The sequence below is a fragment of the Eucyclogobius newberryi genome, unplaced genomic scaffold (genome assembly GCF_026437365.1).
Source record: "Eucyclogobius newberryi isolate DKJ021-1_F unplaced genomic scaffold, fEucNew1.0.hap1 SCAF_10, whole genome shotgun sequence".
NCBI classification, from domain to species: domain Eukaryota; kingdom Metazoa; phylum Chordata; class Actinopteri; order Gobiiformes; family Gobiidae; genus Eucyclogobius; species Eucyclogobius newberryi.
The window spans coordinates 26,344,237-26,402,028 of record NW_027315724.1 but is presented as its reverse complement, the minus strand read 5'-3'; the positions used below and the strand labels follow the sequence as shown (position 1 = coordinate 26,402,028).

At 39.1% G+C, this 57,792-nt stretch overlaps 2 protein-coding genes across 5 annotated transcripts; one reads left to right on the top strand and one right to left on the bottom strand.

The window, feature by feature from the left end:
• The first annotated feature begins 319 nt into the window (after window positions 1-319).
• caln1 (calneuron 1) lies at window positions 320-40,276 on the top strand. 3 transcript variants are annotated; one of them, XM_072452609.1, is made up of 6 exons: window positions 320-673; window positions 8,506-8,627; window positions 19,303-19,446; window positions 21,797-21,909; window positions 34,763-34,919; window positions 39,496-40,276. In XM_072452609.1, exons 2-6 carry the CDS (start codon window positions 8,513-8,515, stop codon window positions 39,621-39,623), a joined length of 657 nt encoding a protein of 218 aa, XP_072308710.1. In that variant the 5' UTR covers window positions 320-673; window positions 8,506-8,512; the 3' UTR covers window positions 39,624-40,276. The 3 variants fall into 3 exon arrangements, with proteins under 3 accessions (XP_072308710.1, XP_072308703.1, XP_072308695.1); XM_072452602.1 differs by lacking the exon at window positions 320-673 and adding an exon at window positions 2,017-2,305 and having other exon boundaries at window positions 34,775-34,919; XM_072452594.1 differs by lacking the exon at window positions 320-673 and adding an exon at window positions 2,020-2,305.
• A 4,079-nt stretch (window positions 40,277-44,355) lies between these two features.
• Window positions 44,356-56,279, bottom strand: galnt17 (polypeptide N-acetylgalactosaminyltransferase 17). 2 transcript variants are annotated; one of them, XM_072452575.1, is made up of 12 exons: window positions 55,728-56,279; window positions 54,968-55,290; window positions 54,713-54,896; window positions 53,595-53,761; window positions 49,206-49,380; window positions 48,057-48,254; window positions 47,795-47,912; window positions 47,170-47,355; window positions 46,904-47,041; window positions 46,138-46,233; window positions 45,295-45,456; window positions 44,356-44,675 (listed from the first exon to the last, which is right to left on the bottom strand). In XM_072452575.1, exons 2-12 carry the CDS (start codon window positions 55,206-55,208, stop codon window positions 44,532-44,534), a joined length of 1,809 nt encoding a protein of 602 aa, XP_072308676.1. In that variant the 5' UTR covers window positions 55,209-55,290; window positions 55,728-56,279; the 3' UTR covers window positions 44,356-44,531. The 2 variants fall into 2 exon arrangements, with proteins under 2 accessions (XP_072308676.1, XP_072308682.1); XM_072452581.1 differs by having other exon boundaries at window positions 54,968-55,270; window positions 56,036-56,086.
• Between the last annotated feature and the right edge of the window lie 1,513 nt (window positions 56,280-57,792).

Genomic DNA, 57,792 nt, shown 5'->3' with positions numbered 1-57,792 from the left:
AAGGATTTTAATAACCGTGCTTGTTTTGGGTTAGTGGGGGGGAACTGGAGTGCCAGAATGAAACCCACAGACACGTGGAGAAACATGCAAACGGGCCCGGGGTCAAACGGTAAGCCGGGATCTCCGGGCGGGACCTTCTTGCCCTGTCGGATATTGATCCAAATGTTAATGGTGAGACCACATGGATTTGTAATAATATGTGAACTTGCTTGACTTTGTGTTGTAGATCCATGTGCTGTATCTCCGGCACTCGTCACATTCAAGCGCATGTGCAGCCAATAGTCAGCGCGCTCTGTCTCCGTTACGCACAGATCCGAGATTCACCACTGCTCCATCAATCAGACCAAAGCGACTCCTGCGCGCGCCTAAAGCAGCCTTTTAAGGATTTAGAGCTAACTCTGTGGAGCTTCGTCAAAGTTGTATGTGCTTTGGTGGGTGGGTAACGCCGATTAGAGTTCCTTTAAAGTTGGACTGATCTTGTCACCTGTGGACTTCACACGAGGAAACAGCGTTGTATTGATTTACAGTGGAAATGAATCGACGCACTGCGTTTCCAGTATAAAGGAATAAAGTCAGCTCCATTGACACGCATCGATCTGGTGATTAAGAGGCAAGTGGGGATCTGTTGCGGTGAGGACGTTGACAGATATCGCTGACCTGCACATCCTCAGAGGTACGTGGCTTTATTGACAACAGAAGACATTATGGCTAAAGCCTGCTCAATGTTGAGCATACAAAGAGACCAGTGTGGAGTTTACAGACCATGTCTTGAGGCTCACACCTGTTTACATTTTCACACATGATGATGTCTTCGGAACTTTGCACTGCATCATTCATAAAAGCCATTATCACATGTGGAATAATCGTTGATCCAACCAAGTGCAGTGAAATCTTACGAGAAAAGTGGTCTAACTTAAGTGATACTCTGTTAATTATTTTAAGATGCAGAAGACAGAGTTGTTACTTTACTTTCCCATGTCACATCCATGTAACAGCTGGACCTTGTGCTGATGCCACACGAGGGCGCGCGCCGGAGCTGTCCACGTCCCTGTGGTGCTGAACTGTGCTGCTCCCAGTGCAACTTATGGAATGAACGGACAGTGAGACGGCTACTGCTTTCAAACTGTCTACTGTTTATACGTAGAACAAAGCCACTTGCAACTGGCCATAGCATATGGAGACAAACGTAACACTATTTTTTTTTTTGAAAAATAGGTCAATTGCCACATTATGTATACATTGATTAGGTGGCAGTGTTGTCTCATCCTCACATTGGCTGTGATAATAAACACTAAATTGAATCTAGTGTAAATTTGACAGTACCCAGTGGCAATCTAATGCAAATAAATGTTGACTGCACCACACACACACACACACACACACACACACACACACACACACACAATCTATTGTCTATTCTATTTATAATTACCCACGTGCATATCTAACAATGCGTATTGGGTGGAGTCTGCATGTCCTCCCCGTGTTACTGTGGATTCTCTCCGGGTTAGAGGGAATGGTTGTCTGTGTGTCTATGTCTATGTGTTGGCCCTGTGACGACCTGGCCCCTGTCCGGGGTGAACCCCGCCTTAAGCCCAAAGTCACTGGGATTGGCTACAGTCACCTGCGACCCCAAACGGGAACAAGCGGTAGAGCATGAATGAATGATTGCCTTTTGATGCGTTTTATGAGGTAGAAAGATAATTTATAAAATGCTGATAAAGACTGCACAAACTTCACATTCGTTTTACATCAGTCGTCTTCACACATAAATGTCATCATCCTTTACACACTGCTTCATTACTTCTGTCAGTCTCACCTGTTTGTATTGACACAGAGCCTTAGTCATAATGTGTTGTTGAGGGGATAAAGCCAAGCTGGAGCGTTTCTCTGCGACTCTCTAATAAGCTCGGAGCTACTGTCCCCCATGTGTGAGCGCGAGGGGAGAGAGGGAGGACAGAGCAGTAAAGAGGAGCGCCGCTGTACCTGCTGCTGCTGCTGCTGCTGCTGCTGCTGCTGCTGCTGCTGCTGTCACACACTGAGCCGCTGTGGATGCCAACGCTGATGTGGACTCTCGGGTTTGGGAATCACTGCTAACACACTGCTGGACCGATCGCAGGCTGAGGATGGAGGAGGAGCTCACCGAAGCAGAGCACCTCACCATGGAGAGCACTGTCCCGCCAACAACGGGCACGTACCCCGAGGTGAACGGAGACCTGCCCGGGCACCCCTACCTGCTGGACGGGGTAATGGAGAGCCCGGAGAGAGAGATACAGTATCCCAAAGAGTACGATGATAGTGTGGGGTAAGAGAAGCATGGAAAAAGACATTTCTGTTTGGGACATTTCAACCCAATTATTCATGCTTTTTTTGGTCAGCCACTCTGTTGATCTGTCTTCAGGCTTAATATCAGGTCTTGTGTTTTTTTTTTTTTTTTTTTTTTTTACAGCTGTGTTGCCCTCTCCAGACATTTGTTGCATAACTCCTTGAACAATGAATGTCTGTAAATTAAACAAGCGTATTTTTCATGGGTCCTTTTGAATTTTTAACGCATTCTTTCGCTTGAGCACTGTACTCTGTTATCTAACCATAATAACAATTCTCTTTATAGTCATTTGTCGAAACCAATGACACATGCAAAATCAGTTTCAACAAGTAATGCATTCATGCTGTGGAATGAGATATTGTGCAGAATTAGCATTTCATTTTAGATTCAAAGTTTTTGTGATGAACTTCTTCAATTTCAAATTTAGCCAGGGGGAAATTTGCACAGTTGATTTTCACAAACAATTCTAGGCCATTATTTCTGTCTGATATTTTAATTGATAGATTTGAATAGACCTGTCAGACAAGGCAATTTGCATGGACTAAATGATTTTGATATTTCTGTGTGTAATTATGGGTTGTCTTATGACTCCACAGGTACAATTTGTTCTGTTTTAGACAGCTTTAATCTGTGCCTCTCTACTACAGAGTCTAAATACACTACTCAAAATGCGCATTTTGGGGTGTTTGGGATGTGCTTGTGGTCGTAACTTAAAGAATTTGAACAAAAGGAATGACTCACTCAGTTCTTTGAGGACATGTTTATAAGTCCACACTATTTGCAGTCTGCTGACTTGTCTTCTGGAATGAGGCAAATGTTTGATTAGTCATGTTTGTTTTATCCTTGTGGCGTCAGCTCTAAGTGTCTCCCTTGTAAGATTTGATAGTGCTGAGTTTATGCAGATTTTCTTATGTCTCAAATAAAAGTTTGGGTCAAATCCTGTTTTATTAGACAATTGGCAGATCATTATAATGGAGTTTAATAATGGACTGCAAAAAAATGTCTACTTTTTATTGAATTGTTATGATATTCTTTTACTTCATGCAGAGGTTGAATAAGACATCAGCGATCCCCGTTGCACATGTATTATTAAAGTTTGTGGAGACTTGGCTGCACTTAACCATCAGACTGAAGCGTGCGTGTGTCGCCCGAGGCTCTTCAGAAGTATGGAGATGTTTGATGGCTGATAGGTCTAAACGCATTGCTCTCCGACCAGCCCAGCGACAGGTTGTTTCTGTGATTAAAACCACAAGTCCAATCACTGCTAGTGCCACCGCCGCTGCACACATCCACTGAATGTGTCAATTCTCTTTGTCCTTGAAGCCTGGGTCTCCTCCTTCATTCAAGGAAGTCACTTTGGGTGAGACTGCATCAGCTAATGGTGCAACCGACATGTGAACATTATGTCGTAAAGAAAAAGACAGCTTTTATCTGTTCACAGTGGCACATGTTTGGGCTTTGAACTGCTCCCAGCCTCTGAGCTTTTAGGGTTTTAAGTTAATTATTACTTGAACAACAAAATATTGTCTTTATCAGAACTATCTTTTGAACAATCAGGCAATGCAATCACATCCTGATGAAGCATAACAATATGATTCCTGATCATAATTATGGCATAAATTAACATAAGTACGTCTAAGTATTTAGGGGTAAAACTAAGGTGTGTCCTTGTAGTAAAGTCTTGAAGTGTGATAAATGAATTTACAGTGAACCAGTAGCTTATCAAATGATTCCACGATTCATTTGTTTACTTTTTATCAGAATCAGAAATACTTTTATTCAGCCCCAACGGGAAATACTTTTCTGTACTGAAATGAAACCGACCTGGAGAAAACAAAAGAAAAGTAATCAAAAAATAAGAATAGACAGTTCTTTTTTTTTTCTTTTTACCAAACCCCTGGTATTAACTAAATGCAGTAAGGTTTAAATGTCACTTATATAAATACACAACATATTTGTGATCATAGTGATCATGTGCAAATTCAACAGTTTGATGGCAAAAGTAGGAATGATTTCCTGTGTCTCTCGTGGAGCAGTAAGAATCTGTTGCTGAACGAGCTCTTGCAGCTGACAAATACATTGTGAAATGGGTGGAAACGTCCAGAATAGTACTTGGATCTCTATGGATTTTTTGTACATCTCCCTGTAATGTTAAGTGTTTGATGTTCAATCCTGAGCTCTATAGGTGAAAAATTGGTTCCTGGACAACAGTGCAAGTTGTTGCAGGTGGTCATAATGTTTGGCCTGATCAGTTAAAAACCCCTAATGACTAATTGCTATCATTATTTTTAAGCCCAAGGAGATAAATCAAGCAGATAGAGATTGATGGAGTCACACATCTTTGCTGTAAGGATTGTTTTTGCTGTCTACAACACAACCGAAGCCTCTTGTTCTCATACATTTCGCATTTTATAAACTACAAATCCATTACCCTAATTTGACAAACACTTCAACGAGAGCAAGGAACATTTGCTTGCTTCTTGTTTGTTTGCAGCTGAGTAAAGCTGACAAAAATAGCCCATCCATAGGAGAATTTTGTGAAAATGTGAGGCTTTGATTTTCAATAATTGTGTTGTAACTAATTGCTTGTAGTTTAGCCAAAGGTCTTTTCCTCATCAATCAGTTTACAGCTTTGGAGCGCAGAAAGATTAGAACCAGGAAATATAAGACAAAGTTGCCTAATCAATCTCTAGTGTCTAGCATTGTGATAATGCCTCAGGATCAAATTGTCCATTGATTTATTATCTTATACTGTTCTTCTGTTATCTCAAAGCATTTGCTGGTTTGGTTAGTGGCGTTATGATAAGTAGCACACTTTTGCTGCTATGACGACTTCCTGATTCCTGTGATTACTGCATGTTATGCTTCTGCTGCTAAAGGGCAAACGCTTGTTCAGATCACACCTCCATCCATTTAATCAAGTGTAATGATGCAGAGGTGTCACCACTTCTGTTGCACAAGAAGTTACATAACCTTTTAAAGAGCTTGGTCTAACGTCTGAACCAAAAGCATTAGTTATTGTCATTATTCAAATTCAAACAAGAACCAGCACAAGCTGATTTGGGTGTCCAGAAATGTTCAGGGGTAAATGCTATTCATGGGTTTAACGCAAACGATTCCTTCCTGATTTGAAAGATTTTGTGAGGACGCTCCCCATTCAAAAGATAAATATATTTTTTTGAATTGTACTTTTGCAACATAGGACCCCGGCTATTTTAAATCTGTCAAATTAGGAATGAATCCTGAAGCCTGAATCCATGAATTTGTGAAGTGTTTGGTTTATGTAGTCATATAAATACAACTAAATAATCTTAATTTTAAGTGCCTATACCAAATAATAATAATGACTTAAAAATACCCAACTACTTCACCTCCTTCAGCTCCTTCACCAACATTTTTAAATGTTAGAATTGTCGTACTCATTCAGTGCCTTACATGACAGTCCATTACTCACTTGTTCCTTATTTAATCATCTGACAATCTTCGTTATACGTTTAAATTTGTCATTGATTTATCTAATGTCAAAAATACGCTAGGAACAAAATGTTCGCCCCCTGTGCCTCCATAGCCCCCAATATAGTCCAATGCAACAAGCGAGGCCTGTTGACTGTAATATTCATAATGACAACTGACTGAATAATTGATAACGGAGAAAATGAGAAACAAAGCTCGTAAAACAAAAGGCTTTAGGTGCTTCAGCTGGCTGGTTTGTTATGCCTGCTTATCAAACTGACAAAGTAGAAAAATGCCCTCCCTTGTGTATGACAGATTGTAAGTAGCTATTTTATTTGTGCCTGTCTTTCCCCTTCTGTGTAGTAATACACAGGAGCACTGCACTGTCAGCAAACCAGGAAGCACAAAGACGATTATTAAAGTTTATCATCTGCTTCTGTAAAATGGGCCATGAAGGGCTTTATTTTACATACTGGAAATGAGAAAGCAAACTCAAACACTGCATAGAAATCAATTTAGGCACCAACTTTTTTCGATTAAGACATGTCAGAGGAATGTATGCTTAAAATGTCCTTGGCTGAAGATTACAGGCAAGGCAGGGCAATTTTATTTGTAGAGCACAATTTGTACACAAGGCAATTCAAAGTGCTTCACACAACAGGAAAAACGGAATTAAAATCACAAAGACATGACAGAAATCACCAAACAGTTTAAGACATAAAAGAGAAGAGTGTAAAGAAAATAATTGCAGTCATATGCACACATAAAATTGTTTTCAGCTTAGATTTGGACATTGTCAGAGTAGAAGTCTGTCTCACATCTTCAGGAAGACTGTTCCAGATTTTAGCTGCATAAAACTGAAATGCAGATTCCCCATGTTTAGTCCTGACTCTGGCACCAGCAGGAGGCCGGTCCCTGAGGTCCTCAGAGTCCGAGATGGTTCATTTGGCACTAAGACGTAGGCCATGGAGAGATTTGTACTCAAGCAGAGCTGCTTTTAAGTCTCTTCTCTGAGCCACAGGAGCCAGTGCAGAGACCTGAGAACAGGACTAATGTGATTGTACTTCCTGGTTCTAGTCAGGACCCGAGCAGCAGCGTTCTGGATGTACTGCAGCTGTTTTACAGCTCGTTTGGAGAGGCCAGTGAGCAGGCCGTTACAGTAGTCTAATCTACTGGAGACAAATGCATAGATAAGTCTCTTCAAGTCTGCTTTAGACACTATAGTTTTGATTTTGGCAATGTTTTTAGATGGTAAAAAGCTGCTGATGTTATTGATTTGATGTGGCTGTACAGTTAGGCCTATATCCAAATGAACTGCATTTCACCTAAGGCCCTATTTAAATACAGTGCCAAAATCTGGGCTTTAAACAAAGGGAGTGTCTGCAGAGCCGCGGGACGGACTTAAACAAAAACAAAAAAACACCTTTATTTCAGGGGTAAGTATTGTTTCCAATAAAAGGGACATATTATGCAAAATCTACTTTTATGAGCTTTTGTTAAGGGTTTCCATCGTCGTTAACATATCCAAAGTTGATTTTTGATTAATTTGTCTTTGTGCATGTTTGAACTACTTTGTAGTTCTAGTAATTGCTAGAATACTTTGTAGTTTTAGTTCCTGTACTTGATTGGTTGACTCTATTCACTAAAATGACATTGCCCAATATCGATCTTGACTTAAATAAAGACTTCTTTTGTATCATGATTGAACTATGAACTGTGTACATAAACCTCTTCCCACATGGGACATTAGACTTGCCCTTGAAACAGGAATAAAACGCTGGAGTTGAAGTCGGGATAGAGTGTGACAGGTTGGATGATATTTAGAGTGCCTCCGAAAGGCTTGCTTGACCTTTACCTGCTGATGTCACTGTCCTTTGTGGTCAGCTTTTTCTCAAAGCCCTCAATTGCGACATCCAGTAAAGTGACAACCAATCAGAAAGAGGGAAGCAGTGACAAAAATCTCTCTGAAGTTCGTTTGTCATGCCTTTGGTCTGCAATTTACTTTTAATTAACAGTCTCATTCACTCACACATACATATTGTACACACATAATTTGCCTGTGGTTAGACGAGTCGGAATTGCCATGACTTCCCATTTATTGAATGAGATCTGCCTCATTCATCACCCTTTGTGTATTAATACCTCTGTTGGTAGCGACTTTAGCAAATGGAGCTCTGTGGCTGACTTCACATTCCATACTTAATTTAATTTTGAGTGGTCAGTGGTGTCTTACACTTTTTGTTAATGCTATTATTGCTCAAATTTTACTTTTCAGTTCCGTCAAAAGATGTCGTGGACTAGAAAGTTCAGATTCCTGCTCTGAAATGCAGTGAAGTAAAAGTAAAAAATAACCATTATAAAATGTTCTTAAGTAAGGTACAGATACCTCAAAATGTACAGCACTTTTACTTTTGTACTTTGTTACTTTCCAACTCTGCTTATTATTCCTGCAGTTTTGTTTTCATGTCTATATGTTGGAAGTAGGAATGTCAAGATAATAATTGTGATCATTCAAGTCACAATATAATCATACAAACTTTCATAAAGCTTGGAGCGGAATTGAATGTTGTTTGGTCTTTGTGTTGACGATCGGTAAATGCATTGCATACGGTTGTAAAATGTGCTCTTCAGTCTTTATATTACTTTTAATTATGGGTGTTATATATCGTTTTACCACTGCTGCAACTGAAATAACTGAAGTATTTGTATGTTTGTTATGTATTCAGGGAGAAGATGCCGTTCCACCATGTGACGGCAGGTCTGCTCTACAAAGGCAACTACCTGAGCCGCTCTCTCAGTGACAGCGACAGTGACGTACTGGCCAATATCTCTGTGGAGGAGCTGGACGGTGAGACACCTTTAACACTGACCAAATGTTATCCTGTGAACTCTATGCACTTACTGAATTTGCTTGGTCAAAGTTCATGACAAATTGTTACTTAATTGGCATCTTCACATCACATTACATTATATTTCTTCTGCAATATCTCACAGCCAACATCTGTTTCTCCTGAATGAACATAAAAGTGTAACATTAGTCATTATTATCATCAATAGTTGTTATCATTTCAACTAGTTTGTAGTTTGCCTTTTGTATTAACTACTGTTTTTGTTAGGGCAAAGCCAAATATCTACCAAGGGTTTTGAGGGTGTAGAAATCTTACTTTTTATTGAAATGTTTATGACACTCAGGAAAAAGAAAGAGATAATATAATGAATATGAGACCTTGTGGAAAGCATACGGCACATACAAATGACTGTGCACTCTGTATGACTTTGTACTCTTTCAACGTTTGGATTTATTTTGCAGAGAAAAATGAAACCAGACCTAATTTTCTTAACCAAACAGAGGTTTAAAAATGAAAACAAATGGTGTATATTCAGATGACATAATGATATTACTTTTGCTTCTTTGTACAGTCTGTAAGAAAACTGTCATTACACATGAGTGTGACATGTGACAGATTAGATTTGACAGTCCCACTCGAATGTCACTGCAGGCGGTATTTTAGAGTAAAACAAAGAAATGTTGACTTTAAATAAAAGTATTATGCTGTATATAATTGATTTGAATAAAATGTTTGTGTAATTGTATACTTTGACCAAATATTAAGATGTACCATAGCATAATACGGTGCATACAATATTTATAGTACTTTGGATGAGAAAAAATTTGCACGAATATTGACTGGTTTATTTGTAAACCATGGTCACAATAATTACTATTGAATAGTCAATATAGAGAAGACAATATTTTTGGAAATCAATATCTTTGGTCTGTACATGTCACTTGCATTAGTGTGGTACGTTTGATCTGCCGAAGATGGAAAAATGATATATCTGTGACTCTTTATTGGTACCAATCATCTACCAGTGTGTTTTACAGTGCTATTTTTATTGTTGCAGAGACTTCCAATACAATACACTTCAAAATGGTTTATTATATATATTTTTGTATTGTAACAGGTCTAGTAAACCAAGGAACATATATTAAATTACATAAAGAAACAAAAACGGACTAAGAACTAACCCATCTACAGACGAAACCATGACCGATAGTGTTCAGTTCCCAACCAATTCTGAACACTTTATCTACAATCAATCGCGCCATGTACCATTCCCCCTTTACCGAATGAGAACCGATATTTTTAGACCCCATAGGGTGTTTATTGTGTGATAGATTTTGCACTCCTGTTCTTTAAGAGGAGGTTGACTGGTTTTGAACAGGCACGTATTGATTTGCGTTGCCCTTGTGAGAGCTGCAGTGAGCGGTGTATGTGTTGCAGTTTCCTGAGCAATGCCGTCCTAATCAAAGGCAGCCGACTGGGAAAATGCATTATTCTGCATGCAGCTTATGTGGAGGGCACCGCCACTTCCTTGTACTTCCTCACTCCTCTCACTCTGTCGCCACTGAAAGCCTTTTTTATAAAGCCTTTTTGTTTTGGACTCTAGTGGAGGATAACAGCACCAGTATAGTACTACACAAGCCTGATCAATAACAACGGGCCAGGGTCAGCGCTGGCAGCAAATACTAAAACATCATCACAGCTTTAAAAGGTTCCAGGGCGGAACAGTCTTTCAGGGTCGAACTTTAATGTACAGCGAAACCCAACTGCATCATACGTATTTGGGGTATATATTACGTAGGAAAAGTAGAGGATGTAATTGGAAAGTGGTGACTAGTTCTTCAAAGTCAATACAAACATCAGAGTCAAAATGGTAAATGGTCTGTTCCTTGTATGAAACACAGTTCTTCATGTCAATAACAGGCAGCTTTGCAAGTTTTCCAAAATCCACTGCACTTTCCAAAATAGTGAGTGAAATGTCTGTTGTTTAATTACTTCTCCATTAGTATCTTAATTTGCGCATGTTAATTATTGAATGTGAACCCATTTAAACGTTTTCTATCGAATGTATCATGAAGATATTCTACCATTAATACGGTCTGGAAAGACTCTACTTCTGTTTCAACCTCAATCCAACATTTATCAGCCACTCGGGTGATGGGAATGGAATGGTTCATTTGCTTCATGATCCTCTCGCTGTATCCCTTAATGACAAAGTTTGTCCATGGCCAGAGCAAGCATTACCAGCTATAGCCCAACCTAACTTTCCTGAAAGTTTGTCCTATACAAATAGATACTTTATTGATGCCAAAGGAAATTCAAATTCAGCTGCAGAAACATTTTCACTGCGCTTCACAGTCTCATTTGTATCCAGTCAGCAGATCGTGTCTCAGGGCGGTTTGAGGGGATTAATAGCCCCCTGAACAAAAGTCCAGGAGCAGCAGGTGAACTCTGGAATATTTGAAAAATCTCTTCTAAGCCTCACTCTTACTTCGCTCTTACTTCTCTCTCACTTCACCCTGTGGGCTATTCTCTTGAAGTAATCTTGTGTCAGGTTTGATGTAAAAAGTCTCAAAAATTGCAGTGATTTATTCTGCTACATGTCAAGCGTTTTGCATAACTCACTCACTCACTATATGTATCTAATTGATGCTGCATATTGGTTTCTGTCTCACCTCTATTTTAAAAGATCTTTAAATTGATTTACCGCAACTGTAAAAGCTACAGTAGCTGTGTAAATATAATTAGAGTGAGATTTCCTGTGGGGAACTATATTGTGTACACTATAGTCAGCACTATAGCAGTAGAGCTGCATAAGGCTCTGTCACATTGTGCTCAGAGTGTGTCCACAGTCGCAGCCTGCAGCGCTCCTCACTAAACCTCCACAGTGAGAAATCCAATTGCAACCAAACCAAATATGGAATGTTTTATTAAAGATGTGATTTTAAAAAAAGCATCAGATTTATACTCTGGGGTGTGCCATTGTTTCTGTTAGCCTTTACCATTTTGAGCCTTTTGGGGGCTTTATGTATTATGTATTTCCATTATTCTATTACTTAATCCAAAAAGGCTTTAAAGGTCCAGACCTCAATGTTTAATAATACAGCTACAATAGTCTAAACTCCCTGAAGAAATGAATTGATTTTGTGGAAATGCAGTTGTGATTTACCTCTTCAAAGTCCAGCTGCCAGTTCTGTCTAGTTTTGGCAGAAGCTCTGAATTGCTTTAATATATTTTGCACCTACTCTATGTGGACTGAAGTAGACTTTGTTCTTGCATCACTGAATTGTCATTGTTGAGAGCTGAAGACCTTGACTAAACTAAAAAAATATGAATATCAGAGCTTCATTCTTGCCTTTTATCCTTTCACAGTCACACACTGTTGTGCCATCGTAGCCACAGTTGCCCTGGGACAGACTGACAAAGGCCCATGGATCAAGAAGTCTCCACCCAAACAATAAAAAGATGATTGTAAATGGGAGGTCATGAGCAATTTACTTTATTCTTATTGAACCAGAACATATTTGCACAATTTTGATCATGATTGCAATGAGACAGGAGCCAGATGGATGACATGTGTTGCCCAAGGACACAAGAGCAATGAGGCACAGCAGAATAGAAACTACCAACTTTGGATGTTTAAAGTGGTGTTTAAAGTGCATACTGTGATATTTCGGTGTAATCCCTCATTCGTCCAGGCGTGTTCCATAGTAGAAAAAGCTTCAGTTGTAGTCATCTGGACTCAGTTTGAAAAAATAGACGTTTCGACTCTCATCCAAGAGTCATTGTCAATAACAGAATTTAGGTCGAGAACTCCGATATTAATACTGTTCTGTGGTAAGACCCGCCCATTGGGAGGAGCCTTCCTGAAGTAGAAAGAGTTGTTTGTTTCAACAGAAACTCCCCCTTGTATCTACCGAGCTAGCCTATTCAGAATCTTAATGGGCTATTAGAAACCTCTTTGTCTTTGTGAGACCCTGGCTCAACCACCCTGAGTACCTGATTAGCATCTGAATGTCCTTTACCTTTCCAGGGGTTCAGAATCCCATTATAAATAACAGGAAGATGAAACCTAAGCCCTCCATTTCTGTTTAAAGAAGGTCTTTCTTTTTTAACAAAAATAGCTTCCTTGACTCCTCTTTCAAACCATCTTTTCTCCCTGCTTAAAACCTTCACATCACCGTCTTCAAACGAGTGATTAGAGGCTTCAAGATGGAGATGCACGGCACTCTGTGGTCCTGAACTAGTATTTCTTCTGTGCTGATAAAGCCTCTTGTGTAGAGGCTGTTTCGTCTCACCTATGTAACGTTCTTTACAACTTTCTTCACTGCATTGGATCGAATAAACTACATTGCTCTGTTTTTGAGTCGACAACTTGTCCTTTGGGTGAACCAGTTTTTGTCTTAAAGTGTTTCCTGGTTTAAAATAAACAGGGACTTCGTGTTGTCTAAAAATTCTCTGCAGTTTTTCCGACAGGCCAGACACATAAGGGATAGAAACACCCTTCCTTCTCTGTTCAGTTTCCCTTTTGTCCTGCTTCTTGGTTCTCTTCACTCTGTTGAGAGCCCAAGCGGGGTAACCACAGGCTGAGAGGGCATTTCGGACATGTTTTTCCTCTTTCTTCTTGCCCTCTGAGCTGGTGGGCACACCTTGAGCTCTGTGTTGTAAGGTTCTGATCACACCCAGCTTGTGCTGTAGTGGGTGGTTGGAACCAAAGAGCAGATACTGGTCCGTGTGTGTAGGTTTCCTATATACTTCTATTTGGAGTTTCCCGTCCTCTCCTCTGATCGTGGAACAATCAAGAAAGGCCAAGCGATTCTCCTTAGCGTCTTCTCTTGTAAACCTAATATGTGGGTCCACAGCATTGATGTGATCAGAGAAGGTTTCCAGCTCTTGTTTCTTGATTGTTACAAAAGTATCATCGACATAGCGGAGCCACAGTTTTGGAGCTATGCCTGAGAATGAGGACAGTGCCTTCTTCTCAAAGTGCTCCATGTACAGGTTGGCCACTATGGGAGAGACTGTTTACAAAGGCTGGAAAAAGAGGAAGCGATAGACCGGCCTCTGTACTACAGACTGTATCCTGGTGAAGCCATGCCTTGCATTTATGGCCTTCCAAAAATACACAAAAAGGAGGTTCCACTCAGACCCATAGTGTGCAGCACAGATTCCATCACCTACAATGTGGCCAAGCATTTAACAACTATATTGGCTCCGCTTGTGGGGAATTCGGAACATCATGTGGAAAACACGCACAACTTTGTGGATAAAGTGAAACATCTCCAACTGGACCCAGATGACCTCATGGTTTCATATGATGTTGTGTCCCTGTTCACCTGCATCCCGACCACTGATGCAGTAGCAGCAGTGAGGATCAGACTGCAGGAAGACACCACCCTACAGGAAAGGACCAAACTGACACCTGAACACATATGTAAACTGTTGGACATCTGTCTGAACACCACTTACTTTCAATTCCGGGGACAATTTTACAGACAGATTCATGGCTGTGCCATGGGCTCGCCCGTCCCTCCCATAGTGGCCAACCTGTACATGGAGCACTTTGAGAAGAAGGCACTGGCCTCATTCTCAGGCATAGCTCCAAAACTGTGGCTCCGCTATGTCGATGATACTTTTGTAACAATCAAGAAACAAGAGCTGGAAACCTTCTCTGATCACATCAATGCTGTGGACCCACATATCAGGTTTACAAGAGAAGACGCTAAGGAGAATCGCTTGGCCTTTCTTGATTGTTCCACGATCAGAGGAGAGGACGGGAAACTCCAAATAGAAGTATATAGGAAACCTACACACACGGACCAGTATCTGCTCTTTGGTTCCAACCACCCACTACAGCACAAGCTGGGGGTGATCAGAACCTTACAACACAGAGCTCAAGGTGTGCCCACCAGCTCAGAGGGCAAGAAGAAAGAGGAAAAACATGTCCGAAATGCCCTCTCAGCCTGTGGTTACCCCGCTTGGGCTCTCAACAGAGTGAAGAGAACCAAGAAGCAGGACAAAAGGGAAACTGAACAGAGAAGGAAGGGTGTTTCTATCCCTTATGTGTCTGGCCTGTCGGAAAAACTGCAGAGAATTTTTAGACAACACGAAGTCCCTGTTTATTTTAAACCAGGAAACACTTTAAGACAAAAACTGGTTCACCCAAAGGACAAGTTGCCGACTCAAAAACAGAGCAATGTAGTTTATTCGATCCAATGCAGTGAAGAAAGTTGTAAAGAACGGTACATAGGTGAGACGAAACAGCCTCTACACAAGAGGCTTTATCAGCACAGAAGAAATACTAGTTCAGGACCTCAGAGCGCCGTGCATCTCCATCTTGAAGCCTCTAATCACTCGTTTGAAGACGGTGATGTGAAGGTTTTAAGCAGGGAGAAAAGATGGTTTGAAAGAGGAGTCAAGGAAGCTATTTTTGTTAAAAAAGAAAGACCTTCTTTAAACAGAAATGGAGGGCTTAGGTTTCATCTTCCTGTTATTTATAATGGGATTCTGAACCCCTGGAAAGGTAGAGGACATTCAGATGCTAATCAGGTACTCAGGGTGGTTGAGCCAGGGTCTCACAAAGACAAAGAGGTTTCTAATAGCCCATTAAGATTCTGAATAGGCTAGCTCGGTAGATACAAGGGGGAGTTTCTGTTGAAACAAACAACTCTTTCTACTTCAGGAAGGCTCCTCCCAATGGGCGGGTCTTACCACAGAACAGTATTAATATCGGAGTTCTCGACCTAAATTCTGTTATTGACAATGACTCTTGGATGAGAGTCGAAACGTCTATTTTTTCAAACTGAGTCCAGATGACTACAACTGAAGCTTTTTCTACTATACTGTGATATTATGGATGTCCACCAAGATGGAATTAAGCAAATTGGTAACTGTCCCAAGCTGCGGCCCCTACACTAGAGTGAACAGATCCTCTAATTCAGTGACAAATTTTCAGACTGCAGAAAGTAGACGTTTTCACAAATTTACACAGTGTAGTTTTTACAATGTAGGCTATGTAGGCTACACACTAAACTTGACTAATTTACAAGAATAATGTTTCTCCCAAGTAATGCAGGTAAATGTTTCTCCTTAAAAGATATATATTAGAAAGGCAACTTAGAGAAACAAAAATGTTAACCTCTCACTTGTGCCCTCATTAACATTTAACTGAGAGTGGCTTCATCGTCATCAAATACTGGCAGTCTTCCAAATTCTACTTGTGCCGCACTAAAATATTGCAGGTTCCTGTGGTGCTTTGTGTCCTTTCAGCACACGAACGCTTGCTCCAAAGGCCAGATTGCATGCTGGGAAAAGCCTCTGTGTTTCAGAGCGTCTCGAAGGATAGAGGCAGCTGTGCGTGAAACGGACTGAGGTATGATGTAATTCAGTCTAGACCACAAACACTGATGGATCTAATCAAGCTGAAAATAGCAAACGTTGCCATCTCATTTCAGGACGTATATGAGCAATAAAGATGCACGTGAATTACAATTGTTCATGTCTAGTTTTATCACAATATTTATGTCCAGCCTGAGAACAATACTGTCTTTTATCTATCAGAATAAATGTCTGGATCTGTAAATCAAATTATGTTTTTAGAGCTTTTTAACACACATTAGATTGTCATCTAGTAGCTGGATTTTAGTGGTTTTATTTGAAAACATAAAAATATACAATCACAATTCAACTAAAGTCGAAAATATTGAAACCATAACTCTTAAATTCAGGCTATAACAACATAAGGCACACTTTTTAAGAGTTTTTAACAGTTAACTCATAGATCAAACTATTTTTTAAAATTATTTTTCATCACATTTTACATACTTTGTTTCTGTCATTGTACACAAATGATACCAAAAACAAAAATTATGAAATGCATTAAAATGTGTCTTTAAACATTTTAGCTGAGGTTTAATTATCAGACAAATACGAAATGTATGAAAAGAGCAGAAATATCTATTTGTATCATTATTTTCACATTTTCAACATCCCTTTTTTCACTTTTTTTGTCATATTAAAATGTTCTTCAACAACCTTCAACAACATTCACAATATTATCTACATTTTAAAATATTGCCCAGCTCGACACAAACCTTAAACACACAGAGTGAATTACAGTGATCCATTACTTAGTGAGTAGCAGCTGTTGTATACACTGCAACATATTGTTCTGATACAGGTCGGAGACTGTGCCCTTCTCTGATCTAATGTAGGCGCTTATTGTCATCGCCACTTTATGGGACCATTCATAATTCACGCCCCATTAGTATTTGTGCTGTTCTGAATCATTTGCACAACGCCTGGCATCAGCAGCGAATAATAACGACATGATGCAGAAAGCCGAATCACAATGACTGGATCAGCTTCAGTTTAGTCGTTCGTTTGTCAGGAAATAAAGCAAGCGATTATTTGTCCTGAAATTACTTTGAACAGCAGCTAATGTTGAGGCATGAAGGCAAATTAGGAAGCAATTTCTCCATTTCTGCCAGTCCTAGAGTGAGAGTGTTGTTTGGAGACTGTGTGGCTCAGAGGGGCGATCAGGACGATGCGAAAAATCCTGGTGATGGATAGAAACAAGGATATCAATTTGAATTTATGATCGGAGAGGCCATATTGCGATGATCTGTGCAAAGACTGGATAGTAAAGTATGTATGTAGCCTATAATAAAGATGCAGAGGTTAAAGCTACCAGAATCTAAGCATGAGCATTTATCAGAAGACTGGAATATAAATTGCTCAATTAGTACAATAATCTCATACATTTTACAGCTTTGTAGAGGCATGTTTGCAACTGTAAAGTGTCAGAAGTTTTTTATTGAACAGATTTTAGAGACAAAATATACAAAGAGACATAGCTCACATTATGTCATAATATAGGCTAGAGAGAACATCGTCATGGTAACCAATAGTAACTAACATCCATTTCTGGCAGGTGGTGGAAAATTCTGCTAAAGAACTCATACAAACAAATAGGGTACTATGTAATAATCATTTTGTAATAAATACTACAATAATTTGACTTTTTTGTCTTTGCACTTTATCTAATGCTCACTTTATACCAAATTGATGTGACAAAATCTTTAAAAAAAAATATATATATATATATATATATATATATATAAGTAATAAAGTCTTAATTTAGTCATTAGTAGTGGTCATGAACAGAACAAGGATCTATGGTTGTGTCAATAAGGTGAAGTGACACCCAAACATGCTTTAAGATCAGTGCTGTGTTTATAGGGTGAATACTACTCCCCTGTTTTTACATTATTTTCTATTTGAATTTTGATCTTTTTCCACTCACAAGATGGCCCCAATGATTGCCACGGCAACAGAACCCACATTTCTCTAGCCTTTTTTAATATATTATAACATGTCACATCATTTGTTATGATGAATAATCACACAGGTAGTTCCAGCAGCAGTTTATCACATTCTATATCACTACACTTTGGACCTCACCATAGCAACAGGTAAACAAATTTGCTTCTGTTACGGATCTCTTTGCAAAAACTAGAACTAGAACTTTTTTAATACTCTTTAGATATTATGTCGAACTCAGAACAACAGTAAGGGGAAAAATCTTGATAACGTGACATTTTTCTGAATGACTAATTAGCACAGTTTAAATTGCTATAAGATAAGATAAGATAAGATATTCCTTTATTGTCCCACATGGGGAAATTTCATTGATGCAACGCAGGTAGATTCAGAGGTAGATACAGAAGAAAAGAACAGATCACATATAGAAAGTTTGAAAAACACTCTCAGCAGAAGATCTCCTATAAACAAAAACTCCCATAGACAAAACCTATGTTAAAACTATTGCAATTAATCTTGCAGCCTTGTTGTATCAGAGGAAAATACTTAATGGATGAGCTACAGCCGTGGGGGCCAAAATTGGTTTTGGGGCCCCTTTCACACGTCCGAAGTGTAGTGGTGATGTGTCCAGCTGACATGAGAATTATTCACTGTTCAACATCATCACGCTCCAGTGAAACAGCCCCACCTGAGGACAGTCTCTCTCTTATTCTTATTCTGCTTTTTTAAGAGGGCATTGGTCTCCCCTGAAGCTTATGCTATATTTTAAAGTAGCAAGCAATTTCCTTACACACTTTGCAAGTTGTTCTGACTTTTTCAAGTAAATGCAAATTAAAATATTCCATATCTAGCTTCTTGCATTAATTGCATTAACTCATTAACCTAAAAACTGTGTAGCTGTTGTTGCCTGTGAATGAGCAGCACCTGTAATATTATGTCCTGTGAAAAAGTAATGGATCTGTCATCACTGCCGCAACCAATTGTATACATCTGTGTGCTATGTTGAATGTCATTTTAATATGACAATAATATAATCAAAATACAAGGAGACAGAATCCAGGTATTTAGGGGTTCCAAGCTATGTCATTACCATAGCAATTAAGCAATTTGTCAAACCATTATTCCTTATGTAGGGCAAAAGGTTTTCACAAAACCCAAAGAATCAGCAACGAATCATTGGCCTTAAACCGATGGATACTTGAATATTCACATGTTTAGTAAAGTTTACTGTTTGGCAAAGAAAAAACAACGAAAAAACTCAAATTAAAGCACGTTTGTCATTCATGTGATTTGTACCTCCACCATCAGAAAGTTACGTACAGTGTTTTTAGGAGGCAACATGTTTTGTGTCGGCAGAGATCCGCGAGGCGTTCAAGGTGCTGGATCGAGATGGGAACGGCTTCATCTCTAAACAGGAGCTGGGGATGGCCATGCGGTCGCTGGGTTACATGCCCAGCGAGGTGGAGCTGGCCATCATCATGCAGAGACTCGACATGGACGGTGAGAGACGCAACTTAACAGCCATCACAAGACATGCAAAGACTTTTCATGTTTTTATATATTTGATCAACTGTTTTGTTACTGCTTCGTTCGGGCCGCTGTGCTTTGCCCTGATACAATCCTGTGTTTTTCGTGTCACGTTCTATGCTAATGTTCTGTTTAATAATCTGTTTTGATGAGTTTTTTTAGTGTGAAATTATTCCTGCCTTTCAGTCGATGCAAGGAGGCCTATCTCATGCTAATGTTTAAGCGTGAATATAAAAGTTAAAAAAGAGTCCTCTTTCTTTGTGGCGTGACTCATGGCGTCTCCAGAGATGGTTAGAACAATGTGCCTTAGGGTCTGCCGCTGCTGTCTGATACTGACAGGTTGTAGTCATTGCCACCGCCAAGCATTCGGTCAGTTTACTGGTGGAAAGAAAATAGTGTGTATTTTCTGTTTCTGTTGGTTTTTTACTTTTTGGCTTTTCCCTTTCTGAAAATGCCCCCAAAAAATCCAATTTATTTTGTGCGTGTTTTCATACAAACTAATTCCTCGTGCGCGTACAACACATTCCAATTTATGTCTTTTTCTATTTTTGTCCGCTTCAACGGTAATGCAACATTTAAAATTATAATTTTAAAAAATGAATCAAAATACACAATGCATAAATGTTAGATATTAGCAATAAAAAAAATACTGTTCTTATATTTCTTGTGATTGCAGAGAAATCCCATTTTAATCATTTAATCAAGTTCAGAATGGGCAGATGCTATTCACTGCTCACTGTATCTGCATTGTGGTGTAGTGGTTTAAGGCCTTGCACATGTGTGGTTGTACTACTTCGGCGTTGTGGGTTCGCTGAATGTCTCTACCTTCTCTCTCCCTATTTCACACTAGATGTCCTGTTAAATAAAGCCTTTGGACCGGAAAAAAAAAAAAAAAAACTCTGTAAATGCAACTACATTTAGTGTCCGTTTCAGAATAGATTAGTGTGATGTTGAGATTGATGTGCGGTTGGCAGCAGAGAGACTTCACGCTCAGTTGTATCGATCAGGAGGAGCTGACAGGTTATCTGCTCAGCCCCACAACACGCTCTCTGAGGATTCAAAGTGCCCTTCACAGAACCGCATGATGTTTTCTAATACTGTTAATATGTAGTAATAATGTATGCTATGTGAGTGAGGGCTCTTTGAATTGTGTTAATAATTTGGCGCTAGAATGATTTCCAAACGTGTCCAATGTAACATTTCAGAAACAGTTGTGTGTGACTTTTACTGATGCTTTAAATGCACGACACATTGGTAAAGACTTTTTTTCTGTCCTCCTACATCTAGTATTTTTATGAATAATTATAAAACACATATTCAAGCACAGATTGTTACTTTAAACACCTTGCCTCAGTGGACCATCTGGCGTGCTGCGCTCTTGTCCCGATGCATATGCATGTGTGTGAGTCAGGGCCGTGAGAACCTCCTTAGACTGAGCAGGAGTGAGATGGGGACTGTGAGACCAAACAGAACCAAAGGTCCTGGAACCATCTGTGAAAAGCAGACTTTACTCAAGTGCAGGAGAGATACGACATAAAAAGAAGAAAGTCAGAATCTATCATTATTGTATTAAAGACAAGGCAATGTTTGACGTATTGGTACATGCAGTTTTTGTTGCTAGCTCAGCAGAATTTAGAGCAAGTTGCAACTTCAATAGTCCTTTTGAGAAATATTATTGGCAAAAATAAATATATGCATCTTGGATACCATGGCTGGTTGGAAAGTAATGTAAAAAATTATCAACTTATTATTTTTTATGATTATTATTGGTTACGCTGATATAAGTTGTGCATCTGAAACTTTAAACAAATGGCACTCACTGCGTAATGCAATGTTTTTGTTGTAACTCAAATAAAGGTTCGGTACCTGCAGTTACAGCTCCACTTTGCTGCTGTTATTTCACATGTGTTTTAAGCATTGAAACTTCTGTTGATTAGACAGATGTTCTAATTAGGCTTATTTTCCCTGATGTAATAAGTGCATTTCTGTAAATTGTCAGCAGCAATTAGAACTCCAATTATGGTTCTGCCAAACGGTGATTAAAGTTAAGTTGGAACAACACCTACTTCTTTCAGACAGTGGCTCAAGGCTATAGTTCAATATCAACACACAACCACTGTGAGTTTGTGTTTTTGAGAAGATCATAATGACAGCAGCGCTAACTGTGATGACACTTGTATAAAATAAAATAGTATTGTACTTGTAATTAGATTAATCAAATTAAAGCCTGATTTAGTTAAACCTAATAATTAAAACACATTCACATTCAAGTACAATACTAATACCCTTTTTGATTTGAAAGTTATGATCTTTGTGATTCTAGGTGATGGGCAGGTGGATTTTGAGGAGTTCATGACGATCCTTGGTCCTAAACTCTTGTCCTCAGAAACAAGAGAGGGCTTCCTGGGCAGCACAATAGACACCATCTTCTGGCAGGTAAGACATGCTTTGTTTTGCTTTATGTTTTTTTTAGGGGGGGGAATTACAATTGTACTTCAGTCTTTATAGTTAAGTAAGAAAAATATGGCACAACTTATTATTCTTTGATTGTTCAGTAACACCTTGTCATGTGTAAAACAAGAGGATATTCTAATGCCATTCATTTTGAATATTTCCCCATGGGATTGACATGAAAAAACCTCCCTTTCAAATTAACATTCAAGTCAACATACAAGGGCATTGTGGGGGGATTTATAGCCCTGACAGATGAGCCAAAATAGTCTTTTCACTAGAGTGGCCGGACGGAGAGAACGGCCAGAAAATGGTGACAAAAAAGGCAAAGCCTAGACCAGCTCTGAGCTCTGGAGTAAAAGGGGTCGAATTTGATGGAGTGAAGGAGAGAGTGATGGATGTGTGAGGTGCAGACTGTGGACAGAGAGAAAGAATAGAAACAGATGAGGCAGAGGAGGCAGAGGAGTTAGAGAGGGAGAGTCATAGACGTTGACATTTGGTGTCTCATATGTGATCCCAGTGTTGCCCCAGGACAGCTCTTTGAGGCAGAACTACAGTGGGACAGTGGTGGACAGTTAGCTCCTTCAGTGACTTCCCTGGTCCCTGAGTTACCTCTGCAACCGTCTGAGTCCAGTTCTATTACCTGCACAAACGTTGTGACAAATGAGGTGTGACACCACAAATGTCGAACCTGATCATTTCAATTACTGGTCTGTATATAGGTTTTTTTTTGTAGTTTTTCCTGGCCGAGAAGGAGAGTCTAAGGACAGAGGACCCTGGGACATCGTCCCTCGCCACCACAGACATTGTCTGACTCCCTCGCCACCACAGACATTGTCTGACTTCATCGCCACCACAGACATTGTTGATTCATTTCTCCCTGTGGCCCTCAGAGGCAACTGTTGTTGTGATTTTGGGCCTTACAAAAATAAATTAATTTGATTTGATTTGATATAACAAAAAACATAGTTGCACTGGAAATTTTAACTGACCCCCGTGATGCCCATTAAATATTATAGGACTATTCATGTGTCAGTCACATGACATATGAGTGCTTTTGATCTTTAAACAGATTTTTTACTGTCTTTTTTACTGTTAAGTGCAATGGCATCAGTCCCAATTTTTCATCACTTTAAATTAGTACTACTAAGACACTTGACAGATACTTCACACTGATTCAAACACCGCAGTAATAATCAAACTTATTTTTTATACCACATAACATAATTCTTCATGGTTTGGTAGTAGTTTATTTTATATTATGATGTGGTCCTTTATACTTGTAGAAAAAGATTCAGTTGTGGTCATCTGGACTCTTTGTTTCAGTCCAAATGAGTCCAAATGACTACAACTGAATATTTTTCTAAAATGGAACACTCCTGGACGAATGAGGGATTTCACGACATGTCTTTTATAATGTTTTTAAGATAATTTTAAAACGTGTTAGTACTTTGTCCTTTTCCCAGGATCAGTACTAGTTATGACACTAGTTTTACTATTGATTAGTATCTGAGTACTGTTTTGTTTTTTTACATCCTATTCCTACCTGAAACCCATGGATCGAATGTCATATGAAAAGGTATAATTATCATGTTAAATAATGTTTTAATCCTGGTTTAGTCTTGGTTCGGTCCATTGTTAGTTTCAAAGCAACTTATAACATCTGAAAAAATGTGCAATAAACAACCGCATACTTGCAAATATAAGAAGCAATTTGAGAGTGATTTATCAGACCAATTTTGCTGCACAGATGAGTAGTTGCTGGAGGTATAATAGTTGTGTACGGTACAATTTACTTTGTTAATGGGCTGTGCGAAATGAGTCAGCCTCAGACACTCTCATTTTGTGCTCAGTCATTCTGCCCATAGATCACACATTGTTTAACTTGAACATTTCAATTAAACTCACTCTTTTCCTCTGTCTTTGTGCTGGAGCAGTTATTTCTTTGTTTGTTGTTATTTTTTGGGATTCATTGTCAATTGTTGTCAGGAGCGTTACTGTTTATTGAGACAGCTGTTGGATCGTAATGGACGAAATGGTTATGAGTCCAGGTCCACCTAATTTGACAAAGAACTGCAAAATCCATTGATTACAACACTTACACTAAACATCCTGCTCAGTCGTGTTTCACAAACATATTTGGACAAGACAAAAAAAAACACCACACATGGTTTTAAATAATGCCTCCAATTGGATAAAGAGCATTGTGTGTATGTGTATGAGTAAACCTGAAGTCCTGAATGATACTTACGATACTTACAGACTTTTTTTAACAAGAGTGAGTGGTGTGTGTGAATAGTAATCATATACATTCTGATAGATTTGAACTGATAACACTTCTATTAAAGGTTGTGCGAGGGGAGGGGGGACACTGTGAGGGGAGAGGGGGACACCAGTCAGCAAGGGGTACACATAGGTACGTGTATGTATGGATGTATATCATTTTCAACAAAGGCATAGGCTTTTGTCTGCTATATTGTTGTAATATCACACCAGTGGGTCATTATTTTACATTTTGGACATTTGAATTTACAAAGTTGATCTAAAACAATGTAATACAAGTTCACAGTAGCGAGTTTTCCATGTTTGCCACAATGCTGCTGAGTCTTGCATGCATTAGGGGGGAAAAAGAAGTATTGGTGTAAATTAGGGTTGGTGAAAACGTGGGTTCTTGGACCAATATCATCTTGAATGCAGGAGAATAAAGAATATTAAAACATGAATCACTCTAAATACAATGTTGAGTGGGTAGATGAGAAAGGCAATTATACGATGATCAAACCCTTTTAAATGTTGAGTTTGAGTAATGTCTTCTTTAAGTAATAGAAGTAGTCTGAAACAGAACAAAAATAGTTGATAGCACAGCATTGAACATGTAGTCAACCTGCACGTGTGAACTCCACATCTTCTCTTCCACTGGGTTCACACTTGCACATTCACCAAATTGGGACTAAACCAAAACTAAACCCAAAACTAAACTAGGTCAGGAATAAACAGGGACTTGAACGGGACCAAAACAAGTCCACATCAGGACAAAAATGACCTCAATTTAGGACCACATAACGACAAATGTGAACGGACCCTCAAACATGAATCCACTTGTAACCATTTCATTCAACTCCACTTGACTCTGTCCAAAAGGCTTAGCTGTGCAATTTCATCAAGCATGATTCAGACCACACACACACACACACACACACACACACACACACACACACACACACTCTCACCACATGGCGTCTCAGTGAGGGCTTGTCAAACCCCTCAACTGCTTTTTACACATTTCAATTTCGCCATCTGACAAACTCACAGACTTGTCTTTCCATTTTTGTATTTACTGTTTCTCAGATTGTCAGCCGGTGCCTTCATTCACTCAGCTGGAGGTTTACACTTGTGAATGGCTTATTGGACAGAGACCCGTGTTAATGTGGCACAGCCTCGCCACATGATTCACACACTCACCTTCCCACTCAACCAGAGCTCTCCACGGCGCTTATAGTTCAGCTCTGATTGTGCTGTCTGGAAGATGAGAGGCCGTGGAGCGAATAACAGCAAACGTTTGACTATTGTTCAGTAATAATCATAGTTAATAGTGATTTGTAATGTAGCTTACAACAATAACTATAAAGTCTTGATCTCATATGCTTTTCAAGACACTCATTACACTTTACTCATTCACTGCTCACACTCGACACTCAAGCTGCAGCCACAGACGCATCGGGACTGACTGGTGGCGGACAAACTGCGCCATCTGCCCCTTCGACCAATCCCCTACACATGACATTCATGCAACGGTATAGTGGTCTTGCCCAAGGACACAACAGTATGCCCAGGTTGGCGCTGGGGTCGAGAGCCACACTTTTGGGTCTGTCGACGAACAATAATTAGGCCAATATTTGCACGTTTTAGCATATCAGCCTTTAATCTCCAGCATAGGCTGATATTTGGTCAAAGGAAAGTCAGTGAATAAAGTGAACATTTTTTAAAGTGAAGAGGGCAATTCATAATATGTTCTATTCTACAATAATCAAATGTAATAATTTTGTTATACAGGGCAGCGCACAGCTAAGAGAGTAACTGATTGGTGGTAATTTCAAATCATTAATTTGAGGGAAATATATATTGGTATTATCGGCGTCGGAGGGTAATGGTACATGGCACCTGTATTCAAGTTTTCACTTTTGTACATAAACAGTAAAGTAACAGTAAAGTAAAGACAGTAAAATGCATTGATTTTATTTTGCATTCTTTTAAATCCTGTGTAAAACCCTGTGAATAAAATCTTAAAATCCTCAATTAGATTACACAACGTTTAACATTTTCTTTTATGCAACATGACGCATCATCTTAACTTGCTGGCAGTATGTGTGTTTGACATTTCATGGTTTTCTGCATGTTTTTGGCGAGGTTCATTGTATGATTGGTTCTGGGTCAGATACAGCGCTTTTATCCGTCTCGAACACTGCTGTGATTCTGCTCACAGTGAGTAAGTCTACAAGTGACAAAAACGTGTCGACAATATTGGAAAAATTTTGTTTTAATCTTGCATCATGCACTCTTCCAGCTACGATTTTGATTTTCAAATTTTTGTGGTAAATCCTTTGAAAATACAGATTTTGTGGATTATCTAATGTTTGTCTTTCCAACGACATTATCTTCTTCTAATACTATTACTATTACTAATAGTTTTACTATTACTATACTAAGTAATTTCTTGGACTATTTGTACTCCAACTTGAATAGGCTAATATTATTTTAAGTAACTACACACTTTCAGTTTTGGCTGCTCCACCCACCCCTAATACATTTAAATGGACCTTAGCTTTTAAACCTTGTGCTATTATTTCTATAGTATTACATTTTTTATTATCACATTATTGGTGAGGTTCCAGATTTGGAAGTTAGTACCTCCTATGGGCCGCTCAAACGCCCTCGCATGGTTCACCTTCTGGCCGATTTGCTCCATAGAAAAACAATGTAAACAAGGATACACATCGATCAGTGGTATGACTTTACTGTTATTCTTTATACTGTATTATTGCCACCATATAAACCGCGGATACTCGGACACTACATACAAATGATAGACTTCAGTCCTTAAAAACACTGGTTGTACAAATTTCAGGCCAAAGTGATTTTCCAGGCCTGTTTCTAGTTATTTATGACCATGTACAACCATTAGATTTAAGTGTCTCTGCAGCAAATTAAAGGGGAAATCATTGAACTGTAATCTGGTTCGGTCCCTATCTCCGCTGGTCCCTTGTGGCTTTTCTGGACATTATCTGTTTTCACACAATTTATGGAGAGTGGGTCAGGAGGGACAAGCTTGAAGATTGCGATTCATTTTACAGCAAGGGGAAGTCTCAGTGCCCCTTCCACTCAATTTAACTGTGATCCAACTTCTCAAATTGACGATAAATAATCTTCAATTCTGAAAGTCTGTGTGTGATAAATAACAGCAATTCTCTTTTTCCTTTACTCCAAAGCATGCATTCTAGCCAGGCATAGCATAATGTCCAATCACAGAGGAAGACAATTTAGACTTTGGCACCTATAGCGGACAGCATATTCTGTGAGTAAACATTGATTACTGAAGCAGAAAATAGTTTCCGAGTTTGGAACACATTTGATGCAAATCTGTTGTGGACAGTTTCGTCAAATGTGTTTCAAGGTCAAATGGTCTATCCAGTTCGTCAAATTTCTAAACAATAAAACATTGGTTCTTGGTGCATCACATTTTGGTGTGGTAGTGCATATTAGGTGGAGGGTCATGTTGTTATGCCTATCCAAACATTTAAGTATAACGCTTCTGGTCGCACTGATAACCGTCTTCTCTTTGCTGCAGACTTGGCTTGATTTGAAGTTGCAACCACATGTTTGAGTTCAGAGAGAGCCCCAGCATGTCAGTCTGAAGCACAAATGTCTATCCCATCCACAATGAGGAGCTTAATCCGGCCGCGGCCCTAGACATGTGTGCTGTGTGGGAGTTTGCAGTCGCTTGGTGATATTGCGTTGCCAATGTAAGACTGAGGAGTCGAGTCTGAAGTACCCTCGGGCTCCTCGACAAGTGCGCTCTCCTCTGCCCCTTTGTGTTGCAGCGAGCGGCTCTACATGATTCAAACAGGCTCTCTCCAGGCTCTGACATTTCTGCGGCTGCTTTTTCACACCAGGACCCCTCCTCCTTATGTTCTATGTGGCTGTAATTACAAGTGAGTCAGCCCGGCTACCTCACTCATGCATCTCATTATAGCGTTTTTGTCTTTTTTCAAAGGCAACTGTGGAGTGTTAGTGGAAAAGGTTTTTCTTAAGACTAAAAGTGTTTCTTGTCATGCAGAATCCAAGTCTGTGTATTATGAGACTTTTTTTCTTTTACAACAAAAGAATACATTGATGTAGAATAGTTGATCTTTCTTAAATAAATGCTATAAATTTTCGTAACATTCGAAACATTGTTGAGGTATAGATTTATTATAGATTAAGAGTCTCTGATCATAAGAATATTTTTCAGCTTAGTGGTGTTGTATAAGGAAGGCTATCAGTTGTTGTACTTAACATTTATTTAGCAGGCCAGTTCCCAAAAGATGTAAGATGAGTGTTTTGTTTTTGTCAGAATAGCTGGTATAAAAGCTATATGTAAAATTTGCTAAATGCATTTGGTAAACCCATTCAACATTGTTTTCAATCAATCAATTTAAAGTAAACTTGGGTCTTTGCTGGAATAAATATTGCATTTAATGGTTTTGAAAGTATTTACTCAATCAACTTAACTTGATAAGGAACAAAAATAACAAAATCATTAGTCTGGTTCTAATCAAAATTAGGACATTGAAAAGTGAGGTTTCTCATTGTTGAAAGCAGCTTCTTAACTTGTTTTCTCCAGGTTGACCTTCAAAGCGGCATCAGGACCAGAAGACACAAGAGCTGAATAAGAAACTGCAGTTCAAACATTCTGGCCTTAATTTGTGATGTTTAAAGCTCCAAAGTTTTCAATGGTGATAGATGACAAGTTGTTCTCACTTAAGCCTGTTGCAGATCAAAGTCAGCAATATTATCCACAGGAGAGAGCACTTCAAGTGGACAAACACTTTGTTGTTGTAATCAAAGAAGAGAGAAGTTGAAAAGAAAATTCTCCACCTTTTTTGCTAGAGAAATTTCTTCCCTTTTGGACACAAATAATGTTGTGCATATTATACAGCAGTGTAGCCTATGCACACTTTCCTCCTCTCTTGTCTCCTTCTGTTTCTGGACTGTTCCAAATCTCTGCAGGAATCACTTTGGACAGAACAGAACGACGTATGGATCCAGTGTTTGCTGTTAATGAGGCTCTTGCAGTCCTCACTCTCAAGACCAGATACTTGTTTTGATTCATTATGCTTTCAGTAATTGGTACTTTGGCTTTAAGCTAATTTCACTTCTCATTTTGGCTTTAAATAAATAATTTTGAAGGTAAATAATATGCAGTTTGTCCAATGTAGGTCCATGGCTGTTTTGTCGTCCAAGTTTTTTGTTCACTTTCTTTTTCAGGGTTTCTGTGTTGGTATTGTATTGGGGAAACAGCCTTTTATCATTTGTACTCCTGACTCTTGTGGCACATTATGTTTGGTATTTTCCGCAGTAAATCTTCCTGGTTTCACGGTTCGGTAGTTATGGTGGTAATTGTGATATAAATCCACTGTGAAGGACCAGAGCCTGCAGTTTTGTAGAACTGGAAGTGGAGGCGATGAAGGTTCACAGTCGGCTACTTTAAATTACTAATAATTCAGTACATACTTAGTAGTCGGGACATCAGAAATGTAGATGTATAACCTATATTCCTTATGTGTATGAAAGGTTTTTATGATTTTGACTTTATTCAAACCTAATTTTACACCAATCAAGAAGCCTTTTCCATCAAGTTTATGCATAAGTTACACAAAATAAACAGCTTTTTTGATGCTCTAAACAATATTTCAACAAAATAAAGGTGCGCTCATTTTTTTCTTCTAATTAAAATAATCAGATGAGTTTGGCCCAGTGGTTGCTGGGTAATTTCCTAGCGTGATGTCATGCATTACAATCAGGAAGTAAAATTATAAACCTAAAAAATTTGATATTCTGGGATACATTTTTTCATTCATCATTTTCAGCAAAATTTTAAATATATTTATCCTGACTGCATTTTAATTCAACGACTAGTCCAACTTGTTAGAGGCACGTAAATGGTTTCAGGCTCAGAGAACTAAATCATATTCCAAACTCATTCATTCAGCTGACGTTAATTGCAGACATGGATTAGCTGGAGCGTCTCATTACCCAGAGCGTTATGGTGATGTGTGCCTCCAGCTTCTCCTCAGCGCCTCGTGTGTGAGCTGCACGGAGCATGGACCAGATTCCACCAAAAATGAATGGGAAAATGGAAAATAACATCTAGATATGACTCTGTTTAAGTGATATTTGAAAAGATTTGTGATGAGATGAGTAGTACGTTAACAGGTTAATTGTGATTAAGGTGTGTAACAGTATGTGCCAGTCTGAGGCTGAGTGAAGCGTTCAGAAAGCACTTATGGTGGTTAATGATGCATAGACCTGCAGTCTAGACTTAATGGAAATGGACACAAATGATGACAGCACACGAGATCTCACATAGTCTTAACTCTTATACAATTCAGTTATCAATGTGTTAACTTCATGAATGAAATTTACACTGTAATAAAATGTGACTAAAATACTACACTATTAAAAAACTAAAGACATGACTCTGATGTAATGAGAGGAACAACGTTTGATGCAATTTCCAAATTGACTGAATAGGCCCAGTGTAAATCCAATATTTATAATAAAAATTGCGCCAAATGATGTTGTTAGGCTGTAAATATATATGACCTACACCTTTTTGTTGGCATGAAAACCCAATGACTACCGGTAAATTAAATAATAATTTTAATTCTGTCCATTTGTTTCAGTGCAATGCTCTGTTGTCGCTTCTCTGGGCTGTCGACTTCAGTCTGATGCTGTACTTCCCATTTGTATGATTCACAGCAGGAGCAGAGACATTTCTCCATACTTTCTTCCAAAGGTCAATGGAGGCTTGAATACAGGTCTGCCCTGGACCCATGCAGGGACGACATTAACAAATGGCATGCTCTGATGTGTTAAGTGTGTGCCACAGAAGTAGGCCCATATAAAATGCTATGGTTGTCGCTATTTTCCCATTCTAATTGTTGTTCACTCTCTCTCTGTGTTATTTTGGTTTAATCCACAGTAATAGCAAAATTATTATAACAGCAGTAGCTGTAAAAGTAATAGCAATAGTATTAATGTTAAGGCGTTAAGAAATCTTAAATTTAGATTATCTAAATTCCTGTAGTTTACTCATGTAAGAACACTTGTATTTACAAGTCATTTCATTTTTGAGTTCACTAGACCTTAAGTTTAATAAATAAGGATTAGAAATAGTTATCATCAAATTCTTCTGTTCTGTCAAAATCTTGTGTGTGCGGGTTAAAGTTAACTTTTATTTATTCATTTTTTTGTGTTGTTTCCATTTGAGAGCGCAAACTGACCCAAAAAAATGACTAGTTTTGCCAGTAATGTCTCACCTTAATTGTAATTGCAATAGTACTATTAACATTAGTAATCGCAGTAGCAATAATGGCAATATGATGAACCCGCGCGACCGCCTTCACGCGCGACCGTGTTTTGTTGTTGTTGTTGGTGTTTTATGGCGGTTGTTGTTGTTGTTGTTGTTGTTGTTGTTGTTGTTGTTTTATGGCGGTTGGCATCCAATTGTTGCATTACCGCCAGACTTTATTCCTCAGACTTTTCGTAGTCCTCAAAAGTTGTTCTTCCAGTGCTTTGACCTCCAGTGCTTTGGTTTTGATCGCGATTGCCCCGACACTGCATTCTCTTAGACTTTATTCTTTAGACTTTATTCTTCAGACTTTATTCTTTAGACTTTATTCTTCAGACTTTATTCTTCAGACTTTATTCTTCAGACTTTATTCTTCAGACTTTATTCTTTAGACTTTATTCTTTAGACTTTATTCTTCAGACTTCATTCTTTAAACCCCCTCCTCCCTGTATCTCCGTCACCTAGCAACAGAGACCCACCGCTAATGCTGATGCTAATGCTAATGCTAAGACCACGGCACGAGAGGAAATGTTCCATCAAAATAAAAGAGGAAGAGGAAGTGAAGGCATTCATTGCGCCTCTGCTGGCCAATTGTGAAAATACACAACATCTGCAATGCACTTTTTTCATGGCGTCTCGAGGAGAATATAATCCATGAGTTTCAAACAAATCAGACAATGTTGAGTTTTTCACACAATGGGTAGGGGGCGCTATAGAGTAAATTTGTTACATGGTATTAATTATTTCCAATCAGATCATAAAAACGCATTAGTGACTGAAATATGAGCTCCGTAGATCAATTCCATTAGGCGTGACTTGTCCTTGAAAAAACAGGAAATTAAGCCTTTTTTGAGGGCGTGTTACATGTAAGGAATATCAATTTAATTAATTATAAACAAAATTGTGAAAATTTATTCAATTTCAATGTCTTTAGATGCTTTAGATCGGACAAAAACCCTAGGACAAGAACGATTTTGAAAAAAAAAAAAGTCAAACGTGGCGTCACCACTTTGATTCGACATGGCTGACTTCCTGTTTATCATAGAGCGATGCTGCCAGGTGCGTTTTACTCGTCAAAGGTCAGAGGTCAAAGGTAGCTCTATCACTGTTCCAAGTTTCATGTGCCTAGGCCAAAGATTAAGAGTTTCATGTTTCATGTTCATGCAACCGCCATTTTATTGGAGTTCGGGCCGAGCCGATCGGATCTATGTCCCATGTGTGACATTCATCAATGTTAGAGGGTCAAAAATGACAGAGTTGTGGCAAAATGACCATGAATAATAATAATAAGAAGAAACCAGGCAATAACAAAGACTCGTCGCATTTGGAATGGAATGGCTCGATCCAATAATAATAATAAAGTAATTGGTTAACTCTGATTCATCTCTCTAGTTCTCCTGACTTTAGACAGGTTTGTGACTCTTTGATGCAGTGACTGAAAACTGTGTGCTTGTGTAGACCTTTTCAACATCTTTGTTTTGTCAGTTGTGTTTGTAAATCATTATTACTGCTGGTTCATAAATATGTGACCTCTAACCCCATAACCTTTCACCAGAGGCAGTAACTAAGTGTGTAATGGACTGATTACAGCGTGGGCCGTTATGGCGCCGAGTTGATTAAAACATTCAGAGGTGCATCGTACATAACAAATGCTACAGAAGCCCCATGTGATTTATGCTCAGATTCATGTCATTATGCAGCCTTCCAGCAACTCAGTCACACACTCATGAGCTATTGTCTAACTTTTAAATGTAGAAAGGGCATTTGGGTTTAGGGGCTTTTATTGAGAGATGTTCCGTGTTTGATGGCTAAATGTGTGCAACAGAAAATCATAACATGAAGGTCATAATGTTATGCCTTTTTACAATAAATCTGCACAGACTGGAACCTTCTGCAACTATTTGTGTCTAACTGCTTCCGGTACATTGAAGAGTGAACACTAAATCACTTACACAGCCCATAACTCTGACCCTTTTAATCTAATCAACAATACAACCTTATGCAGCGCTTTGATTAAAGTGAATGCATTTGGATGGATGGACATTGGTGAAGAGGTTGCATGCGAAAATGCCGAATGATTTATGAAGCCACTGTTTTTAATAATTGACAATAACTGATTCTATTTGACTTTTATTGTGTTGGTGTCGAGCTGTAACATGCAATTAACATAAGATTGAGGGTAGGTCTTGGCGATACAGTGATCAAAATCTAATTTTGATCTCATTCATGTGGTAATATGCTATTTATGTGTTATTGTTAGGTTGTGATTCAGTGCTTCTCTGTTTTTCTCCACACAATCTTTCCTATTGGTCAAACCCCCTAAGGCACTGAGTGACAGATGGGATAGCATAGCGAAGTGTGACCCCTCAGAAGACGATTACTTTTTTAACCTGTTATATAAAGATACTAAGTGTGCATGAATTGTGATCAAATCGAAATTGTCATCTGAGTCCAAATAAATGGTTATAATTTATCTTTTGACACAGTGCTCAGTCGGATAACCTTTATACTTTATATGTATGTGCCTTTGGTCTAGATGTTGTTTTTGGAAATTGAAAGCCGGATGCACCTTTTCCTTGCAAGTTGTTTGTTCCCCTCCTTATGGCTTTGATTTATTGGCACGTTTACCTCTGCACCTGTTGCCGGTTTAATGTCACCTGAGAGAAGAATATAAACTCTGTTTATTTGATCGGCTGCAGCAGAGCATGATTTACAGGTGAAACGTTTCAGTTCTGCTACAGGCCCCTGGGGCAATGTTTCTCAGACAGAAAAACAACAGATAAAAAGTTCAACGAGGCAATTTAATCATTCGCTGAATCTGACTAAAGTTTTTTTTTTAATGGGAAATCTATTCTACCCACTTCCTCTGCTCTGCACCCACAGGGAATGGACACTGCATTAGTGAAATTAACATATTTGGTCATTCATAAAGCTTTACATATGGCCAATAATACTTATCTGTTACACATTATGTGACATAGCTCTTTAGACAGAGGTAAATAGTCATGTTGTGCCAATGAAATATTTAACCAGCACAGCTCAGGTACCCATTGTGTTATAGATATTTGAGTCATTGTGGGTAAAGTGTCTTGCCCAATGACACAATTTCAGTCTGAGCTGAGAGGAGAATAATTTGTATCTCGATGTATTTACACTAATGCTGTTGAAACACAAACACATAATTGAAAAGTGTTGACTGTTTTAAGGAGTTGTGTTTTGTGATTGTAGTTCGATATGCAGCAGATCACACTGGAGGAACTCAAACACATTCTGTTCTACGCCTTCCGTGACCACCTGACCATGAAGGACATCGAGAACATCATCATCAACGAAGAAGAGTCCCTCAAGGAGAACGCCGGCAACTGTCATACAGAGTTTGAAGGAGGTGAGTCTGTATGTTAGAAAGACACTAATGCTTCCTGTCAGGGGATGTGTCGCCCTCCGGTCTCACGATGCACCTGCTGATTTATTGATTTAGTAGGCCTGGTAGGGACGGCCATCAGCTGGGCACCTGTTCACGAGTGATGCAGATCACATACAGTATGCATGGCTGCACGGCGCAAAACTGGTCATCCAACATTAGTCTCAAACCACAGCGGCCTGCTCCCGGCTCTGGGATGAAAATAGCCTGTTGTTTTACTCTCCTCTTGCTGAAATATTTTGTACTTCCAAAATATGAGCTAGTGTGTTCAAAATGACCCAAGTTAAACAAGCCAGTGGGCATTTTGTTTGCCTCGAAGTCCAGAATGGTACCTCTCTGTATTTTTTAAACAGATGGATATTTAGTCTGGTCATCGCTTTCATCTCCCCGAGTTCAGATGGATGTGATTGACAGGTGGATTAGCCATCAGGAACACAAATGGCCTGTCAATATCAAAACAAATGTGACAGGGGGTGAAAACATTTTGAATTTATTAACACTGCAATCTGAGTTGAAAGAAGTTTGAAGTGTTGTTAATGATAGATGATGAATGAACTTGTTTGTTTCATATAGAGAGAAATAAAGGAATATGATTGCACGGTACCGTTTGAGTTTGTCTTTAAGGACGGATTGACCAGACTCACTCTTCATAAAGAATTTTGAGTATTCAGGCAAACATTTTGTTGCCGTCCCAAGCCTAGACAGCTCTTACAATTGGCTCTCCAGATAATTTACAGAGGTATAAGAAAAAGAAAAGTAACCTTCCACATATTGAACTTTTATTTCTCTTTAGATTATTTTCTATTGTTCAGAATGATTTGATTGTGAAAGATAATGAGATAAGGTAAATCTTGGGCAAAAACCAGAAATTAGCAGAACTTCTGACTATAACATACTGTAGCAAACCCCCAGTAGCAGCCTGTAGGATATTGAATCCAAATTATTTTTTACAGTGAGGCAGATGCACTGGCAGATGCAGGTCTGCCTCTGCATTTAATGTATACTGTATATCTCACCATAGCAATTTCTACCACATTTAATATGATATGCAGACACATAATTAGACGTAACAGCCCCGAACGTCTAGGCAAAACCATTGAAACTTGTATTTATGGATCACATTTTATTCTATACGAGCAACAATTCAACACATTTTTGTCATAATAATAAAAAAAAACTAAAACTCAAATCTGTATAATACAGTTTGTGGCCATTTAAATGTTTGTATTAAGTAACACCTGTGGTTCTTTGCTCTACACAGTTCAGTACAGGGACCATGCAGTGTGATGCACCCTGGCACAGCTGCCGGATTATGCGGTGTTCCATCCCAGAGGAACATCCCACAGATCTTTACCACACCATTCTTCAACCACTTACAGCACCTGTTTTTCCACATAACTAAATGCACCAGCAGAACAATACAGCACTGACAATGTGGCAAAATGAATTATTGATTGAATGCATAAACTACTCGACATGTGGCGATTACAGCTATGAGTTAAGATGTTTTCGTAATGTAGGGTGCAGGTAAAAGCATGACATGAGGGTGAAGAGTGTGGAGAGACATTCATAGCACACAAGTATTTTACTTAGCGGCCTGGATATGAACTATAAACACACACGCTATACTTGGTTTGCATCAGAAGGACAGAATGTTTGATTTATCCTTTGAGACTTTTAACCAGTAAGAATCAATAAAATCAACTAAGACTTTTTGCTTTTATTGTCAATCATCTTCTAACTGGCCTGTCCCATAGCTCTCCAGTCTGTTCGGTGCATGAACACAGAATACATGACTTGCCTCTTCTAATATTATCAGCAGTGAGATAAAAAGTGCAAACTTTACAGCCAGGGCGCAAAGTGTGAAAGCAAAATATCAGCAGTGCTCAGTCAGCCTAATCAATGTTTAGTGTCACTATACCATTCATACCTCACCATCCATCCTCCTGCAACAGCGCACTGATGTATGAGCCCGAGATACAGGAGATTTCCCCCCGGCTCAACCCCGCCTTCCCTCAGATCAATGCAGACCACAATAATGACTACAGCAGACAGTGTAAAAGAGCCTTCTCAACCAGGAAAAATGATGTATGAACATGCCAGCTGCCATAGGGAGACAGGATTTAAAGCCTTTTCATGTCACGCCTTCAGTTGTCCACAGTTAAAGCTTCATCACAAATCGGTTTCTTTTTAAAGAATTATTATACACTGGAGTAAAATATTGAATGATGTTTATAGATTTCCGCCAAACGTTCCTATGTTTAGGTCAATTCATATTTCATAATAGGTTTGGAAATGGTCAGTAAAGTAATGATTTAGATGAGAGTTTTCTTTTTGGGTTCTGTATTATCTGAGAGAAGTAAAGAACATTTAGGGTGTGTTCAATGTTGATTGTGTTTGGTCCTAAATTGAGCCCCTGTTTGTCCTGATGAGGACTTGGGTTGGTCATGTTCTAGTCTTGTTGAATCCTGATCTAATCCAGGTTTAGTTTCAGGTTTAGACCTGGTTTAGTTCCTGTTTTTATCTGGTGAATGTGAACAAGTGTGAACACGAGATGTTGAAGTCTTGCCCAAACATTGTGATTTTAGTAGAAGATTTAGCAGAAGATACCATCTCTATTTGTCTGATTATTTAGTATGCAATACCTTTTGGCATTTTGTCCAAAAACAAGTGGGGCCACAGACAGCAGATGGTCAGTTCAGGTCACACAGGACACTTGAGCAGGACTGGAGTATTACCAGCATAGTGAGACATTAGTTGTTTGAGTGGAGCCACTGAACCACCCTCATAAAGTCACAGAGATCAGTTCCTCGGGGAAAGACTACTGCAGACATTTGTGTAATGAGGTGTGGCCCACTTTCAGGATCACTGACCCAGCACTGTGGCACTTGTATCGTTACAACTCCCTGGTTTCTTTTTTTTGTTATTTTTGTTTTTGTTATATGTGTTCTGTGATCAAAGCACCATGTCCCTCCAAGACATTTGTTTTGATTGACCTTTTTTTGTTCAAATGAGTACAACTCTTAAGATTATTCGATTCATTTTTATCAAAAACATTCTGGCTTCTAGATTGCATAAAATCACATATGGATTTGGTGAAGTTTATTATACTAGCCTTGAACACATTGAAAATGATTTAGAATCGGGAAACTGTTTCTGCACTACACATGCCTGAGCCAACAAGACTGGCAGTTCTGTCCTACTTTTTATAAAGCTTCTTGCAGGAGCAGGCAGAAGGATTTCTGATGACTCCAGCATTTTTTGACTTGAGAATAGATTTGGTGCCAGGCCACACTCTGGGCTTTGGGTCACTATGGGTAATTACTTCCAACTAGTCACAAAGACTGAGCTGTTCCATTTATACTGGATTAAAAATGTTACTTGGATTATTTTTTTATATTAAATTGACAGTATTTTTTAGATGAATAATTGTTTGACCCTAAAGTTGAGATGTTAGTACTTGTTAGATGAAATATATTTCAAGAGAGAGTTTGACAAGGGAAAAAAATGTTGTTTCAATGGTTTAAACAGCTTCAAACTCTTTGGTGTGCACAATACTGAGGACTTGTCTAGGTCACAACATACAGAGCTGCAGTAAAGAAAGCCCTGCAGAGACTCTGTTTCCTGAGGAAGTTGAGGGCATTTGACATGAATTCCATCATTTTAATCAACTTCTACAGGTGCACCATTGAGAGCCTACTGACTGTATCTTGGCAGGGAATGGGAACTGCTGATTTCTGATTTCTGCTCCAGGGAAAAGATTATCTGGAGTAGCCTCCCTTCCAGCTAGAGTAGACCATCTTCTTTGACCAGTGACTAAAAAAGGCCTACAAAAGGACCACACTCACCCATTAGTTAATCTTTTTGAACGATTGTCATCTGGCAGGCGCTACAGGAGTCTACCTGCATGCACAAACTAGACTTTCAAAGACATTTATTACAATCAGGCTCCTTAACTACTTAAAGTAGTTCTTTATGACGGGCTAAAGAGTGATTTTAGAGTGCAATGAGCAATTAATGATTTTTTTTAATTGTGTTGTTTTTAAGTGAGTTGGTTAGTTCTTCTCATCCAAACACAATTCATTGCACTGTTGACTGTGTTGAATAAACCTAAACCTATCATCTATGTCAGCACTTGGTCCATGTGGTCCAAAACAGTTACTGAAGATGTTCTGGCTCTGAAAGAAAAATGTCAGAATCGTCAATACATTTCCATGTATTTTACACATGTCCAGAGTTGCTAGTATTACTGTGGATGCACATACAATCACATATCTTTGAATAATGTGTTAATCGTTTTATTTATACACATTTTGCAGTAAAGATGGCTCTTATTTCCTTCTTTTAATTAAGTATTTTTGTATGGTTAAAATTTGTTTTTAGCTTGTTTCCCACTGAATCTAGGAATACATGGAGATTTACAAGACCAGGCCACCACATTCTGCTTTATAAATGGGAACATTTATGGAGTTAAAACTGTAGTACATGGTGCTACCGGTAATACAGTTCAATCTTCTAATATTGCCTAATTGTGTTCCAGTGCACCCGTCTAAAAAGAACCGCCAGACCTGTGTGAGGAAGAGTCTGATCTGCGCCTTCGCCATGGCCTTCATCATCAGTGTCATGCTCATTGCGGCCAATCAGATGCTGAGGAATGGCATGGAGTAATGCAGCAGTGACCACACGGACCACTGTTCCACGTTCCCATAACAACTCCAGACTTTTCAAGTTTCCACCCAGTCTCCAAAAAAAACTGTGAAGCCAGCACGAGGAGTGGAACTGAAGCTCCTCCTCTTTTCCTTTCGACAGTGAACCTCAAGGGCTGCCATTCACACCACTGTCTCTGTGTCACTGTCAATGCAATAATTTGGAAAAAGTGCGGGAGCTTCCAGCACGTGTCACCATTGCCCCACTGCAGCCTGGAGGGACACAACAAGAGTGGCCCCTCTCATTACACAAAGCCAGGGAGGATGATGGAACTGCAAACCACCTGGACGACAGCGACTTTGTGTTTTCAACTTGAGAAAGTGTGCTGCCATCAGCTTATCCGTCCAACAAACACAAATGAAAACGTTTAGCAGACACTGGACAGTTCATGCAACAGTTGACAAGTTTAAATATAAGTGGCGAGGTTTCAACAGGGACTTCTCATTATAAAGAGTGGAAACGGTATAGGTTGCGTTCACGTGACTCAGCAACATTCTAGTGTGCCTATAGTTTAAAGCTGAGCTGAAGGGCAGTTAAGAATTCTATGGCAGACTTAGATGTTTAAATGTCAGACTGCAGATTTGTTGTCCTAGTTCATGGTTCATAAAATGAGGAAAATAAGTATTTGAATGCCCTACAAGTTCTCTCACTTAGAAAGTATGGTGGGGTCTGGAAATCACATTGTATGATTTTTAAATACTTGTATGTATCAGCAAGAATTCTGTCTCTCAAAGACCTGTTAGTCTGCCTTTACAATAGGCTAAAAATATCCATCATTTCTAAGTGGGAGAACTTGCAAAATCGTAGTGATCAAATTGTTATTTCCCTTACTGTATCTCTGTAATTTCTGGGCTTATTCATATGAAACAAAAACTGGCACAAAGTTCTACTCTTCTCTGTCAGCAGAAAAGTCGTGATTGTTGTCAGTTGAAAAGATTTTATCGCATAGGTATAACATTTGTGGATTTGTGTTTTGGATAATTCTTTCAAAAACAGTAATTCTCTAATAGAGTTAAATAGACTAAATTAAACTAAATTAAACTTTAAACAAAGGGAAATTGAATCACATCAAAATGAATTAATATAGTTAAAGAGGGTACTCTTCTCAATGGAGATGCTATTGCTTTGCCTGGCTTGCTTGGTTAGTGGCTAAAAATACCCTGAAATGCATTTTTACTGTGACATGTAACTGGTTCCCCGCTTGTCTTGATGGATAAAGATACGTTTAATGTCACACTGTGGAACAACCCAGGCAAAGTAAAAGGATCTCCATGGAGACAAACAGGTGGTCACCTCTCCTCCAGAAATGTGACCTCATACACCTTTAAGTAGTGGAATACTTCTATATCTTTAGCAAATTTATAATAATCAGCATTAGCTCAGCACAGCTTTATATGGGTATTGCTTGAGGCTCTGAGCTCATAACAGAGAGTGAGGTGTGTTAGCAAATAAATTGCATTGGTCTGTACCGTATGCAAAATGATAACCCACTATATGAAGCACACGCAACAACAAGTTAGACCTTCATTGTGTTAACATCAGATACACTATCCTTGTTTTTTGGAGGAATGAGGGTGGATTTGACCTTTAGTCCTAATTTTGCAGAAGTACAGCAGGAGGAAATATTGCCACTCCTAAGTCATTCTGTGTTGTAATGGCTTCATGAAATCAGTCTAGTGTACAGTATATCAGAAGTAAATAAGGCAGACTGAATAAACGCACTGGAGATAATGAGTGTCAGAGAAGTAGAAAAGGCATCCTTCTAATACACCATTAGCCCTCTGAAACAACTACGTTCTACGTTCAATCCCTTTACAGTGTGTCAAGGGCTGTCACACCTTCTCAGACTGGTTCAAATGAGCCTCTGGACTCTTGCACTTAGTCCTAAATCCACTTCTGTCGACAATAATACCCACCACAGTATATGCATGTGTCAGTGTCTTATAGCATCTCTAAAGCATTTATAATGTGACTGCATTTGTCTGTTTGTTTGTGAGCTCTGCTCTCTGGGTCAAAGCCCAAATCTCAAAGCCATACAGTACAAAGCAGAGATGTTGACAATGTGTTTACAACCAAGTCATTTGGATTTTACAATATCAGTTTAACATGTTTAACTCTGGACAAGTTACAGTTTGAGCTAAAAACAACAATGGGATTTTCCAAGCTACCAAAATATTTTCTCTAAATACCATTTAAAGGGATATTTGTTATACATTGCTGCTAATTGTCATGAAATGTTATTGCCAATCATCTGATTGTGTACTCATGGCCTTGTGTTGTTGTGCAAGAGTGCCCTCTACAGGGGGATAGAGCTCACACAGTTTTCTATCCAAGATTGGGTGGTGGCATTCTTTTGGTTACATATCTTGTCTAGACATGTCTCTATGTGATTTATCAATATAACAATTCTGCTGGTAGAGAGCCACTTTTATGTATATTCATGTATTTTAACAGATAAATAGAATTCTTCTATAGCAGAAGAAATCTTTTAAACCTGTAAAAGGTTTTTTACCATTTGATTTCTGATGAAAGACTTCCTCTGGCCTGGCCAGCCAAGAATACACACTTTACAAAGACGTGTGATGAGAGACAATACAGAGAAAACTTGTCTGGATCCCAGGTAATAGCTCCTCACTTCTGTATTGTAAAAGTAGACTCATTTTGAACAGTCTGTTAAGCAGCATGTCTGCAGTGGACTTCAGTGTGAAGAGGAAGCACATATCTTTCGTAGCATGGTGATAGGATTGTTATTATATAGAAAATTACTATTAGACAAGCACATACTGGATATACATTGCATGTGCAGCATTGAAACATGTAGGCTAGAAACAACAACTGATATTTATTAAACTATTCCAATATTATATGTAAATATTTAAGATTGTACAAAAGTGAACATGAATACAGTAAACCTTTTATAAAACCTGGAAACAGTGTGTGCACTTTCTTTGTCTCTGTTCTCTTAATTTATTTGTCATTACAAAACCGACCCGCTGTCTGGACCATCAATGTAAATTGATGGTCCAGACAGCGGTCTGTTGTTTAATGTTTAATTTAGTATTTTATCCACCCTAAAGCTTTAAGCTTTAAATGGTCTCGATCTCATTGAGTTCTCATCTACTTAAATTAATAAATAAATGTAACTGCTGAGGTCATCTAAACTGACAGCCTGAACATAGTTCTGTGAGATTAATGTACTTAATACACAGTTATACACAGTTGTCATAATGTAACAGTGCTGTGCCTGCATGTGCCTGGTGCCATTCTCTGTAAACAGGATGAAGGAGGCAGGCGTTTATTAATCCGACTTAATGGCACGAACCAATGAGCTGGCCTGTTGTTGAGCTGCCTGCTCCCCTCTGCAGGCTGTTAACATGCAGCTTGTGTCTCTGTTGGTCCCAGTCCACGTCCCTGTACCAGAGACAGGGCCCTGTGTCTTATCTGCCCTCACTGCTTGTACAGCTCAGAATTACTAAAGCACTTGGCATGCTTATTTTTTACACCAGAATTAAGTGTCTAATCTTTTAAATAACAAATATAAAAATAGAAAAAGTAGCGCGCCCAGATTATACATTAATGTAAGAGTTGTCTATAAAGTGTTTACAAAATATTTTTCAACTGCTAAAATACATATGCAGCTATCAACGTATTATAAAATCAATCACATATTTTATTAATTTTGTATTGATATATTTATAAATGTATTATACTTAACTCTTCATATTGTGGCATAGGCAAAGAAAATATTTGGCTTTCCGAGTACCACCAGATTTAAATCGGGTCTATAACAGGACTATTCCAGGTCTAATTAGGACTAAACCAAGTCATAAGTAGGAATGCATCAATGCCACAGTAGTTTTAACTAACAAATTACTGAAGGAAGAGCACAAATGTGTTCATAAAATGTACATGTATAAAGTAAACACTAGAACACCAGACCATGAACATCTGTACTACACAGGAACATACATTATAGAAGTGTTAACCATTCAAAGTTTGGCTATTCTCCTTCCCAACAAGGTTTAAACAGAACAAGGTCTGTGTTAGATAACGCCGGTCACAGATCCGGTTAACAGCAAGGATACATCAACAACAACATAGCTGGAGTTGTGCTTATATACTGTGTAGTGTATGAAAACAAATACATATTTAACAATATTCATATTAAATTAAAGCAGGAACTAAGGAAAACCAGCAAAGCAGTTTATTGGAAGACTTAATCTGAGAAACAGAAATCCAATATCAAATGTGACATCACACATCAGGGCGTGTTGGTATATATTTATCTTTCTAGCCGTGGTTGGCACCTTTGTTTTGAGAAAAAATCCACTTCATGCTGAAAAGGGCTTCAAGCTGCAGCTCATTTGTTTTTGGCCATCTGCAGCATCTCCAATGGCACTCAGTATGTAACAGAAAAATCCCTTCACAATACGTCCCTGTGTTCATACATACAGTTAGTCATGCTACAATTACTGCATTTGGTGCTACAAAAAGTAATAAAAAAGAAAAACTTTAGTAGCCCTCGAGTTTTGAAATGACCAGGCAAAAAGCTGTAAATAAATATCATCCTGTTTAAAACATGAAAGCACAAATGCCAAGAAATGTAAGAATACTTTGGTGATTTCAAGTATAAAATAATGTGAGCAAATGTCTTACATGTTTACATTTACTAAGCACATAAAATAAAGCATAAAAATGTCAACATTATTTTATTATGAGAGATATTATCAACAGTTTTACTAAAATATTATGTTTTGTGGCACAATATAATTTATGGCAACATCACACTGAACATTTGTTGATTGATAGGTGATTTTTCTCATGCTAAACCTAACCTGGAGCATAACAATGTCCAGCAAGGAAAATGGTTTATTCAGAACCATGTATTATGGTGTTTTTGATGGTCCATTTCTGTCCCGTGCACGACTGCAGAACCACTTGGTATCCAAAATACATTTTGCTCTCCACCAGCTCCAGACAGCGTCCGGACGCTTGATTTATCATTGAGGAATTCTGGAAAGCACAAAGAAGAATGTTACTACAGCATGTACATTTAAAACACCAACAAATCATATACAACACCCCCAGGAGGTACTGACCAACTTACAATATGTGTCACAATAACTTGTGATACATCATCTTGTCTCAGCCTATATGGATAATAATATGGATAAACAAAAATAAATAAATCTGGAGCCTATGATCAATTTGAGCGATCATGGTAACATTTCTGTATGTGGGGTTGTGACTTTCATGTCATTTGAAAGAGAGTTGTTTACCAGCACAAATCAGCTCTTATGTTGTAGTTTCAACTAATTCAGCTCTTTATGATAAAATCGTGTTAAAACACAGCTCAGATTAAAGTATAACTTCAGTAACAGAGTTTTAGACAGAGCAGTGCCTCCAATTAGCACCACCCCTTCAAGGAATGTTGATGACATAATTTGAAAGGTACAACCAATTTCTAAATGATGAATGATTGGGAATATGGTCAAACAACATTGCTGTGATTTCCCCTTAAAGGAAATACTCGAGTGCACAAATGCCACTGTCATATCAGTAATTTCAAATACCAAAAGCAGTAGTCACACAAGTGATTACTAAAACCCTTGATCAAATGTTAATGACTAACCTGTGAGAAGTTCCATGTCTTCTGCTTGAGGTTGGTCACATTGTCACAGTTGAGGAGCTGAGGAAGGTTGTTGGTTTGATCGTCCACCACGCAGCGGGTGTCAGCTCCTGTACTGCCCAGAGTTCCCAGGAAAAACTGCCCCTCTTTGGTATAACGTCCGAACTGAAAGCCACATTAAATTAGAAACAATAGATTAGGTACTGTATTTTCCGCACTATAAAGGTGCACTGGATTATGAGATAATTTTTCATAAGGCGCGCCGGACTATAAGGCGCATTAAGCAAAACAAAACGTGTACTACACAAAATTGCTTCGAGGTCAGTAAGCACAACACAATTAACACAAATAATGTTTGTGAAAATAATTGGAACAAAAGTAAATATTTTGTAAATGCCGGGCATTATAGCCCGGGTCCCCAGACCGGGCAGCTCATTTAGCCACATTTCAATAGGAGAAGTACGGTGCAGTCCCAGGTGTTTCCACTGCGCAAAGTGAACCGTACTGCTCCGTTTGAGGGGTCCTAAGAGGCACTACCTACTTCCTGAGGTCGCTAGCCCGCTTTCAGCCCCCATAACGCTTTAACGAAGAGGGGAAGGCAGACTTGGATGAATAAAATGGCAAAAAGCAGATACAAACAGAAAATCATAGGGAAAATCAAGGATTAGGGTTAGTAACGGTCAAACCTGTTGACCATATGAATGGTTCACCATGTTGACCACAGTCTGTGGCCCGCCAGAACATTAATGTTGCAAAATGCAGTCAACCACAAGAAAGGTTTGGACACCCGTGAAAACCATTTGATCCTGAATGCTCTGACAGGATCCAAACTGTGGGAGAATGTACCTGAGGAGCCCAGCCGTGACAGAGGTGCATTATTGCTGTGTGGTTCTCCATCTCACCCTGGTCGATGCAAAGGTGACTGGCTTTAGAGTTACGCATCTAGAAATAAACAGTAACACATCTGAATAAGATAAGATAAGATAAGATAAGATATTCCTTTATTGTCCACACATGGGGAAATTTCGTTATTGCAATGCAGGTAGATACAGAGGAAAAGGACAGATAACTTATAGGAAGTTTAAAAAACACTCTTGATAATAACTCACCACTATTAAACATTAATCAAAATAGAATAAAAATAGTTAGATACAGGGATTATTTACATTTTAATGGTGCACTACGTGACTGTTTTTGTCATATCTCCCTGGAGATGGTATTTCTTCACTGGAATTTTCCAGTATGGTGTTAAATGTATCTATCTCTTTGGACACAAAGCAGGGGCAGACCCTAGAAAAGGTTATTATTCAAGACGCAATCATTAATTCTAATAGAATAATAAACCAGTGAAAGCAAGTGATATTTTGTAATGTAAATTATGAACGATTGGTCCTTGAGCCTGGCCTATTTGGTATTTAAATTTAATAAACTGCTATCCATGGGTTTCAGATAGATGAGAAGTTAGGACTGTTGCCATAGAGGATTAACAATTTAAAACAAAATAATGTATCTTTTAAATGGGAGGGAGTCTGAATGATCCTTAGCAACTGTTAACTAACCTCTATTTTAGCTTGATACATCACATATTCGGCCGCCATATCTTCCCACTCACCTCTCCATAGAACACTGTGTTTCTGTACCTCCTCATCTCCGGGTACACATTATCCAGGTACCACTCAAAATCTTTACACTGTAGCCGTTTTCTTAGTGCAACTCTCTCAGAAATGTCTCCAAAATCAATGCCATGGTTCTGCATGAGCAAAATCATTAATTAGTAAAGTTGCTTAATAGTGGCTTTTCACAGAGAAACAACATGCTTTGGATTGTTATTTCAAGAATAAAACTTTCATATTGCTAACTAATGCATAGTTGCCTCACCTCCATGGGTATGTTCCAGGCCAGATAGACATTTGACTTATACTTGTCCATCCAGACCTCAGCGACTCGGAGAGCATTGCGTCGTGTGTGAAATGCAATGTTATTGTGGTAAGGTTTCTTCACACGAGCGATGTGGGACACTCTGGAGCATGGCAGCACCTCCATACTGCCCCCACACAGCCACACCTGCACAAGCAATGTATTACTCCACACATGGATTGTAGGGGGGTGCAAGATGTTTATGAAAGATGGTGATCCACTATCTATGTAGCATTCTAATTACAATTGGTTATGAGTAATTTAGCAATTGGTTAGTGAATAAAATGAAATAATTTTGTTATTAGTTATTTTCTTCCTAATTACAGGTGTTTTATTGCAAAAAAACTTGGATAAAGGTAAGTTTAATCCCATACTATGGAACATTCTAGCACCTTTAAATGTGGAAGATGTGTGAAATAATGTATTCACATTATCTCTCTGCTTTGTGACCCACTTATGTGCAGAGGCGTTGTAGTAACACACCTTAATAGGACTCATTTATCAGCACTGCCATGTTGGAAGGGTACATGCTCTACTTCTACAGGGTTCAAACACACAGAGAAGAATAACTGGGTGACACACATACCCTGATCCCTAACTCAATGTTCTCTCCTCCATAGACGTCCATGCCAGAGTCCAGCAGGCCAAGCTCACCAAAGTAGTCTCGGTTGATAACAAAAGAGCAGCCAATCATTGCAGGACTCCTGGAAAGCACAAATCAGAAACAACAATACCAATTTAGGTGAAACACCTCTCTCTGTTATCAAAGAACCGGGGATACGTTAAGTAACCTTGAGTTTTGTGACACAGTGCATTTTAAAATTCAGGAAAAGACTGGGAAAACATGCCTGATGGGAGCGGTCATGTCCCCCTCTTCCCACCACTGTTGTGAAGGGCTGATATACATGCACCACAGCTCCCAGTTGTAGCCGTGGCCAGCGTTTTCGTAGCGCTCCGACTCAAATGTGTCATGTTTGATGTTGTCGATGGACGGCAAGATAATCCTCCTGCGGTCATCTTTGATTCGGGCCAGAGTCGGCTCAGCCCTGAGAAACCCAAGAAAAACTTAGCTAACCATAGTCTATACTCTTTTTGCAGTTTTGCAATGTAGTTGTATAGGTAATAGGTATAGTGTCCAAGCAAACCAGCAGACCATAAATTGACATACAGTACCTGTCTCAATTAAATTTCAAGTATGTAATTCACAAAAAGTTAATCATCAGTCAAAACAAAAAGTACCTTATACCACTCTTGTTTGGAAGATTACACTGCATATTTCTGTTTTCTCCATTCCTACTTCACTCACAGAACCTCAGAGGCCGGGGAAACTTTATAACCAATTCTATTTCATTCTGCTCGGCTCTGGAGGGCATGTGTCTGTTTGTGCTGAGTGAATAGGTTGTGAGCATTTCTGAGAGCACTCAAAGCAGTAAAACCAATATGGGAGCTGTGTAACTGCGTCAGTGCAATGTTGTTTTGCTTACACATGTTCAGTTACATTTTTATTGCATTAGATATACTTTTACTATGGCTTCTGTTCAATGTCTGTTTTATTGTCTTTACGTTGCTAGAGGCAATAAAGAACGGGATCGGGTCGTCACACATGACAGAATTCTCAGCTAGACTTTTGTTAAACCAATGGAGGTTATAAAAAAGCCAACATTGACATTATTTCGATGAGCCTCCACTCCTTTATTAAGACTAGGGACATTAATATTAGGTTTGTATAACATCAAAATGGTTTAATTTTCCAATTTACAGTAAACAGTTCTTGGCCCCCGAAGCGGCCTGCTTTACATTTTATATTGTTTTGTCTAATGCACATGGACGTTTTGCACAAACTGTTTTGACATTTGATCATGAGCTGTATATCTGCAATTGTATTATTTATGTATATATTATACCAACTAAAACAGCCATTAGTTTCCTCCAAGAAGACAAATTAATATGAACTTGTGTAATTACTCGTTGGAGTAGTCTGTGCCAGTTGGACTCACCAGTATGGGGTGAACTCTACGTGAGCATCAAAGAAGCCAGTCACTTCACCAGTGGCCACTTTCCAACCTTCGTTTCTGGCACGAATTAAACCCTCTCTCTTCTGGTTCCTCACAATTTTCACCAGACCTGGATAACGTTTGTTCACGTATTCCTCCAATGGTGCCTTCAGCTGCTCTGTAATTAAACAATTGAACAAGAAATACTGTTATACTGTGGGGCATTTATTAATATAAAAGCACATGTTTGTAAGTAAATAAACAGCTCAACACTCAATAAGAGAACAGGCAACATATAAAATAGATGTGTCAGCTTCCTGTACTGTCCTTCCTATACACTTATCTTTATTTGTTTGTACTGTACTTCTTTTTGTTTTAAATTTCCAGACTATTCCTACTACTAACCCCGCCAGAACTGCCACTTATCCAGCAGTCGCATGTGAGAGACATCAGCTTTCTCCTAGGACACTTTGTCTTGTGTTTCTTGGGAAAGGCAGAGGTCATCCCAAGCCAGAAGCACATTCACAGTACCACCAGTGTTTCCTGGGTCTGCCTCAAGGTCTTTACCTGGTCAACGTGACAAGAACTCTCCTCTAGGACCAATTAGGAACTCAATATAGAGGCAGAGTAGATGTCTGGATGCGCATCTCAGCACTGCATTAACTGCACGAAGATGTCACTGATACTTCTCATGCATCAGTTTAAAACGCCCTCATCCAAGAATTCAGACTTAACTGAATACTATTAGCAATTTGGGGAACGTTAATTAAAGGTACACAATGTAACTTTTCTGGTGGAGGCTCCACTAGCTGCGTGTCTCCATGTAAATGTTATGGCTTTGCCTGAAATGTTCCACAGTATGGCACTGAAGATACTGTATCTATCTCCATGGAGACAGGCAGTTGACGCCATCAGAGGTTACGGGTCACATCTGTGGAAAGGTGAGCCCACTGACCGTTTGAGAGTTTTTTGCGATGAAATTGCTTTGGATAAATGCACCATTTGTTCAATACCGCGCAGTGGAACATTCTAAGCAAAACAACTAAGAGCCATTCAATTTTCACTTTGCTCTGACTTTATTGTGTCCGTGCAAACTTTAGATGTTGATTAAAAAAGCTCTTATTTCATGCAGTATATTATGTGTTAAGGGCTTTGTTTGGACTTCTTTTCCACCTTCTGCACATTGACATTCAGTGATTTTTTTATTTTTTTATATTATGGGAATAGTGCATATGAATGAACATCTGTAATTACATTGTAAATATTTTTTTCAGCTGATATTGTATACTCATTTCTGTACTCATTTCCATCGGTTGTCCCTGTTGCAGACTTTTCTATCTCGTGCATAGACAAGGATGCCAACATTTCTACTATTGTTGACATTTTTATGGAATGTGGTTAGTTCTGTCTATACTGTACTGCGTCATCCAATGGTAACAGAAGGTGTCCTTCTCTAAAATAATACGTTTGTTTGTCTCTTAATTTGTGCTGGGCAATCTCTTATTGACAAAGGGAGGCTTTTCCAATGTTTGGTCAGTTTGACCAAACAGTCACCCCATTATGGCACCTTTAGAACCAAACATCTTGATTTTATGTTTTTAACTGAAACATGACTTGACAAAAACACAGGAAATGTAGTTTTAATAGAAAACTGCTCCACCCAACTTGAATCTGAAACATGAGAAAACAATAAGGATGAAGGTTTCCGTGCAGATTTTAAATATTAAATCGTTACCCACAGGTTGTCTTTTGGGGTGTTTTCATCATTTGAGTATGTATCCTTTAAAATAGAGTTAAAACAGTCTCCATCCATTCTCTTCATTGTTTTATACAAGCCACTGCCAAAGTTTTATTGATATTTTTTTAATTGATGAGATACTGTATGCATGATTTCATGATTTCATGTTTTTTTATTTTTATGTTTTAAAGCTGTTCTGGCCCGTAGGCTTTATTAGATGGGAGAGGACAGTTTGAAATAGTGGGGGTGAGAGAGAGGGGAGGGCATGCAGTAAATTGTCGGAGTTGCGAATCAAACTCACGACACTGCGGCCAGCTGCACCTGGAGCCCGGCATATGCTGTGCCTTAACCACTAATTTCTATGTTCATGTTGATAATATTTGTGATAGAAAAGCTAAAGAGCTTGATGTTGTCCTTGAAACCTTTGGTCTTACTCAGCATGTGAGTGGCCCCACCCACAGCAGGGGGCACACTCTGGATCTTCCCATTACAAAGGGGGTTAATATTTCAAAAATCAATGTGGTCGATGTTGCTCTGTCTGATCATGTCTGTGTCTTTTTTGACCTGTCTGTTTTTCCAAACCACCGGCTAGTCCTGCAGTTTTCAGAGGACACACATAAATGATAGAGTTGTAATGTTTATGGAAATGATAAACTTTGAAAATGTCTCATGTTCAAATGAAAATTATTTGTTGAGCATCTAGTGTTTTGAATGTTCTGGAAACCATTGCCACTATGAATGTTTAAAATAAGTAGAAGGCATCATGGAGAAATGATGATTTGTTCAGGGCACATAAAATGGAGTTCCGGTGAGAAATGGTGCTCCAGGTTCAAAAAGAGATTTACAGAGAAAATTTGTACATGTACAACCTTATTTTATGTAGAACTAGGGAAGGATATTTTTCAGAAATAATTGGAAGCTGCAGTAACAACTCAAGCGTCCTGTTTGCCACAGTAAACAGATTAACAAACCCTCCAGCTCAGCTGCCGTTAGAACTAATTTCCACATCCAAGTGTAATGACTTAACCCTAAATTGGTTCAAGTCCTATCTGGAAGACAGGAAGTACTTTGTTGAAATTGGTAACTGTGTCTTAGACCACATGCCCCTGACCTGTGGGGTACCCCAAGGGTCAATCCTGGGACCCCTTCAGTTCAACCTCTACATGCTGCCGTTACGTCAGTTGATACGCAGCGAAAACACTCAGATCTTTGTTTCACTGACGGCAGGTAAATATGGACCAGTGGATTCACTCTGTAATTGCATAATAGATCTGTGTGTGGATGCAAAACAACTTTCCAGCTGAACTCAAACAAGACTGAAATCATCATCTTTGGCCCACAGAAACAAAGAGAAAGTGTTAGCGATCACATCAGGAGCTTTTTATCATCTAAAAAACATTGCCAAAACCAAAAGTATAGTGTCCAAATCAGACTTGGAGAGACTACTGTAACGGCCTGCTCACTGGCCTCTCCAAACGAGTTGTAAAACAGCTGCAGTACATCCAGAACGCTGCTGCTCGGGTCCTGACTAGAACCAGGAAGTACAATCACATTAGTCCTGTTCTCAGGTCTCTGCACTGGCTCCCTGTGGCTCAGAGAATAGACTTAAAAGCAGCTCTGCTTGTGTACAAGTCTCTCCATGGCCTAGCACCAAAGTACATCTCAGAAATATTAGTGCCATATGAACCAATCTCGGACTCTGAGGACCTCAGGGACCGGCCTCCAGCTGGTGCCCAGAGTCAGGACTAAACATGGGGAATCTGCATTTCAGTTTTACGCAGCTAAAACAGTCTGGAACAATCTTCCTCTAGTAGGTCTCTACTCTGACAAAGTCCAAATCCAAGCAAAAAACGGTTTTGTTAAGCTGTCCATACGACTTTCACTGTTTCACTTATCACTGTTTTGTGATTTCTGTCATGTCTCTGTGATTTTAATGCATTTTTTCCTGTTGTGTGAAGCACTTTGAATTGCCTTGTGTACAAACTGTGTGTTCCTTGCCTCACAAAAACATGGCTCGGTAAATGTTTTTTTAATTTTTTTTATTGTCATTTTTTATCTGATAGCTTATTGTTATTCTTATCCCAAAGTAGATTTAAATTGAATCCAAATACACTTAGTGCAGTCCCAAGTGTAATATTTTCATTTATCGCTAACTGTTTTGCACACGTTTAGATACATTTGACTATATAAACTAGACATACAATAACTCTTTGTACAAAGCAGTTGTTTTGTTTTTGTTTGTTTGTTTATTGTAGCAAGTAAAACCTTGTTACATTAGATATATTCGGCTGAGGGTGTTCACATTTATCTGCATTAAACTCTAAACTTTTCTGATCTACACTGTTATAAGAAGGGCTGACGCTAACTTCTGGGCCAGTGTTTAGCTTCCGACAAATGCATATTACCATTGAACACACACAATACTGCTAAACAATCAAGCCTGTGAGTAGTCTTCCATCTCACTCAACTGAAAACCTAATGTGTGAAATTAAAAAGTTAAAATATAGAAATGCCTCCACAGTGCCCTCCACAGTAATTTGTCTCATATATTTGAATTGTATCATCTTTGAGATCGGCTGAAGTACCTGATCCACATTCAAAACTTGTAACACGATCTCAAAGGACAGGCACAAACAGATGTTTTTCTCACTGACCATCATCACTGTTGTCGTCCACGAGGATGATCTCTTTGAGCAGATGGGCCGGTGTGTAGTTGACGGCTGAGTGAATCGAGCGTAGAATCACTGACAGAGCCTCGTCCACAAAGATGAAGATAAGGGAGATCTGAGGTAGATCTCTGGGATAGTTAAGTGTTTTACATCTGTACAAACACATAACACAAAATAGTTCTTGAGCATTTAAAAAATATATATATACATCTGTGCAAAACGTGGATGTATGTAGAGGATTAGGTCAGATAATGTAACCATTGCTCAACATTTAAACAAACACCAAATAAAGGTTGGGGACATCTGATGAGTGAAAAAGTACTTGTAGTTTAGGCCTAATTTACTAAGAGGCCTTAGGGCCAACAAAAATTGGCCTGAGGGCCACATTTGGCCCCAGGCCATAGCTTGGAAATGCCTGGAGTAGATTGTTATTTTAATAAATAATAGAATTACATGAATATATTTGATTGAATTGTTTGGGTTTGTGGGGACGGTCACATGGAGCAGCAGGACTGTTCCGTGCATTTGAATCACTTCCTACCACCAGTCCTAGTTATGCGTTCATCCAAACAAAGCAGCTCTCTGACACTGAGCTGCTGTGAAGCCTGAAGATACACACTTCTTACAGCTCTGTGTTCCACATAACAATAAAAATACACTGTTACAAATGAATGCTGGAATCTGGCTCCTGAGCCCACCAGTTCATGCAATACAGTACATAGGATGGCAAATAGCGTGGGCACATGTGACTGGACTCACTCAAAGACAAATTCTTTGATTGTTAGAAAATATGTAATATCTTCATACTGTATTTATATATGTATCATAAAAGGCATAATCTCTGCAAGAATGGCTAATCCTAACCTGAAGACAATCATATCAACTTGCCCAAAAGAGATAAACTATTATTTAAACAATTACGGTATGTCAATTATTTCAAAAGGCATGAAATTAAATTGAAGAACAATTTGAACCTGTTTATATTAAGACAAGTAAATAATACAATCAATATATCGACATAGTAGAAGTATATATGGTCTCCCTACATTGCTCAGAGTAAATGTTACAACAGTATTTACAATAATGTGTCAGCATGCACTTACTGACTGGGCCGGTGATCTGGGAGGCTGCGGTCCAGAGAGATCCTGTCACTGAGGTACGCATTGTAGCCGTATTTGTCGTTCAGTGGTCTGGCATCAATCTCCTCCCGCGGAGACAGAGTGGCAGGAAGTCCACCTTTACCCCGGCCTCCAAAACCCTCAATCAGACCTAGAGATTTGGATAGTCCTGGCAAAGAGAAATAATAGTCTTGGCTACAATGCAAGTGTAGTCCTGGATTTGTTGATTTTGAGTCTTACCATTGAGCTGTCTGTACACCACATCCTCAAGTGAGCTGAGTCTCTTCAAGAGCAGGTCATGGCTGATGTCATACTCTGGTGTGGTCCCATTACTCCTTAACCTCTTCCCCCCAGCCCCAGTGTCCACATAACTGGCTTGGAAAGTTCGCGTGTTGCATGTGGTCCAAAATGTCATAAAGCCACAGACTGCAAGCACGTTGAGCACCAATAAGACTCTCCATCGTCTGAACAAAACAGCCATGAAAGGGAGCAGCAGTCCAGTATTGAGCTGGAAAAGTCTGAAGGAAAAGGAGGTGGTTCCACCTAATCTAGAACTCCATCACCTTTGAAAGTGCAAGATGTAAAACAAGAGGAGCTGAAATCTGCATGAGAAGCCTACTGTAGCCTGTTTGCATTAGACTGTAGCCTCATGAATAAAAAATGAATATCTTGATACTTTTTTGAGTATTCCCAATAATGACAGACAACAGAAATGTGTTAAAACATCTCTTTAAACATATTGGATTAAACATATAAGTTTAATTAATTAATAAATTGTTTATTTTTATTATAAACAATATTCTCAATATTAAAATCTTTAAAACAACATTCACGATATTATCTAAATTTCGACATACTGTACACTCCTATATCATTGCATATATCATAGCCAAATCATCCCTAGTCTATATGATCTATTAAGTCTATATTGATAAATTAAAGAAGATCCAGGTGGCTTCAAGTAGGTTAACTGCCTGGATCTGTGATGTGCCGATCTTACCATTTGCACCTGGGTTAGTCCGATTTACGATTAGGTGCGCGTCCGAAGGCTTGAACCCATGTGAGCTCTTCTTAGCAGCGGCGGTGTTTTGGGATCCACCAGCGCAGATGCTGAACAAAGAAAGTGGCATATGTGGGCTTCAGGGCAGTACCACATTAAACACAGATGAGCAAGTTTCCATTTTGACCCTGCTTCATCGGCACCAGTGAAGCGAATGAGACAGAGAACACCTTGCCCCGCATCTCCAACGTAAAGCTCTTATGCGCTGCCTATTCTAGCTCCGAGCGATGCAGTCCACATGATCTCACAGACTCCCGGAGGTGCATTTGTCCCAGCGAGGTGTCACTCGGGAGGCTGAGTGACAAGTAGATCTTATAGACAGCAGCAGCATCGTTGAGCTCGCCACGGATGCAGGTAGCAGCAGTGGCGAGCAGAGGCAAGCAGGAGCAGCGGATGCGTAACGATGCGTCCCCCTTCTGTCCACCGACCCTCCTTACATTTTAGTTCAGTGTAAGAGAACGGCTCCCTCCTCAATCACACGTTCAGCTTTTGGTCTTTTGTTCCTCATAAGAGCCTTGTTTCTATCACCCACACCGAGTTGGCAGAGAAGCGTGCGCTGTTTTGCCGCGGTTGGTACTTTTACAGGTTCAGCGATGTCGGGAGGAAAGTGGGCGGGGCGTCCTCCAGAGCGGTGCCCAATTAGGTGCAATTACGGGATAAGCAACTCCCCCTTTTTAGGGAATGATTTCTGAACTAAGATCCATGACAGCATAAGTGAAGGTGATTATATTCTGTCTCATCGTGCTTCTTCAATGCACGACCATCTTGTCTACACCAGTGGTTTTCTCCTGACTCCCCCAAAGCTCTGTTTAATAGTAAATTGTCAATTATTTATATTTTCTTTATTTAAGCTACTTCAATTTCTCCTGAACATAGGCAACAAGCCTATTAACTACACGTTACATTATATTCAAATACTGTGGTCAACTACTTCAATGTCACCTTCCTTTTAAACCTGAAACCATTAGTACTCTCCGGTAAATGCTTGCATACCCCTGGTTGGGAAACACTGGCCAACACTACCATAAGGCTTAATCTGAATTCACAGTCTCGGTAACTTACAAAGAAAATAAATATGATTACAATTTATGAATAAGACAAAACTTAGGCCTTGTACACTGACGTAAGTCCAACTTGGCCTTAGGACTATGTAAAAGGCATTAAATAATAGTTTCATGTATATATGATGTAGTAATACGCATGACTTCATTTGCAAGGAGCACTGCAAAAATGGGTCACCCAGATACTAGCTTGTCTTGTAGAACAAGAGACCAAAAGGCATAGTGAGATCAAAAAACAGCAGCAGAAATAAGTCAAGATACACAAAAACACGCAAGAAATGCAAAGGAGACCGGCTCTGGGGGAAACACTTTTAGAAGTCGCACAAAGAAAGATGACAGATCAAACGTGTGTGGTAGATTTGTGACACGCTTCTAGCACACTAGAAGGGCCAATGGAAATGCTGAATTAAAGTATCTATTATTTCAAAGCGGAGGAATAGGCAGCAACCGATTTAAATGAAGGCTCTTTGTAAGTACTAGAATAGGAGCTGGAGACTAGATGTCTGATGTGGAGACAATTAACATCTATCAACACATTAACCCTTCAAAGTCTTTTGCTATGTTGGGAGGTTTGAATAGTTCTGAGTTGGCACTATATTAATAATAAAAGATAGGCAAGTCTTTTTAGCAACATAAGGCTTCTATGTGCAAGAAAAAGATTCCGTTACATTCATCTGGTTTTTAGAAAAACAAGGCGTTCCGACTCTAATCCAAGAGTCTTTCTCATTCTACAAATCAAGTCTGGAACTCAAACATTTTATTCTATTCTGAGTAGGCCCTGCCCACCGGGCGGAACCTCCTGATGAAGGGTGTTTCACTTCAGACTACTCTTCTTTCTTTGTATCCTAAAAGCCCTGCAATAGGCTACTTACATCCTATTATAAACTGACCATAGCTCCGTCATCACCAAGTACCTGATTAGCATCGGTTGAACCTTCAACCTC

Bases quoted from the DNA above. Each gene is read 5' to 3' on its own strand.
- galnt17 (XM_072452575.1), bottom strand. From the start codon at position 55,208: ATGGCTGTTTTGTTCAGACGATGGAGAGTCTTATTGGTGCTCAACGTG. The intron at 49,381-53,594 runs GTCAGTGAGAAA...GTTTAATTACAG, and splicing joins GGACGACAACAGTGATGATG to AGCAGCTGAAGGCACCATTG. The intron at 48,255-49,205 runs GTGAGTCCAACT...TGGGTTTCTCAG, and splicing joins GTAGAGTTCACCCCATACTG to GGCTGAGCCGACTCTGGCCC.
- caln1 (XM_072452594.1), top strand. From the start codon at position 2,127: ATGGAGGAGGAGCTCACCGAAGCAGAGCACCTCACCATGGAGAGCACT. The intron at 2,306-8,505 runs GTAAGAGAAGCA...TTATGTATTCAG, and splicing joins GAGTACGATGATAGTGTGGG to GGAGAAGATGCCGTTCCACC. The intron at 21,910-34,762 runs GTAAGACATGCT...TTGTGATTGTAG, and splicing joins TAGACACCATCTTCTGGCAG to TTCGATATGCAGCAGATCAC.